This window comes from Myotis nattereri (assembly GCF_964212035.1).
Source record: "Myotis nattereri genome assembly, chromosome: 11".
Lineage (NCBI taxonomy): Eukaryota > Metazoa > Chordata > Mammalia > Chiroptera > Vespertilionidae > Myotis > Myotis nattereri.
The window spans coordinates 57,583,778-57,655,866 of NC_138086.1; the positions used below are offsets into that span (position 1 = coordinate 57,583,778).

Genomic DNA, 72,089 nt, shown 5'->3' on the forward strand with positions numbered 1-72,089 from the left:
TCTATGGAGACCTACTTCCTTATCTGCAGAGCCCAGGCTGAATTAATGGGAGGTGTGCCCGCAATTAGAGAAGCAGTGCCTTGTGTACTCATTCTGGAACTTCCTTTAGAACATGAACTTCTTGAAAACAGGAGTTATGACCATATTTACACTTGTCTGTCAGGTGCTAAATACGTGTTCTAAATGAATGACTAAACGGATCAGTACGCTCTGGACAGACCATTAGGTTTAGTACTAGGCAAGCATTTGAAGAGCAGTATGGGCAAACCAAAGAGAAAGTAACAAATGCAGGGAAGAATCTGGGAATTCTTTATTCGAAATGAAGGAAGTTGGGATGTGTAGCCTAACAAGAAAATACGTTAAGGTTGAGGGAATAATAGTTGTCTCAAATGTCTGAATGTAGAATGTAGAATGGTGTTGGTGAAATAGGCTCCTCCCACTGACTACAAGATCCAGGAGAGCAGGGAATAGGTCCTTTTTGTCCTCAGCACTTATTTTTTTTAAAATATATTTTATTGATTTTTTTACAGAGAGGAAGGGAGAGGGATAGAGAGTTAGAAATATCAATCAGCTGCCTCCTGCACACCCCCTACTGGGGATGTGCCCACAACCAAGGTACATGCCCTTGACCAGAATCAATCCTGGAACCCTTCAGTCCACAGGCCGATGCTCTATCCACTGAGCCAAACCAGTTAAGGCTATCTGAGCACTTATGCCACATATTAGGCACACAACCAGAATTATCCTATATAATAAAGAGGCAATATGCAAATTGACCATCACACCCTTGCACAAGATGGCTGCCCCCATGTGGGCACAAGATGGCTGGCAGGGGAGGGCAGTTGGGGGCGACCAGGCTGGCGGGGGGGGGGGGGGGCAGTTGGGGGTGACCGGGCCAGCAGGGAAGCAGTTAGGCGCTGATCAGGCTGGCAGGGGAGTGCTTAGGGGGTGATCAGGCTGGCAGGCAGGCAAGTGGTTGGGAGCCAGCAGTCCTGGATTGTAAGAGGGATATCCAACTGCCAGTTTAGGCCTGATCTGTGTGGGATCGGGCCTAAACCAGCAGTCAGACATCCTCTGAGGGGTCCCAGATTGGAGATAGTGCAGGCTGGGCTGAGGGACACCCGTCCCCCCAACCCCCCCGCCCAGTGCTCAAATTTCGTGCACTGGGCCTCTAGTTAAGTGATAAAGGAATGAAGGAACACGTTAATTAATGAGGTTCAGAAGTAGATTAGGGCTCAAGTATAGGTAGACCTTCATAAATGGAGAAATGATCAAAACTTAAATGACCTGTCTTTCTGAGTGGTGAGTTTTGCAGTATTTAAGCTGTTGAAATACAATCTGGATGATCATATGGTGGGTTTCTTTCAATTGTAAGATTTTCTGATCTATTCTCTGGACTTCCAATGCGTTACCCTTTATTTTCTGGATCAATTGGTTCTGACAACTATACTCAATATGAATGTGACTGATATTCACCCAAACATCTTGGGAACCATGGTGAGTTTATCCAAACCTCTTGGAAATCATGGTGATTGACCCAAGAAACACCAGAAAAGAAGCAGAGACAGGAATTCAATCCCTCATTACTGGCAAAGGAAGACACAATGAAATAACAAAAATTTCTAAGTAGATATTCTATTAGACTCTTTTTTTTGTAAAGAACTTCAAACAATTAAAAAGACATTTCTGTATGGAAAATAAACTTGTTTATAAAAATAGAGAAATAAAAACATCAAAAATCAACTGCATTACATATATGTGTATATACTTTTTTTTTTATATTGCTACAGTATGTTTACTGATTGGGATGGGCCACCCTACATAATCCTATATAATATACTAGAGGCCCGATACACGAAATTCATGCAAGGGGGTTGGCCTCGCAGCTGCGGCAGCTTGCCTCAGCCCTCACTTCATCCAGAAGGTCGTCTGGAAGGACATCCGGAAGGTCATTCAGCTGTCCCGTCTAATTAGCATATTTTGCTTTTATTATTATAGATAATTTTAGATAATCCTTTTACAGATGGCTTTGACAGTCTACACTTTTATTCATTAGAGTGTTTTAGGGAGATATATCAACCCCTTTGCTCTAGGGATTCTTTCCAATTACCTTATCCAATATCCAGAAAATATTTATTTTTTTTATATCCCAAAATGTTTACCATTTCTTTTCGAAAGACAGGAACAACTGTCAAAGCCACTTCTTCACAGATAATTATAACTGGGCCTCTCTCAAGGTCTTTTCCTGTACAAAGTACTTAGTCACACAGAATTATTTCTACTTGAAATAATCCTGTTTAGACAGGGTTGTAGTTTGTCTAAGACTTTTTTAAGCAGTGGAATGTTTTGAAATACAATCTCCTTTATTAATGTAAGAGCCTTGCCCGTAAACTTGAGTTAATTCTGTCAAGTCAGGAATTACTGATAGATTCCTGAATTTACTCAGAGCTTTAAATGTTATGTTCCAAGTGCCCTTTGCCCCCCAAAATCAAGGAGTGCATTAATGCAGTTGTCACTGTAATATTTAATAAGAAATCTTGTGTGCAATTTTTGAAACTTTCCATTTGAAGGTGTTTTTTTTTGCTCCTAAATAATACAGAAGCTATCAATATACAAATAGGGCTGAGAAAGCAGGCAAGCTGGTCGATGATGCTTACTCTGCATTCCCAGTACACAGAAAAATGGAATTTAAGAAGTCTGTAGTCCAGAGAGAAGAGAAGTCTTCAAGTCCTCTGTTTTTATTATGTGCACAGTTGAAATTAACTGTCAAATGAGCTTTAAAGCTAGCTAAGTATAAACACACAAAAAAATAAGAACTTATGGTTAACACAAGCATGTCTGTTGTTATGCCGCAAAACCACGGGGGAAGCAACAGGAATGAATTGCAGTAATGATGACAACAGCTTGTGCTATTTTTCATGTTTAATGTTTTGTAAATCCTTTAAGATAGTGAGCATTCACTCAAGGCCTTTCTACATATAAATTGAACTTTTGACCAATTATCCAATTATTTTTTTCTGCCTTCTCTGTAATTATTTGCATGCCCAGCTCCTCCACTGGATAGAAAATGAAGTAAGAATGGATTTTCTTTGTTTACATCTCATGCTGTGCATAGTGCTTTAGACACAGATAGACAATGAACACTGTTTTCTCGAAAGTAGTTACTTTGTATATAGTTCTAAGACTAATAGGTCTACTTCTATTCTTGTTGCCAGTGAGAAAAAAAGAGGAGGATAAGGCAAATGGTGAGGAGAAAGGGAAAGGGGTGGAGGAGGAGACGAACATTGACTGGATTGTCATAATTAAAACAATGAACTTCCATTCAAATGTATTTGGATCATTGCTCACATACATGGTACTTGACTTGGCATAATTTAGTGTTCCTTAAATGCAAATTAATGGTTAAGTCACGGTCATGTTCTAGGGAATCTTGAGAAGGATTTCAAAAGATGCTTTACAAAAATTGTAAAGTAAACACTGAAAAGTTTTTTACACCTTCTCCATATTTTAAATATAATGTGCAGATGAATACAGTATGCCTAACACTGGTCTTTGTAAATAGAAATAATGTTTGACAAGTACTTTTTCCATAAACTGGCCAGTGAAATTGCAAAACTGTAAGTATGTGTACGTGTATGTGTGTATAAATATATATGTATATACTAGAGGCCTGGTGCACGAAATTCATGCACCTATGGGGGGGGGGGGGGCGGATCCTTCAGCCTGGATTGCGAGAGAGCACAAGCCAGGCCAAGGGACCCACAGGTGCACAATCAGGATCGGGGAGGGATGCAGGAGGTTGGCCAGTGGGGAGGGACCGAGGGAGGGCTCCAGGGCATGTCTGGCCCATCTCACTTAGTCCCAATTGGTTGGACCCCAGCAGCAAGCTAACCTACCAGTTGGAGCGTCTGCCCCCTGGTGGTCAGTGCATGTTATAGCGAATGGTTGAGTGGCCTTAGCATATCATTAGCATATTATGCTTTGATTGGTAGAATGGACATTTGGACACTTAGCATATTAGGCTTTTATTATATAGGATATATATATATATATATATATATATATATATATATATATATGTAATATGCAAACTAACCATCACTCTGACACAAAGATGGCAGCACCCATAGCTACAAGATGGCAGTGCCCAGTCCTCTCAGCCTGCTGGAGTCCTCCAGTACCAGGGGGCGGCCACTGAGAGCAGGGCCTGCTTGGCCATCACTGTGGTGACCTGCCGAGCGGTCCCCACAGACAGCAGAGAACCAGGGGAGCGGGCCTAAGCCATCAGCAGGACATCCCAGACTGGAGTGGGTGCAGGTTGGGCTGAGGGACCCCCCACCCCCCGCCGCCCCCTGTGCACGAATTTTGTGCACCAGGCCTCTAGTATATATATTTGAATTAAGCGAATAATTCAGTGTTTTGTAATCAGGAAAATTGGTAACCGAGTAACTTACAGATGTCCTTGCAAAGATTATCCACATCAGAGTGGTGTGAGCTTTATCAGGTCTGGTTCTCAGCCAAAATGTTAATTAGCAGGGTTTGTTCTTAGTATATCTCCCTATCAACTTTTGCACCTTATATTTAAGTTTTTGCCCTTTCCTCAAAATAGCCGGTCTTCAAATCAGTGACACATTCTTGTTATGATAGTTTCCATAACTCCCTTCACCTATAAAAATATCCCAAATCCCTTTTGAGCGACAGTGCAAAAAGCATGATAATGATTTAAAGTGTTCTCATTCCCAGTTTTATTTTTAACAGTGGCTTTCAAGTCTCAGGAAATCCCTCTGTCCCAGTAAATTGAGAAAGGTTGCTTACCCTACTTGCACTGAAGAACCTAAAATATGACCACTGGGGAAGACTTTTTAGCCTTCTCTCTCAAATTGCAGCTCCCAGTCACAGGTTTTGCTGCCTCTTCTCTCACATCCTTGTTCTGAATAATCTGCTTGCCTCACTCAGAGTCAAACAAATCCTGCCTTTCTCCGCAACACCCCTCCACCCTCCGCCGACCCCCTAAGACACATTTCCTAGATTTGCCCAGTGTGATCTGCATGATCTAAGCCTTCCATTGTTTTGGTTGTCTCAGTAACAGATGATAATCCCAGGCATTTCAGTGGTCAATAAAATATAAACAAATTTATAAAGGGGTCCAGGTTCGTGTCATAATCCCTACCCAGGACACCTAGTCTGTTCTTAGACTGTCTTCATAGTTTCCCACCTGTAGAAAGAGCATTCTTTATCCACAGCACTGAGATCCCATAGTGACAACAAAGAAGACCCAGAGGAAATTATCCACCAGTGCATATTATCTATACCAGTAGTTTTCATTAGTTCTAATAAGCAGAGTTTAATGATATAGCTTGCCTGAGGCCGGAGGACAATGTAGTGCAGTGGTTCTCAACCATGGCTGCACATTAGAATCACCTGGGAATCTTTTTAAAATCGTGATTTCTGGGCCTCATCCTCCGGAAATTCTGGTTCTTTGTTACTAATATTGTGGCCACACCCCATAACAAAGAAACAGAATTTCCAGAGGATGAGGCCCAGAAATCAGGATTTTAAAAAGATTCCCTGGTGATTCTAATGTGCAGCCAAGGTTGAGAACCACTGATGTAGTGAGAGAGTTCCAGCTGTCTGCAATTCTGCTCATTCCGTGGGTCTGAAACACCTACCACTTCTCTGGCATCTATGAGTTAGTTGCCTGTGCTAGAGAAGGAAACTCAAAAAAGCTCTTTGCAGGATTGTTCAAAAGTCATTTGAACAAAGTAGTTGATTTCAGTAAATAAAAAGAAACAAAAATTGACCAAATCATTTTTCTTATGGGCTGAATTATCATGTGTTTTAATACTAACCTCCAGAAGCTAGGAATATGACTGTATTTGGAGATAGCAACTTTCAAGAGGTAATTAAGTTAAAATGAGGTCACTAGGGTGGGTCTTAATCATGACTGGTGTCCTTAAAGAAGAGAAGATTAGGACACAGACTCCGGCAGGAGGTAAAAAAACACGTGAAGACACAGGGAGAAGATTACCATCACAAGCCGAGAGGCCTGGAACACATCCTCCCCTCATGCCCTCAGGAGAAACCAACCTTGACACAACTTTGCTCTTGGCCTTGAAGAAAATAAGTCTCTGTTGTGTAAGCCATCCAGTCTGTGGTATTGTGTTGTGGCAGCCCTGGCAAATTAATACACCTTTCCTAGTAGATAAACACAACATACTCAGGGCTTTACAGCGCTCTCATTAAGGACAGACTGGGAACCTTGCTCGAGGCAGCAGGCCAGAACAGGTGGTTTAATTTCTCACAGTTGGTTTGCAGCTCTCACATCTGAACTTGGACTCATATCCCTAAGCACACAGAAATCTTCTTGGCAATCAAATGGGGGGGAAATAGAAAGGTTCTCTAAGAGAGTGAAAGGAAGACTTCAGATTTTTTTTTGTTTGTTTAAACTATCCATGAGAGCGTTGAAAACAGCTTTAGGAGTGTAACATCAAGTGTTCTTCCCTCCTCTTCTCATGAATAACCTTGATCACTAATCTTTTGTCACAACCCACAGCATTCCACTCAACCCTAAAAAACATAATAGTACCTCCTGAAGAGCATTCCTCCACACGGAGTAAATTGTGAATATAACCAAATGAACATTAAACAGAAACATTGTTTTAAGAAAGAAAATGCACGCCATCTTTGTATGCCCCTTTCATTTTGCCCCATTTTTCACTGTCTTAAGAATCATCAAATTCCTTTCGCTCATATTGCCATGCCCCTTCCTCCTTGGATGGTATTTAGAAGTTATTACAGATTCAAAAGGGGAGGTAAAGGTCTGCAATGAAAAATCAGGTGGCTGAGAAGGACAGAAATACCTGCTTTTGTAATTCCATTCAGAGAATGTTCAAAGAAGTTTTCCCTGCTGTTTTTCACTGGCTGGTCATGCCCTGCGATCTTAACTACAATTTTCTCATCGGGAGCCTCCTCCTCTATCCCTCTCTCCCAATTTCTTTGGGCAGCAGGTGAGGTGCATCTACCAGGTTATGGGTCCTGCTTGAGAGTGTGCAATTAAGGATATCTGTCCCTGGGCCTTCTGGGCCAGGTGAACCCATAGTCTTGACAGGGTTTTAAATGGCTCTGTCATGTCATCAGCAACTTATTAATGGTTTATAGAATGCAGATACTGCTGGTCAAGTTCCATTTAGCTAGTGTTTGATTTATTGCAGAAGTTTGTAGAAGCTGGTCCATTGCCCACGCTCATAAGGACTCATATGACTAGTTTCTTGAATTACACGTGAAGCATAAAGGTTTCCTAACACAGAAAATAGTGTTGAGTTTAAACTCACATTTTTAGTGGAAAATTGCTGTTGGTCTCCCAAATATCCATCTCTTCCCATTTCCAGGAACACATCTTGATTAGACCTGGTGGTCTGGACAGGGTCAGAAGGAAAGAGCATGTGACCCAGATCTGACCAATCAGAGGGCCACTGATTACAGCCCTCAGTGATTGGCTGAGGGATGAACACAAAGCCTAAATGGCCCAATCATAGGGACTCTTTTTTTTGAGTTATAAGGAAATAGTCTCTTGCCCTACCTATCAATCAGGGTTCATTCGGAAAAGCTGAGTCTATGGCAATGATGTACAATAGGATTTATCACAATGATTTGACCAGACACATTACCTGGTTTTTTCTTTTGTTTCTGGCACTGAGCCGGAAGTTATAGGTCTGCTTGAGTGAAGGAAAAATGGGCGTGGGCTTGGGAAGAGCAGGGACAACTAGAATCTGCATTTGTCAGCCACTGACACCCATGTTGGTCCCTCCCAGGCTCCAAGCCTGCAACCCAGCTGCTGTGGATAACCCACAGAAGTGGTGCTCTGCTGCAGACTCACAACCATACGTGGCCAGGATTTGGGGAAGGGAAAGGCCAAGAACCTAGGGAAACTGGGCCTGCAGGCCCGGCAGCTGCCTCCCCCACTGATAAGCTGAGTCTGCCAGCAGCTACAATGGGGCCTGACCCACCTCTACCTTCCAGGAGTCACAATGGCTACTGTTCCACTGTGACCATCCAGATCTTCCAAGGATTTCTCTTGAGGCAAACTCTAACCAGAATATTCAGTGGAGAGAACAGAACTCTGGGAAACATCGTTTAGTTTGGCCAAGGTGACACATTACAAAGCCATGACACCTGAGACTGGAACAGTGGGAAAGGTGAGGCTGAGCTGCCGCAGCATCCTGCCCATAAAGAGAACACAGAACTGCTGGGCTGCTTTGTGGGGCCTGAGGGTGAAACATGTAATTAAAGGCAGAGAAAGGGGGAGGGGGGAAACCCAAACAAGCAATTTGATTACTCCCCCAAGTCCTGGAATTCCTGAGACTACCCCTGGAGTTTTCAGTTGGGAGGGACAATACATTCTTTGTGCTGAAGCTGATTTGAAATAGGTTCTCTGACACCAGCTCAGTGAGTCTCAGCATAGGGTTGCTGAGGTTGCTCTAACTGAAGTTTCTTCGTAGTTTTAAAGAGCAGCCTTAAGTTGCATTAAATCAATCCTGGAGAAAACAAAGCAACAGTTATTTTGTATCTTTTTATTGATTAGTTAAGGAGAAAAAGTAAAATATATATTCCATTTCTAAGAAGATCAGCACAAAGAGAGGAAGACAATGTTCCCATTGTCTCTGGATAGTCTTCTTTCATTAGAGCATTAGGCCATCATCAGGTTCTCTGCTATCTCTCCCCTCACACTTTCCTCACTTTCCACCATGAAGCAAGAGGCCTGGGTGAGCACTGAATCATATTTTCTGGGAGTAAAATCCAACAGAATGGATTTTCTGACTATGACAAAGTGTAGTAACTAAGTGCATATCATTGAAACTTAACATGCATACAGTCAACATTACATGGAACTTGCCAATCTCAGATACTCCTTATAACACTGAATTTGGTAGAATCAGTATAAGTAAAACTAGTAACTTCATCGTGACTAAATTTTGATTTTCAACTACTAGTCATATATTTATATGAATATATTAAATGTCTCAGTACATTCCAAAGGTACAAGTCTGAACTTAAATATTAGAAACAATTAAAGTCTGCTTCCTGGTAGTCTCAAATGTCTCAGAACAGAAAGGAAGAAGCCACAGATCCTCCTACTCACCCCAGAAGAATAACCAAAAAGAGTACTATAGAAGGAAAATGAGATATAATACATTAAGGTCAAAGTGAGGTTATTCAGCTCATCACCCCTCCTCAGAGTCACTATCCTTTTAAAAGTGGAACGACTCATTGGAGAGAGAATACCTGACTGTCTTTTTAGCAAGTGCCTGTAATCCTTTGTAATTCTACAATGAAAGTAAGGCATAATTAAGCTGATCACATTAGTTATAAATATATTTTTCAATGGGGAAAAATTAATTCAACATGAAATTTAACAAATGACAAATCACTGAAAAGAAGACTTTCTCCAAAAATATTTTATAGAAACAAAATCATTGAATATATTTGCAAAATCATCTTAATACACTGATAAATGTCTCAAATTCTTAATCTATTTTATTCTAATATCTTTACATTTCAAATAGGCAGATCTTAACTATTTTAATTAGTTTTACAATCAAATGACTATTTGCAGGCTCTTAATAATTCATTTAGAAAAAGTTCAGTTTATATAAATAAATTAAGCTATTATATAATGGGATTTAGGTGTGTATTTTTACAGCTTAAAAATTATTTCTCTGGTGGGATGACAAAAATTTGTTTATCTAAAAGCATGTCTTTCCAGTTTAATAAAGATTCTCTTCTTCCTGTAGAAATGGAGGAAATTAATGCAGTGGTTCTTGACTGGGGTCCCTGGACCAGAGGCATCTGCATCACCATCCTCGGGCACCTGGACCTGCCCCATCAGAAATTCTGAGGGTGGGGCTCAGCAGTCAGTGCCAACAAACTCTCCAGGTGGTTATTTTATTCTGATGAATGTCTTTGGAGTAAGCCCACCTGGTATAATGCCAACATATGATCTTGGAACTTCACTCGCTAAGCTCTACAGCAGCACATGAGAAAACACTCCATATGGGAGAGCAGGGAAGAATTTCTATGTATAAGAAGAAACAAGATCTATTTTCATTAGAAAAGCCTCCAGCAACATAATTTTTCATTATTTTCCTTGTCCTTTGAATTGCTTCAAATATTCCTTAGGCATTACAAAAATTTAAGAAAATATAATTTACACGAGCGCAGTATAAAAATTCAAGTTTTGAATTTTCCAATTACAGTATTATACGATTTTGAGTGTACTTTCTCTATTGCATTTTCATATCACATAGTCAAAGCTGTTTACTAGCAGCAACTTTTTTTAGATCAACACCACCCATTAATGTAGTTCATTCTGCTCCTTCCAGGAAACTAGTCATCCCCTAGTTCAAAACTTCATATGGTAATTTCTACAAAAATGTGTTGTATCCGTTATCGATATGAGCAGTTAATGAGCCACTGTGGCAGGCACCTCCTTAATTGGCCTTCATATTAGGGCTTTAACAGATGGAAGTAGAGGATTGCAGCATACACAGAAAAATTGTTATGTTGCAAGCTGAGCACTGAACTAAAATCTCATCCTGAGGCATCATTAGAGGGAAAGCCTGAGGAAACGAAAGAACTATCTATGCTTCCAAAATTGTTGAAGAAATTTTAGATTAATCGTTTTTGATGCTTTTAATGTTATCAAGGATGGGATTTAAGTGCTTTATTAATTCCCTTGATTTGCTGCCAAATATTAAAGGCAATTCATGTTTACTGAGCTAATCTTTTCTGATTATGGATATCCATTATGGAAAGAAAACTAGAAATGATTTATAAAATATTAGAATATATTTATAAGAACAGAAAGTTTGGACATGGGTTTAAAATTTGAGAGGATTTATTACAAGATTATAAAATATCTTTGTGTCTATTAATGTTGAAACCATCGCTTCATCCTTAAGTTACAAAGATCGTGTTTTTCATTTTTTAAACTCTTCTTAAACTTCCCAGCCACAATCACAACACATGATGCTATGTAAACCTGAAGTGACTTATTTCATCTTACTTCCCCAACCAGCTAACAAAATCTCTGTCTTCTCAGACCCTGGAGCCTGGAGAAACCCAGTTATTAATTCCTTCCCAAAATTCTCTGATTTGCTGACATGTTAATAAGATTCCAAGAATGTTCTAAAGAAAGCAAAATTACCACTCAATGATTGTGTCCTGAACTTCCAAGTCATTTTTTCCCTCTCCTAGAATTTAGTTTCAACTAAAATAAATTCCATCCTTGAATGTATGTATGTAACTCCTTGGTCAGGCTTTGTACTGTTATCATCAAATATAAATATAGAAAGCCGTAGAGATTGTTCTGAAACCCTAATTCAAGTTACCTTTTCCAGCGTACCAAATGCCCCAGGGTGGATGTATTAAAAGCTCTGAAAAGATTCTGCTTTCACTTTTCAGCCAAATGGACATGTTTTATTCAGGATCCCAAACAAAATCCTTATTCAGCTTGTCCACATTACCTTTGAAGGTGTGTCTTTCTTTCCTTTACTCCTTCACCCTTTCAGGCATTGCCTGCCTCGCCTGCACTCCCTCCCTCCAGAGGGCTCCAGTGGTCTGAGGGACTCCATCTTCCACCATCCCAGACTGGAAGCAATGCCTCCTCCTCCTTCGGGCTCATCATGCCTTTCCCAGCGAAAACTCACTTGACCCCCCTGATTCAGATGATGGCCTCCTATCTATACTAGTATATCTTTTGGCATCCTAGCCTCTCCACTGCAGCCATTATTCCAGATGCCATTTGCATTTAACTGCATAATTTTTTTTATTATTATCTGTATCCATCACTTGGCAATCCTGATGTCAGAGAGCATGCTGGTTTTATTTTCCCATTATTAACCTCAAGAATGTATGTGCCTACCACAAAAAAGGAACACTCACTCCATCTGTCAACTGAATGACAATAAATGAATGAGCATCCAAAATATATAAATACTGGCGGGTGTCCAGCGGGTTGAACCCATGAGTAAGCACAGACCATTTCTTTCTGAGCTCTCTGCCAGTAGTTCACCTTTATACTGGCCCAGATTCCTATATCATCTTTATAAAACACTCTGGTACATAAACACACACATGTGTCTGCATGAGCATGTGAGCATGCACACACACAGGTATCAGTGTTTTGAGTGGTTAAGACTATTACATTCAACAGTGATAAAGGAAGGTTTTATTTTTAAAAATAACCCCTGTTATTAAAAATCCCTGAGACTTAATGAACTATTCTACATTAGGATCCTGAAGTAAGGTCAAGGATTAGCTGGTCCCAAGATGCTGGAGGAAGGTGGTGGAAACTCGTGTCCATGTTTGCAGGCAACAGATTTCTGATAACTCGCACATCCTTTTTGGCAGTCTGTCAAGAGATGGTGAACAAGAGCAATGAGCTTTAATTAGAATGAAATAGCTACCATTTCGCTGTAAGTTTTAATATGCATTTACTATTATATTCTAGATTTAAAAAAAACAAAACCAGGTTTTTCAAAGAGAAATCCTACTTCACACTAGCTTTTAACCCTGAGCATCCTATCCAGTTCTTAGTTTCTTCATATGGAAAATGGGAATAATGCTGGCAAACTCCACTGAGAAATAAGAGATCAGATTTAGGAAGCCTGCAGCCCTATGCACAAAGTGTGTGTTTGCTTCTGCTCTCTCCCTGTCTGCCTCCTGGTAAAAAGGCATGGTTCACATTGAGAGCTTCTAGTTTATCTGCGTATTGGGTGATGTGATTATGCTAATAGTCATTTGTTTTCACTTAAAGAAATTAAAAGTAACTTTGAAAAGGAGAGAGGGTTTTTCTTTCCTTTCTCAACAACAAAGCAGCTCAGTGTTTGCATCTGAAATAGATACAAAAATTCATGTCTGGTTATAAAACCCATTTTAGATTTTGTGTTCTGCTGTGCTTTCACATGGGAAATATATTTTCAAACAGGAAAAATAGAAGCACTATTTTTCTGAGGACTTTCTCTTTCACACACACACACACACACACACACACATTTTCCCCTATTATTCTCCCTCCTCCACAAGACATACCCTTCATTTCTATACTTCTTCGGAAGTGGAGAATGCAGTTGCTCTCAAAACCTCTAAAGAATGTACTAGTAGTAAAGCTCCGGTTAAGTCTCGCCATTGTTTGGTCACAGGGTTTTTCATTCTGTCCAAAGCAGATTGCAGGTCTTGTAACACATCTCTGTAGCTATTTCCATAGTGAGCACCCCAAGTATAGAGAAAATCATAAGCAGGTTTCCACATCATCTATAAAGAAAAAAAATAGACTGGAGTAGTGTGGAAGGAAAACAGGGTGTGAAACAGATGCCTAAAAAGGGTTTAAAAGCCTCCTAAGACTTAAAAGAAAATGAAACAGTAATTATATATGGACTTACTTAATGTCATAGAAAACATGTTTTAATAACTATCAGTTTCCTATGATAGCCTTGTGTCTCTAAACCAAGGACTACAAGCAGGGTCTTACTTCCTCTTGATCTACCATCTATACATTGTGCCTTGCCTTGATGTGAATATAAAATTATTTGTGCAATATTTTGATGATAATATGTTATTGAGATAATATTTTCATGCTCTGAGACACTTTTAAGCTTAAAATAATAATTCTTTTACTGTTATATGTATCTGTGTTGAGATTATGACCACATATCATAAGAAGGAGATGTGCAGTATTTCAATGCTTAAAGTCATTTTATTCAAGCAAGTCTATAAACAAGGGAAAATGTAGCCTCATGACCACGTCAAAGGGAAAGCAAAAATCTAATTATCTAATTAAAAATGTAATTTAATAATACATTTTATGACCAAAAGAAAGATCAATATTCAACACTTCATTATGCTTTCCCTCATTACCCACCCATACCAATGACATCATTGTTTCCATAGAAATAAATGCACGTCAAAGAGGATCTTCATGCACAGGAGAATATGTAATGGTAACCAGGGCAACCAGGCTGAGAGAGAATAGAGACAAAGGCTGACCAAATAAGACAAATTGTATAATACTCACACACACACAGACACCTTAAAATAAATTTTCTCTAGGAAAACAACAAAATGAACCATGCAGTTATAATTGGAATATTTGAAAAATAAACTTTATTACTTGCTACTTATTTGGGCTCACAAAACTAATTCATTTGTAATGTTATCACTTGCAAAATGCAGGAACACAGACTGAGCTAAATATTATGCAGAGTTGCTTTCTTAAAATAGGGCCCCCATTGACAGTAATAGCAAATGAAGTAGGGCCTTGGGATATAATTGTTCACCCTCCTCTGATATCCCCATATATGCTACTATGTAAGTTAAAAGAATGAAAGACCTATATAAGAAGTATCATTATGTTTCAAGTCAGTCTATACAAAAGGCCATTCATCAGGCTCAAAAGATCATTTGAAGTTATTTGTCCACACTGGTATTGCTTGGGTGTCATGAACATCCATATCTTTACAAAGTTTGATTCTGCAAAGTAGAGAAGGGAAGACAATTATCAAAATTATATCCTATCAAGGTGGTCATGATGCAGCAACAGAAATCTTCCCAAATTTTTGTATAAGTTTTACCCAAACCAACCTACCACTCTGAAAGAATGTGAATGAGGTGTTCTCTCGCCTATTTTTCTAAGCACTGACTGAAAGCAAACCTCCTAAAAGTACAGGCCACCACTAATAGCTCAGCAGTGGAAGATAAGTTGAGGCACATTAATAGAGCCTTTTTGCCAGACTCAGTCTTGTCTGTTACAGCTCAGATGCAAAGAAGCACTAAGACAGCAGGTTACTCTGGAGTTGGCAACCCTCTGTAAAAGCTTTGGCACCTGTATTCGATGTTGCATTCACTTAATTTTCCCTGATGCTCAACTAACAGGTACATTATTTTTCAATTTGTCATGTATTGTTTAAAATAATGGTGTTTACATGTAAAAGATTCTAAGACTTTAACCTACGTCCCTTAGTGACAGAGTCTGACAAAAGATGTATTTGAGGACATTTAACAATAAACAACAACTGAGAGCATTTCAGTACCAAGGTGATAGCAGAGTATCACAGAAAACCGATGTCTCTTAAGAACTGTGGACACAGACACTAGGGTGATGAGGGTCTGCGGGGAGGAGGGGAGGACAGCAACGGGCTGGAAGAGGTTAATGAGAGGAAAAGGAGAACCCATGTAGTACTTTCAACAATAAATATCTTTAAAAATTAAAAAGAAATCACAAATAGTTAATTTTCTGGTTGTTCACTATTCTACAGATTCAAAATACCTTCACAGTCAAAACGGCCCCACTGACTTCTCAGGGAGAAAGCGCTGCATCCCATGTCTTGCTGCTGCATGTGGATTGCTCTGTATAGACAAGCCCGAGGGATTCTTAACCAGGAAGCAGCCCTAGTGCTGCGGGGAACAGGAAATACACCAAGGTGATGCAAGAGTTGGAAACTGCTAATTCAGAAGTCCAGTGAGACATCTATCTACTCAGGCAGAGGGCAAGATAACCTCACTCATTATTCAATTTGTACTCATAGCAGGACAGTGAGGCCAGCTCTTACAATTTAGAAAAATTTGGATAGATTACTTCATCCTGGCCCTAATTAAGACTTCTGAAAGTGTAAAAAGACTTCTCAGAGGTCCCCTCAATGACTCTGAAGTGCAAGGAGGGATATTGCCCTAAACTCATTGGAAATTCCCTAGAGTCTAAGCCATAAGCGGCCTAGAAATGGATACAATTGCAATGGGCTGAAAACACTAGGAAAATGGTAAATTTCATGATCTGTACTAAAATATGAGCATATTTCGCATCCTATTTTTTTCCTCTTTGCAGCAAACTAGACTTGAATATTTCTTCAGTGCTCAATTTGATTTTCTATATATAATATCATTGGTTGCTTGCAACTCAGATGAAGAAAAGCACTATTGTAGCACAGATACAATGGAAATATTCAAAATACATTGTTGTTCATTATATAATTATTTCACTTTTTAAACTAAGAATTATTGAATACCTACCAATATAAGTGATTTTGTTACATGAAGGGATAAAATTATTACTATAGTATGGCTCTTGTTTTTAGAAGTTTATAACATAGAAGGGAGATGGGTACTTGAACAAGTGCCCAATGTATAAAAAACAGGAAACAGGACTTGGTAAATAATAACAACTAAGAAAATGCAAAAAATTACTTGCATATTTTAATTCAGTGTGAGATAGAAATGATAGTTCCATTAACTGAGGACCTCTATGGTATAAAACAAAGAGAAATGGGTGTTGGCGTCATACTACCAAAACCTGGCTTCACATCTGCGTTCCATTGCCTATCGAATGGGTCAATGTGAGTAAATTGATCAAATTATCTGGTTATTTTAATCCATAAAATATGGGTACTAACTTCCAAGTCCTGTTTCCAAGATGCTTCATGAAGTGTCTGGCACATAGTAGGAATCTGAGTACTTTTTGGGTGAGGTCAAGATAAGAAGTAAAGGAGGGGCTATCTGATAAGAAACTGAATGTGGAGATGACCTCCAGAGAGCAGTGGAGGGTTTAGCATCACTCATGATAAAGTAATGATAAAAGGCATGAGAGTAGAGGAGAATGCTAAGGAAGAGGATAAAGGGATGAAAAATTTAACCCTCAATTAAGTCTACAATTAGGGGCACAGTATGAAATAAAAACAACAAAAAATGGAGAGAAACTGGAGCCAGAACGATGGAAAATGAAACAGGGTGCTACATATTGCAAAAGCCAAGGCCTACTGACATTCCAAAAAAAGATCGGCAGTGGTTTGCTGAAGCCAGGTCCCACCAGCTCCCCAGAGCCCGCTGTTCACATAGCCTCCCAACTCCATGTTCAGTGACATATTGGGAGAGTAAAATCATCCATGTTAGAGTATTTACACTTTGGAAATTGGCAACAGCTACAATTGAAAAGTAGGTTGTTAAACATCTACCAACATGCCACTCACTGAGGACATCTCTTTTTTGTTACCTCCTCTGCTACCCCTAACATCAAGTAACGTGGAAACATGAAGGAAAACAAAAAAGCCAGGATTTGGGCAATTAGTCTTTGGAAACTTTGGAGAAGGCAGTTTAAAGAGAGAGGTGTAGGGAAGACTTCAGGAATGAGTAGGCGTCAAGGAACTAAAAGGCACACAACAAATGGGTCACATTTGGAATTTGAAAGTTAAAAAGAGACAAAGCTAGAAGGAGGAGAAACAATGAAAAATAAAAGTGTTTTTAAAAGGGAAAATATGTAAAAAGTAATATTCTACAATAAAAAGGAAGGTTTGTTTTGAATCCTAACTTTGCTAGATGGAAAATTTCGGGTTGTTGAGAATTAAAGTGACAGCATATGTAAAACACTCAAGAAAAAAGAGTTAAATTCCTTTTAAGCAGGAAACCAAAGGCAAATATTAAAATTATTACGGAGCAGGGGTAGGTAATTAGGGGGCAAGTATCAAGAAAAAATTGAATGGGAATTGGGTCAAAAGTAAATGTTATAGTTATGTATCTTGACACACTGATAAAAAATGTTAAATTTGGGGAACTCTGTTTTCCTTTAATAAGCAAATGTCTGTCAGATATTGTAAAAATAACTTTCTTTATTGAGAATTGCCTTAACAACACTTGACAAAGTCCAGCTTTCATCAATGCAATAAACAATTGTTTGTTGTCCTTTATGATATAGATATGACACCAGACCTCAAGCCCTTAAATACTTATATTTTTTTTCTTTTGGCATTTCTTATTATCTTATGTCATTTTAGTTTTCTTACTCAGCAAGTAAACATGTATTATTAAAGGCAAAGACACAAGAGGTAACTTGAATATATTAATTAACTATGGACTTTATAAAGCTATGTTAAAAAATACATACAAATCAAGGCCACAAAGAATTCTAAACTGTGTGGAAAATTAAAGAGAAATGAAGTAATTTTCTCTGGAAATGTTTGAATGAATAAAATGAGTAAAATAAACAATATCCTTTCCAAGATAACCTAAGTTATGTCCTCCAAAAGCTGGAAATGAGTGGTGGACTGCCAGGACCTCTTCCAGGTTTATGTTATCTATCTATTCAGTGGTTTTAAAATAGTTCTGCTCTTGCTCAATGTTATGATTTAAGGGAAAATATTCAGAAACTGCACTAATGCTTTGACAAATCAAAAGGAAAGCGTGCTCCTGAGGGTTTGCTTTAGTAGAATTATTCTTAACCACAAAATAATTCCGCTCAGAGCCGTCTCACTTCTGTCACAAATATTGGACCCTCAGGCATCATTCTTACCCCTCTACTCTTAGATATTTTAAATGGTAACTTCATGGTGTTACTGGTTCATCTTTGAATGGGAAGCATAAGGCTGATCAAAATGCAGAGTTGTTAATTTCTCATCTCTGTGCTTTGATCTCTGTATGGAAAGGGCAGCAGCATCAATAAGCATTTAATCTATCAGAGTTGAGCAGTTTTCTGAAGTCCCAGCATTTGTGTGGGAGAAATATGTGTTGCTTTAGTTTAAAGGCGACTTCCTCTTCAACAGCATTTATGAACTTACCAATTATAGGTGCTGGAAGGACTGCCTGGAAATTGTAAATAATAAATAATTATTAATAAGGCAAATTTACCTTAATATCTCTGCAACTAATTATACTAAAAATGGAACATTGCTTTTATAGTACTAGAGGACAAAGACAAAGGTAAAGGAGCAATGAAAAAGTGATAAATGGAATAACAAAAGAAAAGAAACATGGGTAGAGATTTAAAAAATGAAGTTTTCCAAATTTAGAGTGACTATTCCCAGAAGCCAGTAAGATTTTAGATAATAGTCTAGATAATGAAATGCAACATGAATAAAAGCAATTCATATTGGAGCATAGCAGCTATGTCTTTTTTGAGGTTGTAAAATATGAATAGCATAAAGAAAGCAATTAGTTTTAACTACCTTTGGATAATTACATTTTACTACATTAAAGGATTAATAATCCACTTATTTTCCTCATAAAACTATAAAAGCAATGTTCCATTTTTAGTATAATTAGTTGCAGAGATATTAAGGTAAATTTGCCTTATTAATAATTATTTATCATTTACAATTTCCAGGCAGTCCTTCCAGCACCTATAATTGGTAAGTTCATAAATGCTGTTGAAGGGGAAGTCTCCTTTATCTTCAGAATAAAACATATTAAGGGTCCCTATTTCCTCAGAAGGAAGATGATATTTGGATAAAACTTGACATAAGATTCTCTTGGAAAAGACTCTAAGACAACCAAGCTTTGTTTGTTCTAGGAATAACCAACAACTTGGAATGCCAGGGGTTAAGAATGAGCCAGAGGAATATGGAAGACCCATTCCTTGTTAGTACATTTGCTCAAAATAGTCTAATATCATAAGGAAACCTGCTGGTCAAACCATTCTCACAAATTCCTAGTTAGGAAGATTCCAGGCTGCTTCCTTGTCATCCAACCCTCAACCTCCATCACAACTATATATTGGTAGAAACTCTGAACATCATAGTTTAAAGAAACTGGGCTTCTCTAATCCAATCTTTCAATGTGGAGGTAAATGAAAGAAAATACAGGGTGTGGAAAAAGTAGGTTTATAGTTATGAGTACGTGAAACACAGTTTATTCTTGTATTATTATTTACTAGAGGTCTAGTACACAAAATTTGTGCACCCGGGGGCAGGGGGTCCCCCAGCTTGCCCTATGCCCTCTCACAGTGCGGGAGCCCTGTGATCTATCGCCCCAAAGAGGTAGGCCCTATCCACCAATCTGGGGCTCCTCAATGGATTGCCCCAAAGAGGTAGGCCGGAGCCAGGGGTCCTGCCTCCATGCTGTGTGGAACCGCGGGACCCCTAGGCCTCACCACGCAGAGCCACCAGGACCCGCCTCCACGTCACACATGCAGCATCAAGTCCTCGCCCACCTGTGCATGCCTGCTGCACACGCAGTCTCCTGGTGATGGATTGTGACAGCGTGAGAGCATCACGGTGTGATGGCATGAGGGCATGACAATCATTTGCATATTAGCTCTTTATTATATAGGATTAGTTATTGCATTATTTTCCATACAAACAACTGTAAACCTACTTTTGCCCCACCCTGGATAGTGGTAAGAGCTCTGGATTTAAAGAACCACATCGTGGGTTTGAATCTAGACTCTTGACTTATTAGCTCTAGGATCTTGGATAAGTTGCAAAACTTCTCTACAGCCTTATTTCCTCCTACTATAAAATAGAGGGTGGAGAGGAAGGGTACCCAAAGCCATAAAAGCACTGCCAAGTATACAAAGTAAACAGGTCCTGGCACACACTAGGTGCTTGATTAATGCTAACTGGAGTTTGTACTTGAAATGACATTAAATAACAAAGTTGTGGCCAAACATCTAGAAAAGGAATCCAGGTCACCTAGCCATAAATCTAGGGCCATTTCACTAAGGTATTCCCATGAATCTACCTCAATATTAAGCAGTTTGAATAAGCGCTGATTTGAGTCTTATACATAGGTGGACTTTGGTTTTCCGAAATTCATTATTGTTTGTGTTCCTTAATAAACCTCGATATAAAATACCTAAATCAAGTATTAGTGTCTCAAAATCCATTCTAAAATCTCTCCATAATATTCAACCTAATGTGATTACTATTTCTATTTGATATTCAGAGTGGTGATGAGACATTCAATGTATAATTAAATAAAATATCATAGGAATACAATGCTTAACCCCCTTAATTTTGCTGTGATCTCTTTTTTCTTTGTTCCATCATTCCAAATAATGGAGTCTTTTGGAATTAAAGACTAGCAGCAGAGGTAAAGTATTGTAAAAACTAGACAATGGTAATCTAAATATTATGTCACTATGCCAAATCTCTAGTACAAACAACAAAGATTTAGGGAATTGTTATGTACACTGGTAGGTACATTTCCATATAATACTTTTCCCTTTTTAAAGAAACTGCAAATATATGTCTTACTGAGAAGAACAGCAAACTATAGATTTCAGTGCCACGGCTAGAACTGAACCAGTTCCAGCAGATGCAGACAATGCCACGTCTTCGTAAGCAGAATCTGGGAGTTGCCACATGAGCCAAAAAAACCATTCGAGTCCAAGGACATTCCTTTTACCTTTTGCAAAGAGATATTTTCCAAGGAAAATGAAATGGTGTTAAGCCAGTAAGAAAAAGCTGACCAGCCAAGACTTTTTCTCATTTGTTTCCATGTATAACAATCCTGCCAGTTTCTCAGAAGACATGCTGACTTTTCCCTTACCTGCATTCTTTCTATTGTTACTCTCAGCCATTTTACTAAAAATTACCATTCAGTTCCTCATTCTCTTTCCAAAATCACTCAACGTCATCCAGTTGCCAAACTCACCTCTGCCTCTTAGTCAAAATAACAGATAATAATGCATTTAGTTATTATAATCTGCAAAGCATTGTCCCAAATATTTCACATATATCTTTTTAAAATTTTATTTATTTATTTTTGAGAGAGGGAATGAGGGAGGAGTGGGAGAGAGAGGAAGTGTGTGTGTGTGTGTGTGTGTGTGTGTGTGTGTGTGTGTGTGTGAGAGAGAGAGAGAGAGAGAGAGAGAGAGAGAGAGAGAACACATTGATTTGTTGTTCCCTTATTTATGCATTTATTGGTTGATTCTTGTATGTGTCCTGACCGGGGATCAAACCTGCAACCTTGGTGTGTCAGCATGAAGCTCTAACCAACTGAGCTACCTGGCCAGGGCCACATATATTATATCTTTTAATTCTCCAAACATCTGATGAGTAAAAGAATATTATTTGCCTCAGTTGAAAAAAGTTGAGTCCTACAAAAGTTAAGTAAATTTCCCAAGGTCCTAGAGCTAATAGATGGTAGAGCTGCAACTTGAATCCAGACAAGAAATCTTAACCTCTATGCTGTGGCAATCATTAGAGACTCTTTCCTCCACCAACATCAAAAAATATATCTAACCACATATCCCAATAATTATTAGGATAAACTCTACCCTCTAGCCCACATATCCTCCTTACTGGTCTCAAGAAGTCACTGAGGTCCCCATCTAGTCCTCTCCAATTATTCAACTGCTTCCCATCCTTCAGGATTAGGCCGTGTTCCCTGATGGTTCCTCCCAACTTTGATCTTTTTCATTTAGTTAATTCTGAAAGGGATTATCAGTAGAGCACAGTGGAAAGGACTGTGCATAAAATACCTGAATTTGAATCCTCATTCTGTCACTTAAGACCCATGTTACTCTGAATAACTTACACAAATTCATTCTCTTAGTTTGCATTCCTATAAAAAGCAGATGGTATAATGTCTTCCTTAGAAAGTTTGTTGAAATAAATGATATTGTAAAGAAAATGTTCACATATTCAGTTCATATACAATAAATTGTACAACTATTATCATTCTTATTCTTAGTTTCACTTTTTAAAGCATCTAACCATATACTTCTTTAAAATATAACAATTCAAATATAACAGTTTATCACAATTCCCAGGCCAAATAAAAGTTGGCTTTAGAGAAAAAAATCATATTTTTCATTGTTGTGTTTTCTTTAGCTCCTAATGCTCCAATGCTGAGAACTGAAGTCCCTGGGGATGTGTTAAGTATGGTTGAATTAAATACTAAGAGAAAATATACAGAGGGGAAAAAATACTAAACAAGCAGGAGGAATTCCATATAGAATTTTTTTTTAACTTATTAAACAATAAAATTAGCTATTTGAGGTTGACCTACTCTCCCATGTCTTATCTGGACTTAGAATAAAGGGTTCTGAACACTACAGAAGCCAGTCATAAATGAGGAAGGACAGATTCCGGCTAGAAGATAAAACAGAGAATTAGATCCTCCCTGTTTAAGTGTTGACCACAAAAAGACATAAACGTACCTTGCCAGTTCTAAATCTTTAGGTGAGTGGCTTCTGAGAAGGAAAAAAACTATTGTAATTAGAAATATTGACTGTATTGGGCTTCCGTAGGGAGGGTGGCCCACTCTGGCAGGTCAGATAAGAAATCAGCCTCAACTGATGGGTGCCTGTGGTTGAGGCAAGCATTGGTAAAAGGTATCTTAAAGGTGGAAGTGAACTTTTAGTGTCCTTGGTGAATAAGTGTCCATACTGAATAAGATGGAAAGAGTATAATCTATTCTTAGGCAGGGGGCCAATGGGAGAGCGTTGCTAGGATATGGTCATAATCCCCAGAGGGCTAAGTGAAGAGTACCTAATTTAGGCCTGTGAATATCTTATCTTTGAAATCCCCAGCACTGCCCCTTGTAAAAGCCAACCGTTTTTAAAAATGTGCTATTTTTCTAATACCACATGATCTCACTCATTCATGGATAATAGAGACCATTATAAACTTTTGAACAATAATAGATACAGAGGCAGAGCTGCCTCAAACAGATTGTCAAACTGCAGCGGGAAGGCCGGGAGGGTTGGGGGGCAGGAGGTAGGGGGGTAAGAGATCAACTAAAGGACTTGTATGCATGCATATAAGCATAACCAGTGGACATAAGACATTGGGGGATAGGGGAGGCTAGGGGACTGTCTAGGGCGGGGGGATAAAATGGACACATATGTAATACCCTTTGTAATACTTTAAGCAATAAATTAAAAAAAATGTGCTATTTTTCTAATATTTTATTGATTCCTATTTTGTTTAAATAGAAGGTTTAAATATCTTCATAAAAACTCCAATTTTTACTAACTTTCACAGGAAAACCTTGGCAACAATTAAACATCTTTGCATAGCATAAGTGTCTAACGGTCATATTTCAAGTTTTATAGTTCTGTTTTTATGTAGGAATTGCAATGTCATTAGAAAAATTGAGTAATATTTATTAAAATTTAATATAGGGAGATGATTAATTTAAAAAGTGACCTTCTCAGAAGTCCCCAGAGAGAGGCTTTTCCCCCCCCATCTTATAAAAGAGTAAGAAATGGCCAAAATACTCAACAAAAATCTAACAAACATACTATTAATAATCTCCATTCTTTAACTGGCCTGAGGCTTGATGAAGATGTTCAGGCAAATTTTAGTAGTATCATAACTTGAGAAAAGAAGAAAAAAGGTGAAATGAGATGCTTAAAGCCCCCATCCTAACCACGTCTACCAGCTCTGTCATTCAGCCACCACACTGGATTGGGAGTGGGTGGGAAGAGTGTAAAGCACAAGGACCCCAAAGTCAAAGGTCTGCTCTCTAAAAAAATGGTTCTACTCATGCTTTTAAGCAAGTAGCAGCCTCCCTACATTTTACATAATATTAGTGCCGACCCACAAGTTTTTGTTCAAAGGATTAAGTTTATCTTTGAAATGTGACCAGAACAGTGCTTGGCACAGAGTAAGTGCTAGATAAATGTTAGATACAATAAAAATAGAACAAAGGGAAAAGGAGACGTTGAAGAGAAGGGAAAGTGAGTGAGAGAGTTGGACTGTAGGCATTGGAAATTTTCGGAATGTGTGCCCTCTGAAGTGGTGAGATAAAGGAAATATGAGACATTATTATCTCCCCAGCCCAATTCCACTTTCCTTCCTCTGAGTCCCCTACCCAGAACTACTATCAGTTTGTTTGCAAATCAACTACTTGACTTGTAAATTGATCATATTTAAGAATCATCTCCTTCCTGAGAGAAAAAATTATGCAGCCATGTTTTTTTTCCAGGGGGATGGAAATTAGCATAGATTTACTCTTTAGTTTAAGTGGCCTAACAGGTAAAGATTCCCATAGATTATTTGGGGTGGTTTAGGCCAATATACTATGGATTATTTTTAAGAATTTAATAACCTGGATCAGAATGATGATGGTTAGTATTAATCACAATGAATTAAACAAACATTAGTCCCTCAAAAGACACCTAGGGGTTTTCCTTTCTGCTTCTGAGAATTTATTAACTTTGGCACAGACTTAGTTATTTGGGATTCGGGCTGTGCAAATGTAAATAATGGAAAAGTAGGCTGTTTGGCCTCCATCAAGATTTGGGGAAAGACAAACTATAAACAACCATAATTAGAGAGAATTCAGATGCTTAACATAGCTGAGAGAATAAATAACTCTGATAAATAACTTTCAACAAACCTTTTTAAAAACAGAGACTTATTAAGAAAAAAATTCCTGCTTTCAATTAGACAATTTTTAAAAAGATTTTTAACAGACCTTTTAGGTTTAAAGAAAAAGTGAGAGGAAGGCGCAGAGATTTCCCATATACTTCCTGCCCCTCATAGGCATAGCCGCCCTATTATCAACAATTCTCCCCAGAGGTGGTATATTTGTTACAATTGATGAACCTACAATGATACAGCATAATCACCCAAAGTCCGTAGTTTACATTAGGATTTACTCTTGGTATTGTGCATTCTATGGGTTTGGACAACTGTATAGTGACATATATCCATCATTATAGTATCACTGCCCTAAAAATCATGTGCTCTTCTTATTCATCCCTCCCTCCCAATCCCTGGCAACCACTGATCTTTTTACTGTCTTCATAGTTTTGCCTTTTCTAGAATGTCATATATTTGGAATCATACAGCATGTAGCCTTTTCAGGTTGGCTTATTTTGCTTAGTAATATGCATTCAAGGTTCCTCCATGTCTTTTCATGGATAACTTGTTTCATTTTAGTGCTTAATAATATTCCAAGTTCATTTTATCCATTCACCTATTGAAGGCATCTTGGTTGCTTCTAAATTTTGGTAAATGCATATATATATATGCATATATATATATATATATATATATATATATATATATATATATTTAACCCTCACCCAAGGGTATTTTTCCATTGATTTTTAGAGAGGGAAAGACAGAGAGAAATCTCAATGTGAGAGAAACACATCAATTGGTTGCCTCCTGCATGTGCCGCCCCGACCAGGGCCTGGGCTGGGAAGGAGCCAGCAACTGAGGTATATGCCCTTGACCAGAATCTAACCCAAGACCCTTTGGTCTGCAGGCCAATGCTCTATCCACTGAGCCAAATCAGCTAGGGCTAAATTTCGGTAATTATAAATAAAGTTGTTATAAACATTCATGTGCAGGTTTTTGTGTAGACATGTTTTCAATGCCTTAGGGTAAATACCAAGGAGCACAAATAGAAGATATGGTAAGAGTATATTTCATTTGTGAGAAACAGCCAAAGTCCCTTCCAAAGTGGCTGTACCATTTTGCATTCTCACCAGCAACGAATGAGGATTCCTGTTGCTCCATATCCTCAACAGCATTTGGTGCTATTAGTGTTCTGGATTTGTCAGTTAGAATAGGTGTGCAGTGATATCTCAGTTAGACAACTTTCTCATCAGTTAACTGATATATCAGAGCAGCATATCCCCCTAAATGTTGTTGTTCTTGTTTCTTATAAATTCCTCATCTTTTAGCTCATTCAGTAAAAAGTGATTTGTAAGTTGTAAGGGACTTCTTAGGGTACAGAGATAAATGTAGTCTAAGAGGAGGAAATATGTCAGCCTCCAGCTACTCTTGGCTGAAAGGTCTTGTTTAAAGGAGAGGTAGGCCCTAGGTTCTCAGAAGCCATCCTGCTGAGACCTCCACTGCACATGCTGGATTCAACTGACTTGATTTGACTCTTGTCCCTTCATGGAAAGGTTGTTTTGTTCTGCACACCCAGCTAGCATAGTTGCTTCAAAGTAAGAAAATTTTCTCCAGCTCTATTAATTTCCAGCTCTATGCCCCAAAAGGAAGTGGAGAACACAGCTTCTGCCTCTTACCAAGTCATCACTAATAAGAGAGATAATCTTCCCTTAACTGAAATACATATCTTGAAAATGCTTACACTCATGTGAGAGAAAAATACAGAGCATTTTATAGGTGCTCATCACTGGAATATTTTTATTTAAGTCATAAAAATTGTCACAATTTATTTGCTAAATAGAGCAAATATGTATCTAACTTATGCCTAACAGTATACATTTAATATTAATAAAAATTAAATTTTATTTAATTTAATATTTGCAAGATAAATATTACTTTGTGTTATGTGCTGTCATTCTATATTTGATGTCTATAGTTTCTATTATACACAAAATTGTCAAAGAGACAATGAAGCTCTTAGAGATCTTTGTTTATCATTACCATCCACCCTCTTAATGCTTATTGTCACCAAATATTATTTATCACAAATTACTAAGTCTCTGCCTAACGTTGATAAATACTTATTATTGTATAATTTTCCCTTGCCCTGACTAAGTCCAATCTCCTCCCTTCAAAGTTATGTGTTCTCTGCCTCAAATTCTTCTAGGCCTGCCTAATAACTGACTAGCTATCCAATTTGGTCAATTCATTTGATTAAAGGCCATGTTAATATGCAATCCAATAAGAAAAGCATCAATATATTTTACAGGCTCTCAATGCATATTTGAAAGGCCTTTAAAGAGTGATAGGTGCATATTTCAGAAAATATCAATGATTATAGGGACTGTGACTTCAGTTAGGGGTCCTCTAGAACAGAACCCCAATTTATCCATGTAAGTGGTTCAGGATTGACTACATTTGGTTTACTTGGTCTGCAATTTTTCACTATTGAAGTAGACAAACAGAAATATTACCTCCACAGCAACAGCTCCAGCTTTTCCTCGGTGAGGAATTTCATATGCCTCCACTTGCTGCTTTGTGAATCGTACTAGCTTTTGAGCTAGTTCCCTCCAGCCTTTTCCCAGCTTGACAGCTGAAGTCAGGAGCGCAGCCTCTTGGATGATATGCGCTACTATCCCTTGGCAATCCATCTTCAGTAGGGCCTGCAGCAAGAATTACATGTCACAATTAAAAGCAACTAATGTGGGCTTTTCCCTAGAAACTCAATTTTTCATTACATAATCTAAAAACTGGCATCCTATTTTTCACCACACATATATTTGAGTTTCCTAAATTTTAAAAAGTTGATTTACTTTTAAGCAAATCCAACCAGCAAAGTACAGAGGACACAGCTGGACCAAAATTAGAGGAGATTTAGGGCTAACTCAGTGGCTAAATATAGGGCCTTGGATAAACCACTTAACTAATATGTTTCTTAATATCTTTAACTGCAAAAGGAAGATGTTGAACTAGACCAGTGATGGCGAACCTATGACACACGTGTCAGAGGTGACACGCGAACTCATTTTTTTGGTTGATTTTTCTTTGTTAAATGGCATTTAAATATATAAAATAAATATCAAAAATATAAATCTTTGTTTTACTATGGTTGCAAATATCAAAAAATTTCTATATGTGACACGGCACCAAAGTTAGGGTTTTTCAAAATGCTGACATGCCGAGCTCAAATGGTTCGCCATCACTGAACTAGACACTTCTAAAGACATCCTGAGGTTCTAAGGGTCTATAGTTGATCAATTCAGGGATGATAATTCACTCTTCAAAAAATAATCCCTTTCCTTATCAGAGGATTGACTACAGTATTTCTCTGAGGAGCGAGCACATTGGTGACAATAAACATTCTATTCTTCATTAAAATGTGATTTAAAATTCACAGAATTCTGCCATTGCATGTAAATGAGACACTACCACAACTTTGAACAAAGCTATTGATAATAATAACTTTAAAAAAATTATCCCTCTCCCTTCATCACTAGTGTAATTTTGCCTAATATAAACCATAAGGTATTAAAGATAAAACATTCAGTCTTCTATAATGCAAAATGTAATATCATCAGACTCTTCCTTAATTAGGCATCTAAGCCTTGTCAATCATTACACATTTCAAACAAGTCCATGAGTTTCTTTTTTGCCTTGAATATATTTTTAAAATATGGGATTAACTCTATCCACATTTCTTTTTTGTTCAAATAAGCAAAATAAAAAAAAATGTTGGGTGGCTCCTCATCATTTAATTGCACTTAAAAACACTGTCTATCATTATGAAACAATAAGTAAAAATGAATGACCAAGTAAGGTCACAGACGGCTCTTTCCCATGGAACCATTAGAAGGACTACCCATGGTCTTTATACTAGTACATAGCCCATACATTTATAGTGAGGATTTATAACTACAGGGAGAAGTAGTACTGAGCCATCAGGCCCCTAAGGTTCTTTTACTAAACTGAGGAGTGGGATTAGCGATGCTTATCTCAGTTTCTTGTTTCAAGGGGAAAAATCTGCACTTAGAATGCAAAACCCGAGTTTAAAGACCAGCTCCACATACTACAGGACTTTAGGTAAATCTCAAAAGTATCTCTATTTTAATGATTTTAAAAATAAATACAGCATTAATAACACCCCATCTAATTTCCTATAATCATTATGAAAGTTGAATCAGATGTTCAAGTACTTTGTAGAGTATCAAGTTGCAAGTATATAAGGACAGTCAGTCTCAATGTCTAGAGATGACTACAGAGTTTAGAACCCACAATCTTTATCAGCTCCAATCCAGCTACCCCAAATTAGGATACAATCCAAGAAAAATATATACTTATTTGCAAATTAAGTTTCAAGAGGTGGCCTCTATACCATATTTTCCATCATCTTCTGGTCAGACAACCACACCTAAGCCCCTTCCATTTGGAAATCCTGAAGCCTCCCCTGGGACACCCTGGGAGTTTTTAGCAACTACATCCTTGAATTAAGCCCTCCACCAGCACTGTCTAGTTTGTCACCAAAGCTACTCATTATCATACATCAACACAGTCAGGTTTAAACTTTCAGACCATTTGGCCAATATTACATTTTTTGCCACTAAGTTCAACAAAGCAATTTTCAATTCAAATCTTCATGCAGTATATGAACTATGAGAGATAATGAGCTACTGCAAAATATATGTGCAGCTTTGACCTTGTAGATCAGCCAATGACTCTAAATGGCCCAGATTAAGTGATACTGCAGCACATCACCATAAAACTATACATTCAACTGCATAGGGGGCTTTTAAAATTTAACCCTTTCAGTATTACTGTAGAATCATCAAAATAATTGAAAGAGAAGAAATATTTTAAATATTCCTATTTCTTTATTACATAAATTATTGTTAATATCATTGAATAAACTCCTCTTTGACATCCCCCGAGGGGTCCCAGATTGTGAGAGGGCACAGACCAGGCCAAGGGACTCCACTGGTGCACGATTGGGGCCAGGAAGGGATGTGGGAGGTTAGCCAGCTGGGGAGGGACCGCGGAAGGGCTCCAGGCCATGTCCAGCCTGTCTCATTTAGTCCCGTCAGCTGGACCCCTATGGGTTGGAGTGTCTGCCCCTGGTGGTCAGTGCACATCATAGCGAGTGGTTGAGCGGCCTTAGCATATCATTAGCATATTATGCTTTGATTGGTTGAACAGATGACTGGATGACCAGACACTTAGCATATTAGGCTTTTATTATTATTTATACATTCACATTTTAGAAATTATTAGAAGTATGCTCTTGATTTTTCTTATTTTTATAAAATACCAAATTTTCTTTTTAAGGCAAAATAGTTGATCATCTTCTTTATAACTCTCCACTGAGCCTTATACTAGGTTGAATATTATGAGGAAAAAAAATGATCCTGTGAGTTCTACTAAAACATGAGGATTAAGAAGAGAATAAGCAATATTATTTTGGCATTCTGATGAATCACATCAGAAGAATATTAAATTGCTAAAGTAGAGGACATTGACTATATGTTTTGTAAAAACCACTAAAAAGCAGACCTATAGCAAAGGCCAAGTTAATTAGTTTTGTTTCAGTTTGCTCTCATTCATGTAATTGGAATTTCTGATATTTTAAGAGTTATTCAAATATTTGGGAGAGAAAAATAATCTCTTAACTATATGCTCTAGCACAAACAGAAACTTTAATCTTCCTTTAAAAGGTGATCCTATGGGACTAGTTTCTGGATCTAAGAAACTAATTATATGGTCTTGCAGGAAAAGCTATATATGTATATACTGTAAATTGACTTCAAATTATTTGAGAATGCTAAGGATTTTTTATCTCCTCTCATATGTTTGGTTATAAATATCACCAAGTTAATAAAGTTTTCTATGGTAAATTAATTACTATGATCAAGCAATACTCACCACAACAAGCTCATAAAGAAACTTTCTGGTATTCTTGTCTCCGTGGCAATCTTCCTTTAACTTCTTTAAAACATAAGAAACTTTTTCTGATTCTTTGTCTGCATGTGTTCGTTCAAAACCTTCCAGTGCCAGATGTGAGTAACCCAGGACATCAGCTAAAACTTTCCAATCATAAACTTTTTCTGACACCAAAGTCAATATAACTGAGTAGATATAAGTCAGTTTTTTAAAGGGCAGGACAATTTGTTCAAGAAGGTTCCTGGTTGTGAAGACACGATCTGACATTGATATTACTTGCTCTTTTGCAATCACCTTGACATTTTTGCAGTGTACAAGTCCAATCTTACCTCGCAGGACTCCCACATACCATTCTTTCACTCTGGACTGCCCAATGGCTTTTATCTTACCTTCTCCAAGAAGAGCTATTGTGTCCCCTTTGATATATTCAAGTAAGTAGTCAATCTTGTTTTGTCTTAGCACTGTCTTCAGAGTCACTCCATATTTGGTAAAGTTTAATTTTTTGTCTTGAAATGTAGGGTATTTAACATACACTGCTGGTAATGAAGGAGCAGACTTGATTTCTTTCTCTTTCTGCAAATTACCTGGCAGATTTAAGTGTCTTTTTAGGTTTGGGGCTGGATCAGGTGTAGTGATAAAAAACTGTGTCACTGGTCTACCATTGGGAGGCCCCAACTGAACCTGGAAAACAAACAAGTGCATTTTTCTGGAGTCAACTAAAGAAAATAAAAATTGTTGATGAACTACTTGACTTGCTTGCAAGTGCTTTTGTTTAAGTTCTTTCCTTTCTCCTATCTTTACTTCAAAACCAGGATCACATGAAAAAACAGAAATACTTAAATCTTGTGGCTTGTCAAGTAAGAATGAATGCTTCCCCCAGAGCTGAAACACAACTGGAGAGGTGTTTTTCCCACCCTTCTTAATATCAGAGATTGTAAGCTTTCCTGGCATATAACTGTGTCCACAAACTGTGAAAACAGTAGTGAATCTGGGATGGATATATTTGGGTCCATAAATTCCAATTGAGGTGGTTTTGTGTATATAATCCCAGATGGTGGCAGCTGGTGACTGAGTAGCTTTAGCTTGTGCAGCAACCACTAGATACATCACCTGACTCAAATCTATTAGCTTGACTTGGATCGTGTCTTTATAAATGTAGCAGTTGTTTAACACTGTGAAAGGGCCTTCTTTATTCGGGCTGTGTAAACACACCATTTCTGTCATGACTTGGCTGAAAGGATCCTTTCTCACTTCAGCCCCGATTTTCATCTCCAGCAAAATGGCTTCCATTGTGTTAAGGTTGCCTAACATGATTTCCAACAGTGGGCTTACAGTGCATGAAAGATCATGATTAAGCATTTGTGGAGGATCAAGAAAAACCCTTAGCGATACCTCTTGGAATTCACCCACAGCTACATGACCTTGGGGCACATGAACAGTGATATCTGATTCAGGTAATTGTACTGACCCTCCTTGGTGGTTTAACTTACAAACTACCACAGTCTCCGCAACTTGTGTTTGGGCCCATCCAGGACTCTGATTAATTATATTCAAATCCAGGCAGGAGCGGGCCAGCTGGCGTTGACTTAACCACGCCATTTTATAAGCCTCTCGATCATTTTGAAGCCATTCTAAGTCGTGTTCCAGGATCTGGTCAGAGTTACGTATATTCTGATGGGCATGTGCTTTGTCATCTAATATGTCCAAAAGTTCTGAAACACTTTTAGATCTCACTGATTTCCTTGAGGAAGACTGCCTATACAACTGATGCACATCAAGTTCATCACCAGAGGAATCCAAAGAATTTCCAGTTTCAATTTCTCTTAAAAAGAGAAAAGGATCTTCCTTCAAGATGGAAATATTATTTTTCTTCTGGTTATTTCTTAGCTGAGTTATATCATCCAAAAATGGGTTAGAAGCAGACAGTTCATTCCAGAATGGATTTGTAGCTTTGGAAACATTATTGCTGTGAAGTGTGAAAGCATCTGGCCAATTGAGAAGCAAACTTGAGTCTGGACATTTGCGGCATTTTAGCAAAAACAAGGAAAAAACAGAAGTGAGTGTCATTGTGAGATACAACCAAGATTAATTTTTATTAAAAATTCAAGACTTTTTAATTGACAGTATAATAGGAACTGCAAAATTAATGTTAAATTTGGATAATTTTTCATGCTGTGAGAAAATGGAACTAGTTCCACCAGTTCATTTTGACCATACGTCATGCTATTTTATCTTCAGACATAATGATTTATAAATAAATAAATGTTTAACAATTTAGATATCAATTTAACACACTTCCTTCAAAAGGACCCAGACTAGATTTACTTATGCCTTATTGTTTTGTGTTTGACTTTCACAAAAGAAAACCTCTGAACAAACAGAATAATTTAGTCAATTACCCAGATTTTTGTCTAAACATTAAATAGTTGGTCTCAATATATCTAGATTATTCATTAATTTTTTTCTTTTCTGATAATACTCAATATGTGAAAAATATCAAATATTATCAGTTAATAATTAAAATAACTTAAAAATAATAAGCCAAATAGACAATGCATTTTTAATATTATTTCCTGACAACTTTGTTGATAGATTTTAATTACATCAAAGCCTGGCCAGCATGACTCAGTGGTTGAGCGTTGACCTATGAACCAGAAGGTAGTCAGTTCCATTCCCAGTCGGGGCACATGCCCAGGTTTCAGGCTCAATCTCCAAAGTGGAGTGTGCAGGAGGCAGCTGATCAATGATTCTCTCTCATCATTGATGTTTCTATCTCACTCTCCCTCTCTGAAATCAATAAACATATATTTTTAAAAATTTTCATATATAATAAACAGCAGATTAGGAAAGCATTCAGCTTTGATTTTCAAGTTTAACATGACAAAGAACAGGTTTACCACTATGAAATAAAAACATTGCTTTGAAAAGAGTATTTTAAGAATCAGCAACACATTAAAATAGTCAAATATCAACTGTAAAGAATTTCTACATATCTCACAAATATTGAAGTCCTTTTTATGTTGAGAGCTACTCAGACTTGGTCATTTCTCAATAAACAGTGGTAATGATTCTGTGGACTTTGTGTGGCTAGTACTGCTTTAGTGAAAAATGAAAGCCAAGAGGCCAACCAAAAGAGAAAAGTGAGTTCAAGTAAACTGTCAGACTTTCTTTTATTAAATATACATATATATATGTTACTGTCAGACTTTTTTACTTTAATATTTATAGAACTATTACCTTGATTGAAATAAGTTATTAGTGGCATATATTAAAATTTAGAAGATGCATTTTGAAAAAAAAAGTTGTATTTCTCCTATTTCTATACTTTCATCAAACCAGTTACATATAACTCTTAAAACTACTTTTCCTCTAAGGATAAATTTAGTTCTTTTATGCTTTATAAAGATTTCATAGCTCACTCCAACCTCTAGAGATGACTTCAACCCCCAAATTCATTATATATTTACTGGTATTATATATAGCACTCATTTAATAATGAATTTTGCCTCCTCATAATATTTATTGTAATCTGTTGCCTCCACTATTTTGTTCTTTTTAATAATAGTGTAAATATTTCTATGATAATTAGGGATTTTCTAATTCTTTTCATCTTTTGTAGCACTTTTCAGAGGTAGACTTGCAATAGCTGCTAGTACTGGATGAAAAGATCACAACAATTATGCATTCCCATACCTGTGATATTGCAATTTTTGGATGATTTTTGGGCTTCCATGTCAATCAAATTTCCTTCAGATATGCTTCGTGAAATTCCTCCTAACCAAACATGGGCTCTTTCACTGGTTAACATTTTTCCACCTACAAAGTGAAAAATAGACAACATGTAAGCATATATATGTTATCAGAGAAACCAAACTCAAGGTAATCACACATATTTAAGTAGAAAATTACATATAAAAATACTCTCCGTAGGTCCTCTCTTTCTGGTAGGATGCTAGAGTAGATAAGTATCAGCACTTCATTGAAAAATACTCAGATCCTGGATTAATGCAAAAAAGAAGATCTAGAAATGCATTTGTAATCCTATAAAAAAGTAATAATGAAAATCCCAAGGATAATTTTTTTAAAAGCGAAGTGCAAATTTCAATAAATAGACATTCCCTGTTTGATGACTAAGACTAAAAAATCACAAAACTGGAATTCTTCCCCAAGTCCTTCTACACATCAATTCAGTTCTAAAAAAAAAAAAATCACAACGTTATCTAATCTAATAAAAGACAAACATGCAAACTGACCACACCTTCACTATGCCTTAAACCACGCCCACCAGTCAATCAGAGTGACTATATGCAAATTAACCCAACCAAAATGGCGGCCAGCAGCCACAGAGTTGGAGCAGGCAGGAGGCTTGGTTGCTCCAGTGATGGAGGAAGCCAAGCTTCACACCTGTCACGGCTGGCTCCAAGGTCCAATGAAGGCAACAAAGTTTCAATTATAGAAGGTAAATAAATCCCAGAAAAAAAAAGAAGAAAGAAAAAAAGGAGAAGCTGGGAGCTTCCATTGCTGGGGGGCTTGGCCAGCCTGAAAACGGCCCTCAGCCCCTCACCCAGACTGGCCAGGCAACCCAGTGGGGAACCCCCCACCCTAAAGGGGGCTTGGCCAGCCTGAAAACGGCCCTCAGCCCCTCACCCAGACTGGCCAGGCACCCCAGTGGAGACCCCCACCCTGAAGGGGATGTGGCCAGCCTGAAAACAGCCATCAGCCCCTCACCCAGGCTGGCCAGGCACGCCAGCGGGACCCCCACTCTGATCTGGGACACCCTTCAGGGCAAACCAGCTGGCCCCTACCCAGGCACCAGGCCTCTAGCTTATATAATAAAAGGGTAATATGCAAACTGACCCTAACAGCAGAACAACTGGGAATGACTGGTCACTATGACACACACTGACCACCAGGGGGCAGACGCTCAATGCAGGAACTGCCCCTGGTGGTCAGTGCACTCCCACAGGGGGAGCTCTGCTCAGCCACAAGCCAGACTGACAGCTGCCAGTACAGCGGTGGTGGGGGGAGCCTCTCCCACCTCCTCAGCAGCACTAAGGATGTCTGACTGCAGCTTAGGCCTGCTCCCTGCTGGCAAGTGGACATCCCCCAAGGGTTCCCGGGCTGCCAGAGGGATGTCTGATTGCCAGCTTAGGCCCAGTTCCCTAGGGAGCGGGCCTGAGCAAGCAGGTAGTGATACCCCGAGGGGTCCCAGACTGCGAGAGGGCACAGGCCGGGCTGAGGGACCCTCCCCCTAAGTGCACAAATTTTTGTGCACCCGACCTCTAGTGTGTATATAACATATGACATATATATGTGTGTGTGTGTGTTTATAAGTCCTTATGCTATTTTAGAATGTATATATTATACCTTGAGAATATTATGCTAATTGAAATCAGTCAGAAAAAGCTAAGAATCATATGACTTCACTCTTATCTATATATATAAAATCCTAATATGCAAATTGTTCCCTCAGGAGTTCAACCGGGAGACCTGGAGTTTAATTGCTCACTATGATGTACACTGACCACCAGGGGACAGCACAGAATGAAGGAAGGCCCCCAGTCATCAGCTGGCATTCAGGGTAAGGAAAGCCCCAATCGGCCCTGATTGCCAACCAGGCCTAGGACCCTACCCATGTGGAATATAAAACTGAAACTCATAGGCAGAGAAGAAGGGGGTTACCAGAGGGAAGGGGAATGGGGGAGTACAAAAGGGTAAAGGGGTCAAATATATGGTGACAGAAGATTATTTGACTCTGGGTGGTGGGCACTCAATGTGATATACAGATCAAATAGCATAGAAATGTACACTTGAAACCTATATAATCTTATCACCAGTGTCATGCCAATACATTTTATAAAAACTAATAATAAAAAAGATCACAAAAAAGAAAAAAACAGAAAGCAAAGGGCTAATATTCAAAATAACTCAGAAGAAGATTACAAAAATAATGTACACCACAGATACCAGCATTCATTGTAAATAAGTGCTGAGTAAGACAATATGAAATTGGAACAGAATTAGACTAAACACACAGAATACTCCCAGAAGTAGACTCACCCTCACAAGGCAAAAAATGGGAGAAGATATACCCATTACATGTGACTAAAGAAGAAAAAAGGACTAAATTCCAAAATATATCAAGATTTCTACAAATCACTAAGCAAAATAAAAACATTATTAAAAATTTTGGAGGGAAAATATCTGAACAAGCATTTCTCTGAAAAATTAAACACAATGACCCCTAAATAAATAAAATATGCTCTATTTATTAATAATAAGGGAAATGCTAAATAAAACCACATGAGATACAATTAGTACCAATCAAATGTGCAAAAATATTTAAATCTGGCAGCACCAATTATTGGCAAAGATGTCAGGCAAAGGGGAACCCTATACACTCCTATTGGAAGTATCAATAGGTACAACCGCATAGAAATCAATCTGGCATTGTCTAGGAAAGATGCTTACAACCTACTCCCCACAATTCCAATCCCACTTATTTGTTCTAGTAAAACCTCTATATGTTCATTAGAAAAGATATACATAAGTGTGTTCATTATATTATATTAACAGGAAAGTGAAATCAACTATAATATCCTTTGTTATATGAATAGATAAAGAAATTGTGTCTTAATATACAGTAGTACCATGTAACTATGAACACAGATAAATTACAACTAAAAGTATCAAAATGTACTAAACTGAAACTTAGCCTAGGTTTTTTATGCTTTTGTATGCAATTGTAAGTGGGATTTTTTTTAAAATTCCTCCTTCTGGTTACTCATTATTAGTGTACTAGAGGCCCGGTGCACAAAAATTCATGCACTCAGGGGGGTCCCTCAGCCTGGCCTGCACCCTCTCACAGTCTGGGAGGCCTTGGGGGATGTCCAACTGACAGCTTAGGGGAGCGCGCCTAAGCCGCCAGTAGGACATACTTAGCGCTGCTGCAGAGGTGGGAGAGGCTCCCGTCACTGCCGCTGCACTCGCCAGCCATCAGCCTGGCTTGTAGCTGAGTGGCGTTCCCCCTGTGGGAGTGCACTGACCACCAGGGGGCAGCACCAGCCCCACCCCCATCGCCCAGCCACCACTGCTGGTTGCTGCTGCTCCCCAATCTCCGTCCCCTCCCTCTGCCTGCTGGCACCCTCCTTGGCTGGCCTGCCACCCGCTTGCCGGCCCTGCCCCTGCCCACTGGTCATTCCGCAGTTTGGTCAATTTGCATATTAGGCTTTTATTATATAGGATAGGAATGCAACAAATTTCTGAATATTAATTTTATATCCTGCTAAAAAGTTTTTTTAAATCAGATTTTACAGAGTGCAAAAATGAATAGCAGCAATGAGACATAAGTAACCTACAAGGTCAAACAGCTGGTGAGTGATTAACTCAGAAATAATTACTCATACACAGTATAGCTACCCCATAGAGCTGGACATTGTAACCCCTTGTCAGACTCAAGTATATTCTGAGACTACCACCTTCTAGTTCAAATTTACATTCATGCTAATTTCCTCACTTCTTGTTCTCCTTCATGTGTTAACCACATGTCTTTCAATGTTGACTCTTCTTTTTTGTGATATTCATCTTTCAAGTATTTGACATTTTACTTCCAAGAAGTTTATTTCATTTTTAAAAGAAATCAAGCCTTTTCTGGTATAAAGAGCAAATTAAATGAAGAGAGGACGAAAAAGGGAGGAAAGAAAAGGAGAGGAAAGGCATATTTTCCAAACATGATGAATAAGCAAATGCAAAACTTATCTCAGAAGGTACCATACTTTAAAACATCAAATGGGGCAATAGCAGTTTTTTTCCTTTGATAGTTGAAACTACACGGAAAGACTGGGCGAAAAGCTGAATTATGCAATATGCAATTTGCACTGAAACCTCAAGTTTCCTGGCAGATCTTCAAAATTTTGTGGTTGATTTTACCAACTATAATGTCAAAATCTAAGAGTCCTTAGGACGCCTCAGGTAGCTAAAACTTTGAGATAGGAAAACTAAGTTCACATCCTTCAACAAAATTAAGCAAATAAACATAAAATATGAAAAAATTTAGATGCAAAAGTATATTTCAAAAAGAGAAAGTACATTTTCAATTGAAAACCAATTTAGATGGATCTACCTAAACTCTAATTTCTTGTGGAGAAACAAGCAGAAAGAAAATTTATACCTAGGATTCCTTTGAGACAAACAGCCCTTGATGTAAAAAAATAGTTATAATCCAGTCAAAATAGTTAGGAATCCTCACCCATATAAACACCAGGAATGGTGCCTTATGCAGCTATGATTCTGGAAAATCATAACATTTCAGAAACGAAGGCACAAGTTGATGATTAGCTAAAATTCTTTCTGGTCACCCAAGCAGATCTTCACTGTCCTTTAAGCCAGTGGTCCTAAATCTCAGCTGTACCAAAATCACCTGGAGCGCTTGATCAACGCTGTTTGCTGGACCCAGCCCAGCGTTTCTCATCTTGCACCCAAGAATTTGTATTTGTAACAAGTGACCCAGTGGTGTGATGCTGTAGTTCTGGGGGCCATGTTTTGAGCACCACATTTTGAAAACCCCCATGTTAATTTCTTTCCCTGGCTAAGCGGATTTCTCCCTATTCTCTGGCTGCTCCCACTAGTCTCCTCCCAATCTTTTTATGTACACACACACACACACACACACACACACACACACTCACACACATAACCTCACAGGACATCATCCTAAATCTGGGTTTTTTCCTATGAATACAGGGGGAGCTGGTATAAGAGGAAAGCCCTTGACCAGAAGGCCCACCTGTGAAGGGTAGTGCTTGTTTACACAGGTGCAAATAGCCAACCACATTTATCATTTCCCTGTGTTTTCTCCCAATTAACTTTATACTCAGTGGCAACTGTTGTCCTAGATAGAAATGTTTAAAACTTTGTCTAAAGAAGCATGAGTCAGTCTTTGTTGGAATGAGTAAGTGGTAAAGGAGCAGTCTACTACTCACTTAAATGGGGACAACATTCTTGACAATATGCCTTTTCCAACAAACTTATTCTGATTCTACATGATTCATTATTTTTTCCATAAAAAGATGAATAAAATGTTGCTTTTCATTTAGTTTACTGTTTAAACCAGGCTTTAAATAACTGAGAATATTCACTAAGTGTACAAATTAGCAAAAAATCTCAGATTTTTTTGGGGGGGGGAGGGGCGTGAGTTTACAAAATAATAACCAGAGAAGCAATACTGTTTAATATAGTTATTTCTTTAAAATGTATTCTTTTGAAGTCATGTTTATGGTGGCTAGTATATAGTGAAAATTGCTATTTTCAGCTATCCAGTAGGTTCAAAGTAATTTCCAAATAGTCCTTGAATACCTCGGATCTCCTTTATGTTTCTATGATCTATACTGTTTTTAACTCTTGACCTATGTAATATTAAAAGTACTTCCATGCAAGCTATAACTCTTTTTTAAAATATGTTTATTGATTTCAGAGAGGAAGTAAGAGGGAGAGAGAGATAGAAACATCAATGGTGAGAGAGAATCATTGATCTGCTGCCTCCTGCATGCCCCCCACTGGGGATCGAGCCTGAAACCCAGGCATGTGCTCTGACCAAAAATCGAACTGTAACCTCCTGGTTCATAGGTTGATGCTCAACCATTGAGTCACACTGGCCTGGCACAGGCTATAACTCTTATAGGTGACAGCAAATGCTAAAATGTCAGAAGAGCAATTATTGGAGAGGTGGATTCCTTCATTTCCTTAAGGCCAAACCTAACCAAATAGGTTGGCATTCCCTTGTATATGTGACTGCCTGAGTGGATCACAAAGGAACTATAACCAACTGATGATGCTTCCCTGGTGTGTATGAAGCTTTTACTGGATCATGGTGTGTATGGTCTCATTGGATGTTACTCTAGGCCGTGGTCAGCAAACTGCGGCTCGCAAGCCACATGCGGCTCTTTGGCCCCTTGAGTGTGGCTCTTCCTAAGCCTTAGGAGTACCCTAATTAAGTTAATAACAATGTACCTACCTATATAGTTTAAGTTTAAAAAATTTGGCTCTCAAAAGAAATTTCAATCGTTGTACTGTTGATATTTGGCTCTGTTGACGAATGAGTTTGCCGACCTCTGCTAGGGCATCTTCTGATGGGCATCTTCTGATTGGTAGTGTATATACCCACCACCAGTTTATCACTGGTCATTACTACTAAAGATTTAAAATACCTAACAGGAAAAAATTACAGAAGTCACTTATCTTTTTTAAAAAAAGGCTTTATAAGATTCTCCAGGGACCCTGGTGCATTGAGCTGTATTAGCAATGCACAATAATTTTGATGATGCCTCCAATCTTGGTAACTCAAAACATCCTGTCAATATGTTATTTTGTTAATATCAGCATGTCAAACTATCACTTCCTTCATACTCAGGATCTTTCCAGCACTGGCAGAACTGAAATTTTGGAAAATTAAAATATTTGTGCAGGATAACATCGTATTAGTGAGCACAAATCAGAAACAGAGAAACAGTAGATCAGAAATTATTTTATGTCCAGCTAAATGATGTAGCCAAAGAACCTTCCCAGAAACCTCATTCTGGAAGGGAACATGTAAGGACTCTCACCAGATTCACAAAGGAATATTTCAGGGCTGTAAAATAACAAAAAAAAAATCCATCATAAGGGCTTTTATTGAGTGCTTCCTATATTCCCAATACCATGCATGAATTTTCTCATTTATAATTTGCAACAATTCTAAAAAGTTTGTTCTATCATTAGTCCCCTTTTAAAGATAAAGAAATCAGGTTTAAGGGATTTATTTGCCCAGGATTGTATAGGTGTTAAGCAGCAGAGCCATGGTTTCAATTTAGGGATAACAGACTCTAGAGAACAAGCTTTTGAAACCTACACGGCGCTTCCTACGGATAGGTCAGACCTTCCTTCCAAAGGAAGTAAGATTTGGGACTATGCCTTGGGCTTATTGCCGGGGAACACCAAGCCTCATTCATCATCCCAGGAGATCTTCACCAAGTTCACAGCAGGGCCCACAACATGAACATGTGATCTGTGCAGTCATACAGGGTCGCTTTCTCACAGAGTCTTTATGCTTGGCGTAATGGTCTGCTGTTGCCATCCTGAAATACTTAATATTGTGGTTAACAACAAGCCCCATATTTTCATTTTGCACTGAGCACTGCAAATTATGTAACCAGTCCTGGTTCTTGAAGTTGGAAACCCTTAGCCTTCAGACCCAAGGGAAATGACTACAAGTATAAGTGCTCATGGAGAAAAGCAAAAAGCATTATTAGAAAGATGAAGAAGGCTCACTTTACAGATGACAAAAGTGAGCTTCAGAGAGACTAAATGAATCGCCCAAGGTAGCAGGTTCAGAAATCAAACTGTCATCTCCTGATCAGAACTTCTTAAGAAGGAGGATATGAGAATAACTAGTTCTACCCATTCCACAAATTCTATAAGAGTAAAATATGAGTTATTTTAAAACTCTGATGCTATTTCATGTCACAAGTAATAATAGCTTAGATTTTAAGACTTTGAAGCAAAAATAATGAAACATTTAACTCACTGAGAGTGAAATAAAGTGGTCTCTAGCCTCATGCTCCCCTAGAATTATATATCCTACCAAACAAGGACTACCCCCTCTTCCTCACTCTTCAGAGGGCATTTTAGCAGCTATTGACATTATTTCTTGGGACAAGAGTAACAAAGGAGGCCCCGAGGTACAGTAGGAAGAATGCAGGCTTTGAAATTAGACAGATATGGGTTCAAAACAAAGCTGACAAATGAATTCACTGATCTGAGTATCACTTTTCTCACCAACAGAATATAAAATACCTACTTTAAATAGTTGTTGTAATGGTTTGTGAATTATATCTCAATGAAGCTTTTTTTTGAAACAAACCTTACTATAAAGATTAAATTAAATACCATAAATCCCCAGCTAACACTAAATAGCTGCTTAAAATGATAATTCTTATCTGTTTTATTTTTCACATCTGTGCCAATTCTGTTGGTTTTAGCAAGAATAATGAGTGGCTACTGACAAAGATGCTTAAGGAATATTGTAAAAGAGGAAGAAGAAAAATTACTGTGAAATTTTAATTGCTATTTTAGCTTAATTGATTGTTCAACCTGATAATGTTCTTTTCACTTCTCTAAAGAGGATAATTGAAAAATTACTGTGTTATATGATAACCAATCTTTTCAGTCAACACTTTCCCCACTGCTATGGATAGAAATAATTATAAGATTCCCAATAGGTTTTGCCAAGAGAAAAAAACAAAACCCTCTGACAAACATTTTGTGTACACCCACAGTCTTCCTTGGTTTGAACTTAGAACACTGGTGTGAATGAATCATTTATATATCATCTGGCAAACGGACCTCTTGACAGAGGGTAAATATGAATGGTGAGTCGCTATTAAATGAGAACAAAATGTTCATGCACCAATAATTGCTGTGGGAAGGAGCACAGGAAAAGGTTGGTGGAACTGATAAGATTAAGGAAAGGAACACACATTATGCCACATCATCCAATGTGTAAAGCAGGAGTTTCCCTTAAATTCTCAACAGTTTATTACATCTAATTTTTAATGTTTCAGGGAATCATAGTGGGTTTTTGTGGTCAATTTCATAAACTGAGAATTGTGTACAAAGTATGAACTGTTTATCAAAGCAAAAACTTGAAAAATACTAATATGTGTTCATATCTGAATATATAGTAAGATAGGCAGATGTAGGTATAAATGTATGTACATATATAACTTAGCTACACAAGAATAGTTTATTATTAGTAATGCCTCACTGTTCTGGAAATTGGGAAGTAAAATATTATTTCCTTTCTGAGAGATAATTAAGTCTTCAAAATTTCACTTATTTGAAGACAGTATCACGGATTGATGAAGTGCAAAAGAAGTCAGAAGAAGGAAGCTAAGAGAGCAAAATTTTCCTGTGTGAGAAAGGAAACTGACTGAGGGGCTTGGAGGTTCCAACTGTGGGTGACTGCAGCCTAAAAGGGAGATGGGTAATAAGATATAACCAAGGAGAATACTCTCAGTGGAACATTGAGAGGTATACTTTGTCAACCCTACCATCTACGTGGTCCATTCAGAAATATTCATATTACTTACGGATGCAAAAAAAATTATAGTGAATAAGAGTTGTTGAGACCTACTCAAAGGCATGAATAACAGGAAAACACAGCTGCTCAAAGGAATGAATACATAATCAAGGGGGATCATCCATCAAGCTGGGTTTGCCCAGGATGGCCCCATTTTGAAACTAAACTCTCTCAGCCCAGGGAAAACCAGGGTAACTGGTCACTGTGATTACACAGATAGGGTATAAATACATGGCCCCACATTGAGGATGTGAAATAGTCAATGTAAATTCCTTCTACTTGAACAACATTTTTAAATATTTAAAACCCCTATGTAGAAAATACAGACAGATATATTTGAGTTGTAAAGAAATAACTAATTTTAATGTTTAAATTACATTTTTTTTTTCATTCGATTTCAGGTGTTAAATTCTAATAAAAACAGCAAATTAAATGCAACGGAAACCATTTGGAATAAAATAAATAAAACTGTCTATCACTGTCTTCTTTATTTTATTAAATCAGTCTGAAAGATTGAGCCCCTCACCTTGCAGCCCAAAGAACTTCCAACCTTTCAGAAGGAGCGCTGCCTTTCCCTTCCTCTCCATTTCCCCTTTTTATTTAAAACAGTGAAATACTGTTGGGAGTAGTGTGTCCCTCTGCTGAAACCCACACTGCTTCATGGGAGCTGGGGGGTTCCTTGTGTTCAGCTGGAGAAACCTGAAGGAGCCTCAGAGTTGTGTCCACAGCACCACTTGGTGCCAGGTCGGGACCTCTTGGGCTGCTGCTATTCCAGAACTTGTGATGGTCTTGCTTCCAGCCCTCTAACAGGTTGCCCTAAGGAGTTTAGTGTAAAGTAGTGGTCCTCAACTAGTCCTTTGCATCAAAATCAACTGCGGAACTTAAAAAAAAAATACAGATGTACAGTTTTATCCCAAGACCACAGTGTGGAACCCAGATATCATTTTTTTAATTTTTTCATTTTATACTATAGGTCCGGTGCACAAAAATTTGTGCACTCGGCGGCGGGGGGGGGGGGGGGGGGGTCCCTCAGCCCGGCCTGTGCCCTCTCGCAGACTGGGACCCCTCAGGAGATAACAACCTGCTGGTTTAGGCCTGCTCCCGGGTGGCAGAGGGCAGGCCCAATCCCTAGGTGCAGCCCCTGGTCGGGCTCAGAGCAGGGCCGATTGAGGAGTTGGGCGCTGCCCCCGTCATGCACAAAGCAGGGTGGATTGGGAGGTTGCGATGCCACCCTCAGTCATGCTCAGGGTAGGGCTGATTGGGGGGTTGGGGCACCGCCCCATCACACTCAAGGCAGGGTCGATGGGGAGGTTGTGGCACCACTCCCTGTCACACACAGAGCAGGGCCCATCAGGGGGGTTGGGGAGTTCCCCCCTGTCATGCACAGAGCAGGGCGGATCAGGGGGTTGGGGCGCCGCCCTCTATCACCCACAGAGCAGGGCCGATCAGGGGGTTGGGGCGCTGCCCCCTGTCACACTGATCCCGGCGCCGGGAGGCCTCTCAGCTCCGCTGATCCCGGTGCTGGGAGGCATATTACCCTTTTACTATATAGCATAGAGGCCTGGTGCACGTGTGGGGGCCGGCTGGTTTGCCCTAAAGGGTGTCCTGGATCAGGGTGGGGGTCCCCACTGGGGTGCCTGGCCAGTCTGGGTGAGGGGCTGAGGGCTGTTTTCAGGCTGGCGGGTGACTGAAGTTCCCAACTGCTCCTTTTTTTCTTTTTTTCTTTTTTTTATTCTGGGCCAGCTTTAGCTCTGGCTCCAGCTCTGAGGCCTCTGCTGCTGAAAGCAGGTATCTGGTTTGTTTGGGTTCTATAATCGAAACTCTGTATCAACTCCAGCTCTGAGATCCTGGCTCGGCTCGCTGAAAGCAGGTTTCTGGGGTTTTGTTTAGAATCTATATTTGTAACTATGTTTCAAACTGCAAGTTCAGAGGCTGGCAAGGCAGGCGGGGAACGTTACAGTCCTCCATCACTGAAGCAAGCAAGCCTCATGTTAGTTTCAAGCTGCCTGGCTGCCAGCCACCATCTTGGCTGGCAGTTAATTTGCATATTGCCCTGATTAGCCAATGGGAAGGGTAGCGGTCATATGCTAATTACCAAGTTTCTCTTCTATTAGATAGGATTAAGTTATTACATATGTGTCCTTATCCCCATATTACCCCCCAAACCCCTCCCCCACTCATGCCCTCACCCCCTGTTATCTGTGTCCATTGGTTAGGCCTATATACTTGCATATAAGTCCTTTGGTTGATCTCCCCCCCTTACCCCCACCCTCCCCTACCTTCCCTCTGAGGTTTGACGGTCTGATTGATGCTTCTCTGTCTCTGGATCTGTTTTTGTTCATCAGTTTATGTTTTTCATTATATTCCATAAATGAGTGAGATTATGTGATATTTATCTTTCTCTGACTGGCTTATTTCACTTAGCATAATGCTTTCCAGTTCCATCCATACTGTTGCAAATGGTAAGACCTCCTTTTTTACCGTAATGTAGTATTCCTTTGTATAGATGTACCACAGTTTTTTTAATTCACTCATCTACTGATGGGCACTTAGGCTATTTCCAAATCTTAGCTATGGTGAATTGTGCCAGATATCATTTTTATAAAAATTACCAGGAGATTCTGATGCATAGGGAAGACAGAGAGTCTTCAAATCATAATTATAAAGTGACGGGAATATACTTGTTTTGTTTTGTTTTGTTTAGTTTTAGACAAGCATATTACTAGACATAATAAAATACATGGCAGCTCAAGATGCCCATCTCTACAAGTCAGTCCTTCCAGGGGTGAAGACACTGCCCTAGACTTGGGATTTCAGGGTGATCAATGACAAACCTTTTCCTGGTATAGCTAGGGATTACATCTAAGACCAGCTCTGCTCTTACAGTTTGGGACAAATACTATCTCCCTCAGTATACTTCGTTGGGTTCATTTTCTCCTTGATTCTTCTTTCTCTTAGAATTATAAGATCTAGATGAAGGCACTTTGGACATTAAGACAATGTAAAGACCCGCTTTTAGCATAAGCCTTGGTTCTGAGTGTAGCTTAGGCAAAAAGAGTTTTCTTATGCTTCAGGGGGCAATTTTCTAGCTCACTAAATAAATAAATAAACACACACACACACACACACACACACACACGTATATCCCAAAGAATACCTCCTAGTTAGCATTTTCCTAGTAAAAGCATCTGGGTTTTAAATACATAATCTTTATATGGTATAAGTATCTCTCTTTTGAATCTATTGCCCAATGACTTTCTAGGAAATATATATATATATATATTTCCTGTAAACTTAAAGGAACATTTTTAGCTAAACAATATTTTAAAAAACTGAAAGTTTCCAAATCCAACAAGTAGAACATTAGAATTATAATTAGTCATGTCAAAATCACAATAGTATAGATAAAGGAAATATGACTTTTGAAGCTATATATATATATATATATATATATATATATATGTAGTGCAATTTCTTTTTCTCACTTAAAAAATTGAGAATCTGAAATTAAAGAACAAATTACTAACTTAATGCATGAAATTTGAGTCCCTTTGTATCTGTTAGATGGAGTTTTAAAACTCTATGGTTCACGTGTACTCTGTAATTATTTTACACATTTGGTTATAAGTTTCTGCTCTGAGTGTGATAAAATTTCCAACCATGATTTTAAAATTGTAAAATCAACTTTTCTTGTAATTTGCTCTATTTTTGCTTCATGGGCTCAGAGCTTTGTTGCTAAAACCATATAAATATGTAAAGGTTATGTTTTCTTATTGAGTTTTCTCTTTATTTTCTGTAGTATTTCTCTTTATTCCCACAAATGTTTTCTAACCTAAATTATATGTTGTATTGCCATTCCAACTTCATTTTTATGATTGCATTTATGATTGGTATGACCTGAGTGGTATGATCTGACTGTTTGAAGGAGAAGAGAGTGATAAGCTGTACTGTATTTGTTGATAGGTCAAGTAAAATTGGAAATAATAATTTACTGTTGAATTTGGCAATGGGAAGTCATAGGTGACTTCTATAAGAGCATTTCTGGTGGAGTAGGGGATAGGAAAAATGATCCCATGGCGTAAAAGAGAAAGGCAGAAAGATATTTTTATGATTGTTTACTGTAGATTAACTTAGACTTGCAGTAATTAATAGTAGCTAACAATTACTGGGCACAGACAGGGTTATGAGTACTTTACACCTGTTACCTCTTCTCACCAGCACAATAGTGCTGTGCGGTAAAACATATTATTGTCTCCACTTGGCAGTTAAGAAAACTGAGATACATAGAGATTAATGAATTTACCCAATATCATCCATCTGAAAGTAACAGTCAGAAGCCAAAGCCTGAGAATCTTGCCCTGATGTCCATACTGTCAGTGACCACATGCAGAGTAATCAGTGTCCCTGAAGACACTAATGTGAAAGGCCTTGAAGATCTTCTGAGGGAACAACTACGAGAATTACCACCATGTGACCAGAGCTCCTGTTACATCCATAATGCGGGTCCAATTCCTTAAAGTCTTGCTCCTTGGCTGCACAGGCTGTGTTTCTCCCTGACTTCCTCATGTTGTCTCTCCAAACCCCCTGGAATCTTAAAGCATTTTTATCCTTTTAAGCTCAAAGCGACCTGCTTACTTGGATGTTTTGTGAGTTTTTCAATATAAATGAGTCATACAGCGACAATATTCTAAATGGTCCTGGAAACTTTCAGAAGAAAATATTGGTCCATAAATATAAAATATTTATTTACTGAACTAAGTACTTAAAATGAAAATAAATTACTATCTTAACAACATGATAGGTTCACTGAGTGAATTTATGGTTGTGGTCATGGTGGAGCACCATAAAAAAATGTAGCATCATATTGAAAAATGAGTAAAATAATATAAACAGGAGCCCAAATACTGAAAACATAAAATTAGTCTGCTGTGCTTATATCTACCGTGAAAATAATTAAAATACTATGTGGAAATTTTGAAAGGATTCACATAAAGGAAACAAAGATGTCTGAAAATTGGTTTGCAGAATCTGAATTATCCTGTTTGAAGTAGGAAAGAATAAACGTATAAAGATTCCTTAGGGAATCCAACTAATAATTTTTAAAATTATGCATAAAGAAATACAATAAGCCAAGTAAAATATCTTATAATTTAAATATACTGTAATGTGGATAAAACTGAGTAAATTATTAAACATACCTCAATTGGAATATTATGCAGTCAGTAAAGATAATCTTGATAAAAGTATGTAACAGCATGAATCATACTGATGAGACTAAGGTAAGATGAGAAAAATTAAACATGGTACAAAATTAAATGCATAGAATGGTTACTATTGTGTTTTAATCAAATCAGAGAAAGAACCATGATTGGAATGACATATTCAAAAATTTCTAGTACTGTGTTTAAGTGATAAGAACGTTTATACTTATTTTCATATTCTTTTTTATATTTTCCATCTTTTACTGAGCAGATATATTTGATTATAAAAATATTATTTTACACAGAGAAAGTAATCATAATTAAATCATAGGTAGTTTTTAAAGAGGGAGACATTCATAAAAAACAAGGATAAATAGGAAACCACAATGGGAACAAAGGAAAATTCTTAAAATGAAGATGGACTCTAGTGTGAATTAATATTTCATGGCAATCCTTTCACCTTATAGATCCAGCAACCTACTAATCCTATGACCTTTTCACTGCCCCTTACCTGACCTGCCTCCCTGCTAACTTTCTCTTTCTATATTCACAGCATAAATGACAGGAAGTCAAATTGCCTTCTTGCATGCCTCCTTAACTTTCTAAATACTATACAACTTTCTCCTACTAACTAATGAAACCATACATTGGTGAAATCTAACATTCCACCTACCTGTCCTAATACAGAAAGCGGTTGATCTTGCTTCATATTTTATTAACAATTTTCAAAAGAAGCCAACAGAGAGATCTTCCACCTGTTCGCAACACATGCCTTGAAGTATTTGGAGCCATGTATTTAGATTTCTTTCCTACTGGAGGCCTGATGCACGAAATTCATTCAGGAGTAGGCCTTCCTTCCTCCGGCACCCGGAACCAAAGCTTCCCTTGCAGCCCTGGCTTCGTCCAGAAGGATGGCCTGTCTAATTAGCATATTATGCTTTTATTATTATATATTACTGTGGATGAGTTTACAGCACAGCCAGCCAAGTCTCCCCATCTACATGTATGCAGGTGCCATTCCTGCTGACCTACTCAGAGAAAATGCATCAAAAATACTCTTCCATCTTTCCTACATTACAAGTTTATTCCCCTCTATTACATCTTTCCCATAAGCATAAAAACATGCTGATACTTCTCACATCTTAAACAAAAATTCAGCCAAACCTGTCTTGATTTTGGTTCACCTCACTGTACCTTTCCCTTTGCAGCCAAATAGACATACAACACACACACACACACACACACACACACACACACACACACACACACACACACACACCCTTCTCTCCTTATCTACAAATACTTTCTTCCTTTCTTTTTATACCATGAGATTATTTTTGCCCACCCCCTACTCCACCAGAAATGCTCTTGTTGAGGTCACCTATGACTTTCTATTGCCAAATTCAACAGTAAATTATTATTTCTAATTTTACTTGACCTATCAGCAAACACAGTACAACTTATCACCCTCTTCTCCTTCAAACAGTCAGAACATATCACTCAGGTCATACTATTCATCCATGTTCAAGACCTTGCAATGACTTCTCAGCCAAGTAAAAGCCAAAGTCATATGGTCTACATGGCCCTACTCAATAGCATCTGGCCCTGTTGCCTGTCTAGGGTCTTTCTCCTTCCTCATATGACTCCAGCCACTCTGGTTACTTGCTGTTCCTTGACAGCACAGGGCACATTCCTGCCTCAGGGCTTTTGCACTTACTGTTTTCCCTTTCACTAGATATTTCATCAACATCTCAGATATTTTCTAAAATAGCACCTCATTAATGAGGAGTTCCCTTGCCTCCTATTTTAAATTAATAACTCAACACATATTCATTGTTGCATTTCTCTTCCTTATTTTTTTCCATACCACTTACAACAGTTAAATATGCTATATAAGGGGCTAATTTATTTTGTTATGTCCCATTTTCCCCATACTAGAATGCAATCTTCTTAAGGGTGAAGATTTATTTCTTTGCCTATTTTGTTCACTCTTGTATCCCCAGAACCTAGAACAGTTTCTAGTACATAGCAGCTGTTCAATAAATAATTATACAGTAAATGTAGCCAAAACCGGTTTGGCTCAGTGGATAGAGCGTCAGCCTGCGGACTGAAAGGTCCCAGGTTCGATTCCGGTCAAGGGCATGTACCTGGGTTGCGGGCATATCCCCAGTAGGAGATGTGCAGGAGGCAGCTGATCGATGTTTCTCTCTCATCGATGTTTCTAACTCTCTATCTCTCTCCCTTCCTCTCTGTAAAAAATCAATAAAATATATTTTAAAAAATAATAATAATTATATAGTAAATGTTGAATAAATTTTTATTTCCCCTTGAAAATTGAGAAAGAAATAACTGGATTAACAGACCAAAATTAATGTGCAACAAATCAACAGAAGTCTGTGAAGGTTTTCTAGGTAGTATGTGAATCTACTGCAAATCTGCCATACAGGTAGTTTACACGAATGGCTGACTTTTGTTTAAAAAATGCTAACCGCCCAGCTGGTGTGGCTTAGTAGTTGACCTAAGCACCAGGAGGTCATGGTTCAATTCCTAGTCAGGGCACATGCCTGGGTTGTGGGCTTGATCCCCAGTGTGGGGTGTGCAGGAGGCGGCCAATCAATGATTCTCTCTCACCATTGATGTTTTTCTCTTTCCCTCTCCCTTCCTTTCTGAAATCAGTTTTAAATGCCAATCACAGTGCAAAAGCTCTGGAAAGATAATCAAGAAGTGACAGTTAAATTACATCGTCAGCGCTAGACCAAAGTGAAGCAGGCTGCCTGCAAGCATAAGATGGGGGAAAGAAACAGAGACAAGTAGACAGACAGACAGACAGAGATCCAGGGAAGTATATGAGACTCTGATGTCTATCCTTCTACCTTCTAATCTGCATTATAATCAATGCTATATTAGAGGGTTAAAGTGGCTCATTGTAAATGAGTAGAACAGACAATCACAAAATATCTTCACTTTCCTAAATTATCTTCAGATTCATACTTTGAGAGCTAGCAAATGTCTACATTCTTTAGTCTACATACATCCCAAGATCTCATTCTGTGAATATTTGAATAGCTCACTCCTGATCCAGTTTGGTTATTAATTTCAAGCATTTATTTGTTTTACAAGCTCACAGAGACAGTCGCATGAAGTGATATTCTAAATAAGCCCCCACTAGCTTTAATAAATAAGCTCTTAGTTTGATGGAGGCCAGTCTTTTGTATCCCAAAGTGACTTAATAATAAAAGAAGGACATCTAGGATATGGACTAACAATAAATAAGTGGTACTCTAAAGATAGAAAGATAATTATCTAACTGACCAGGTTTACAGTGCTAAAAAATAAACCAGGGCCATTTTATGTTTGCTCAAATATATGTATTCCAAATCATTTTTTTTCTAGTGAACATCAAATATAATTACAGTGATGCCAAATTAAATGTTTAATTTTAAGGTTTTCCACTTAACTTCCTTTACCCAACACATTTTTATCCTAATATTTTAAGTATTGTTTAGCATAGTATATTTAAAGCCAAAAATTAACTAACAAATTGTTACTGGATCTTAACATTAAATGAAAGTTTTTTTCTTGGTACAAATTTTGCAAAGCTGAGAAGTGAATATAAGAGTTAAGGTATAACAAATAAACATTCCTATTGGTTGATTCTTTTCAAAAAGGAATTGCTTGTGCCTTTTCCCACCCTACAGCCTGCACAGATAATTCTAAAGCATGAAAACTCTGGCAAAGGTCACGGCTTCAAAACAGCAACGAAGCCAAAATCTGTTAGGATTTTGTCAAACCAAGAAGCATGAAAGGATTTTCATCATAAGCCCTTTTCCTAATAATAAGCACTTTTTCTTTTTTGAAAGCCTGTCTGTGAACTTCTAATGACAGAATGACCAATAGACCTATTCCTATGACTTCTGCTGATATAATTGGCATCTCATTTTTATCATTTAACTAAAATAGTAAAATAATAAAAATAGAAGATGAGGATATAATATATATAATGCATAATATGTATATATATTACTATAAACTAATGTTTTTATTTAAGCCTACCATTGAAGAAATTATAATTTTTCAAGTTTATTAAGGAACATTTAGTAATTTTATGCAAGTTACTAAATTATATCTATCTTTTCTTACTGTCATAAAGCCATGTTAATGCTCTACTCAAACCAATAGATGATGATGTTGAGCAGATAATTTATACAAGAAGTGTACAAGTAAGAAAAAATTTATTAGCCTGTGGTATATTAAATATGACTTCTAATTCAATTCTTAGCTATCCTCTTATTGAGATTCCCCATGAATCTAGACTGGCCTTAGTGGTTTGCTGGACTAATAGAATGCAAGAAAAGCGATGTGCTGGGATTTCCACGTCTATCAGGCAAAGCCTTGGAGCCTCTGACTAGGTCTCTTGGAAAACTTGCTCTAGGTCAGTGGTTCTCAACCTTCTGGCCCTTTAAATACAGTTTCTCATGTTGTGACCCAACCATAAAATTATTTTTGTTGCTACTTCATAACTGTAATGTTGCTACTGTTATGAATCGTAATGTAAATATCTGATATGCAGGATGGTCTTAGGCCAGTGGTTGGCAAACTCATTAGTCAACAGAGCCAAATATCAACAGTACAATGATTGAAATTTCTTTTGAGAGCCAAATTTTTTAAACTTAAACTATATAGGTAGGTACATTGTTATTAACTTAATTAGGGTACTCCTAAGCTGTCCTTTGCTAAAAACATCCTCAATCTGATTGAGGTACATTCGCTGAGGTCGACCCCTTCCAACTCTCCCATCCACACTCATCTTGTTTACTTGTTTCATCTATCTCCTTTCGTTCATCCTCTCTATATGTCCAAACCATCTAAACATACCTTTCTCAATCCTCGACACTACATCTTCTTTCACTCCACAACGTTCCCTAAAATTAACTTAATAAAGTTTCAATCGCACTATACGTGCGCACCCGCACATGGTATTTTGTGGAAGAGCCACACTCAAGGGACCCAAGAGCTGCATGTGGCTCGCGAGCCACGGTTTGCCAACCACTGTCTTAGGTGACCCCTGTAAAAGGATCGTTCGACTGCCAAAGGGGTAGCAACCCACAGGTTGAGAACCGCTGCTCTAGGTGAAACCAGCTGCCATTTAAGAATTCCGACTGCCCTGAGGCCACCAGGTAGAAGAGTCTACGTATAAAAGCTCTGGCGGATAGTCCCAACTGAGCCCCCACTTCTAGTCATCCCTGCAAAGTGCCAGAGGTGAATGTGAAGCCATCTTGAACCCTCCAGTCCAGCCCACCTGCAAGCCCAGAGCCACAGTTCATACTATACTGAGCATAAAACCACCCAGCCAAACCCGACCTAAATCTCTTAGCTACCTATTTGTGAGATATAATAAAATGCTTGTTCTGAGCCGCTGTTTGGGGGTAGTCTGCTTAAGTAGCAAGAAATAACAGAATATGCTCCTTTTAAGGAGCAAAGAAACGCACACTAACACAAATTATCCCTGCAAAAGGTAACCTGGTTATGCTAGCTATATGAGCTAAAAATAATTAAATCACAAACCACAGTACTAAAGAACTTCAGGGATAAAGTATGCTTATATATTACTAGTGAAATGGAAAATAATTACCAGGTTCTGACACACTGCTCAGTAATGACAGAGGCAGGGAAACCAGCTTTTCTCTTTTTCTTCAAACTGAGAAAAAAAGTACAACAAAGTCGTTTCCCCTTCTCATTTTCTTTCTCCTTAGTTTTTATTAGAGAAACAGGGAGAACACTTTTATTTGGCTTCATGGAAGGGGTGTAAAGAGCCTCTTAAGTAGGCCTCACTGCTTTCACTGCACACAAAAGCTTAACCCTGAATCACTCAGGTGCTACTGAGAGCCTATGCCATCTCTGGCCACGGTCCAGCGAACCGCTCACAGCATACAGTTCTTGTAGTCCCATCCCCAAATCAATTCCAATCAAAAGTAAAGCATATTACTCCAGCCTCCTATCAAAGTGGCCTTTACAGAATGATGGCTTAGCACTACCTCCTTGGTTTTTACTCATGATAAAGATGAGATGCCACTATACATAAAATTTCTCTATTATTTTTGTAAAAGTTTAGTCAGGGAATTTGCCCATTGTGTCATCATATCAAGCTATGTATGGCAAATTTTTCTCAGAGTTTAGGACAGGAAAAGTTTCTTCCTCCTAATGTTAATGTTTTCTCTTATAAAAGACTAGTACCCTCGCATGCATTGGGTTTTACCTTGGCTACTAAGGAAACTTAGGCCAGGTTTTTATGCATTTTCCAGTAACTTTCCATATCCCAGTTGTTTATTTGTTGAATATTTAATTTCCTCCCTAATCACCATACCTTGACATTATTATGTGAAGCTTAGCTTTATTGTTAATGGTTTTCAATTTTAATGTATACGTACTTATATGATTGGGTACTTCAAGTTATATTGGGGAAAGGTTGTATATAACAAAGTGTGTTGATGTATGCATATGTGTGTATTATATGCAATATATATTATCATTAATGGTCATAGAAAACTGAAAAGATTTAGCAGTAATTTAGAACTGAAAAGACCTTAGCAATCACTTAAGTGAATGGTTGCAAACATAATTCTCTCATACATGAACAAATTTCTTCAAAACTTAAATACAGTTGGATAATTAATATATAAGAGCAAAGTTCATCTGGTAGAAAGGGAAGGGGAGCATAGCCTCCACCCCTCACCTTGTTACCACCACTTCCCCCTCATGAGGAGCTCTGCTGTCACTCCACAGAGCGCATAGTTTTCCATGGTACACATTTGAATATTATTGATCAGCTTCAGTTTCTCCTTTTATAAATATAGAAAAATGGGACAATGGATCTTCTAAAAACACTTTCCTGATTGCCAGATGTTTATTTTTGTCACAGTTGAGAAATCAACCCCACTATTGGTTTAAAAGTATGGTATTTCTCTTGAAAAGGGGTCAATGATTTGGTGTTTTGTTAAAAGTTAAAGACAGCCAAAGATTTTTTAAAACTCAACAATGATGCAAACATTATTTTCTCTTTCCTACTTCTCCCAGGCCTATCCAGGGAGGTGCTGTCCTTTATTCTTTTCAGATTTGCTTTCCACTGGTTTTGTCCCCTAAAATATCTCTCTCTCTCTCTCTCTCTTTTTTTTTTTTTTTTTTTTTTTTTTTTTTTTTTTTTACCTCTGAGAAAAGAATTGGATGGCTCTCCATTTTTTATATTTAATGAGCACAGATAAGATAAAGATTCTGTGGAATCTTAGTGATAACTTGTTTTTCTTTCTTGACCATTTTAAAATGTTGACCTGACTTTGATTTTTAACATTATACATAACAAATTCTATTGTCTGTTAGTAAAAGCTGCACATGTCTCTGTGTACCAGCGTTCAATAAACTGAGGAATGAATAAGCTTGAGAGCATGGTTTATTTTACAAAAGTTTCCAGACAAAAACTAAGAAATATAATGTTATTATATGATATACAAAGATTTCAGACAAACTGCAGATACACCATATGAAGTTTTTTAAAGCCACATTTGAACTACAAATTTCAAAGTCACAATTTTTCATACTCAATTTTTCAGATGAAACAGGAAAGCACTGAAAAGTTAGAATCAATTTTTGTAGACTTGAACATATTGGCTTTTATGAGAAATGCTTCCAAAGCTACAATTTATTGTTTGTTTTCATTTTTTTATGTTACATACATAGGCTTATTTTGTCCACTAGAACATATAGGTAATGTCATTGATAGAAATATTTGTTTAATAAAAACCATTTCAACATTAAAAATTTCAAGGATCATACGAAGGTACCACCACTCTCTAGCAGTAAAACCCTGAAGTAGCAAAGTCATTAGGGCAGATTGTCTTCCAGTTACCACACTGGCTCATCCAGGTAGAGGAAGGAACGGGAAGGCCTGAAGTTTGGATATTAGCAAAGAAACCTCAAGAAGACTACATATACTTGGATGTCCCCGAGAGCACAGGATACCAGGGACATGGAGGAGAGTGGTGGCGGGAAAAGCAAACCATTGCCAAAAAGATATTGATCAAAGCAATGTCTGATCCTCTTTCACGAGTGCTGGGAAAAACCTGGCACTAATTAAACTAGTGCCTGAGTGAAGTCCCAGGGGCTTTTCTGAACTAGAATGAGGCGTTGGATGGGAGATCAAGAGGAATAAAGAACTCAAATGTATCAGACTAGTTCAGGATATAAACAATGAACAAAGCAGGACTACCACGGACTCAAGTTTATTGGATGTTGGTCTCCTAGAGGCCGGGAGGGGATGAAAAGGGATCAATCGGCCAATGTAAACACTGAGGCTTATCCAGGCAAGTAAATATTTTGTCCAGGCTCCACCCTTTGGTTATGTAGTCATGTCTTGATAAGCTCCTGAAGTCTGCCCCTGGTCCTAGCTTTTATCATGGAGATCTCCATTCTGATATCAATCTCATCTTTAATCTCTCCAGTTACCTTTAATGAAGCAAGATTTTTATAAGGATCACCAATTGATAAGTCAAATGACATATAGATTATCCAATTAATTCAATCAGAAGAATAAATCCAAGTCATCCCATACACCTCAAGCAGTCTTGATATAGAACAAATCATTCAAATGAGAGACCAAATAGGACTAAAAGATAATAATCTGAATTGGCAAAACAAGGAAGAGTTCATGACAAAGAGAGATCTACAGAGGACACTGAGTGAATCTTTTGTACATAGAAGTATGATGATGAGACTATGCAGAGAGAGGCTTTTCTAAATTATTGAGCATTATAAAATACGTTAAAAATGCAAAGCCCTCTGTAGATACCAGATCCTATGTGAGTTATTTTTCTGACAGTAAAAAGAGAGGATGGTAATAATAGTAATCTGAATTTATAGAGGGCCTATCACCTTAGACACTTGTGCTTTAGAATGCCGGCTTATCAAGCTTCAGGACTATCTTATAGGAAAAGTAGCCAATGCTCTTATCTCCTTTTGCAGATAAGAAATTGAGACACAGACAGATTATGTGGTTTATACAAAGCTTACGCAAGGAAACTGGGAGTAGAAGGAAAAATCGTTAGCTATGAAGGTGGGAATGTGGCCCACAGATAAGGAGTTGGCAGACTTGACCATCTCCTGTTCAGATGCATGAAGAAAGTAGGCATCATCCCAGCTAAAGATATCTGAGGCATAAGGGGATTACACCATGAAGAGATCTGGGAGTGTGTGGAGTGTCAGAGGCAGCCATTTAATGCAGGAGACAGCAGTGAAGTATACAGGTGAAAGCCTTGGCTTGCCTTGTTCAGCATAATGGCCATTCTGGCACCTTCTTGGCCTGAAGACAACCCGTTGCTCTCCCACCACACCCTCCAACAACACTAAGGAGATCATCACATAATCATCAGGAAGCAATCCACTTCAGAACCATGCTCTACTAGTAAAATGAAATGGCTCAAGTTAAACGGGAAACACCCAGCAACAACAGAGCATTTATTAGCATGAGAAGTAAACAACACAATGAATGAAGAACTTACAGAGGTGAGTCAAGAGTACATAAAATGTCATTCAAAGATAATACTACAGAATCCACTTCAATCCTTACCACCTTCTTTTAATAATAAAATAGACTGTATTTTTAAATAAATAATTCTTATTTATTAAGAAAATATTTAAAATAAATTTAGAAATAAATAACACTAGGTATTCTATAAAATGAATCAATAAGAAAGCTGTAAATTATGAAACTATATATATATAAAGGAAAAAGGTTTTTAGAAAAGGTTTTTACAAAGCAGTTTTGATTTAAACACATCCTATACACTTATTAGAAAGATAATGAAGGAAAAACAAATTACTATACCATTTTGCATGCACACACACATATGCATTTACACTCATATACTCATTTAAAATATTACTAGAAATGGAGAGCTACAGATAAACATAAAAATATCTTTCATTGACAAACACTAAGTTATATTTCAAAATAATGATAAAAACTGAAGAAAAATGTGATAACATCCAAGAAAAAAAGAAGTTACTGAGAGACCACTAGTATCAACATTCTCAATCAATTTACTCATAACAACAAATCCTGGAAGAAAAAGTAAATTATTGTCAAATTGCAACAGGAAAAAGTGCACAGGTTAATTATAGGGAATTTCAACTTTAGGAAATGGCTTAACTCAATTCAAGACATGAGAGAGAAAGCAATTATATAAAAGGGGAGCCAAAACAATGCACTCAACAATCTGTACCCAATTTCCTATTTTGCTTGAGTCAGGAGAAATTCCCATTGCTTCATAGCTAAAAGACATCCCTTGCCATGCCAGCCTAGAAACATGGGTCTATCCAATGTTTGCATGCCTATAATCTGCTTCCAGGCAGAGTGGATATTCAGTGAGAATACCTGGGTACCATATACTGACTAACATCCACTCTGATAGGTTGGTGGATGTGCTATATCCTTTTTTGAATATTTGTAATTTCACTCTGCATCTAGGAAAGTGTCAACCTAAGTTGTTTAGCTCTCTTTTTTAAAGTCTTCAAAGATGACTGGGTATTATTTGTAATGATGGATTTCTATTTTTATGTTTCCTTATTAAAAATATATATTCTAAAGGGAGAGATGTGGCACAATGTCATCTGAATTGATAAATCAAATATAAAGATGATCTTGATGGGTACTGGTCATACCCAGAGGAAGGTGGACACAATCTGTCGGTATGAAAAGAGAAGAATGAAAGGAGCAGATGGATCATGATACACAACAGGACAGGCGAGGCTTTTCTGCCCCATGGTGTCATGTAGTGTTTATGAAGTGGGTTGTGAAGGTTGAGCTGTCTGGCTTCAAATGCCAGGGGTTTGTAGGGAGAAGAAGGGTAAAGAGTGCTTCAAGTAAAAGGAATGTGATACACAGGACATGAACATAAGAGTGAACATTCGGGAAAGTAGTGGAGGAAGGCTGGGCCATAGCAGTGGAGTAGGAACAGAGGTAGAAGGTCTGGGGAAGTAGCAAGAGAAAAGGATGCAGAGGCCAACAGAGATTGGTCCTGAATGGTCTTATGAGACATCCCCAGGAGCTTAAACTTTAGCCAATAAGAAAAAAGACACAGAGGAGTTAAACTAAGGGAGTAACATGATCCTGTCTATGATTTACATTTTAGAAAAATGGAAAGCAAAAGGTGGAACAGAACTAGAGGCAAGGAGAGGTGGCAGCCGCCTGAATTAGGAAAGTAGGGGTGAAAATGGAGATAAGTGGACAGGGCCCAACTCATTCTTCATCTTCTACTCCCGAGCTCCCTAAAGATTCCAAGTCATCCCTTGAGGTCTTACACTCAAGACCTACTTACATTTCATTTTTGAGCTTCAGCCTCTAGGGATACACAACTTGGAGGTCACACCCTTAGTCTATGGGCCAGTTGGACCTCTCAGACCTCCTACTAAGGAAGAGGGGTGGTGTTCATAACTCACTGACTGCTAATCATCTTTAGGTTTTTTTTAATTGCTCCTGTATTTTCTCTCTCCAATAAAACAGTTATCCCCATACACAGCTAGATGTTTAGTGTGAAGCGATAGTTTTATTATGAATTTCATTTCTCTTCATTTGTCAAAGACCAGAAAGTAAATCTGGTCTCAAAGCAATCTGTGCATAACCAAGTCAGTGATTACTTTCTTAGAGAGCCATATACCAAAGTGAAGGGATAATATAGGTAAATGTTGTTATTTAGTACTTTGCTGTTGCTACTAAAACCTTCAGCATTCACTAAAAGTCTCGTAATTGAATCTATGTCAGTGAATAAATTTTATATGTTGTAAAATAGGAGGTATTAGACACTAGTTACAAGATTGTGCTTCCCACAAATCCAGTAATGATATGGAGAAGAGCAAAGCTTCCTTAGGGATTCCTAGATTTCAGAATATCCCTACATGCATTTTGAAAGTATAGTGAAGTCAATTCTATATTTTATACTTGCCTTGAGGGTTGACCGATGTGGCTTAGAAGAAAGAACATGGGACCTGGAATGAAAGAACTTGATCACGTTTCTAAACCTCTCTGAACTTTGATTTTTACATCTATTAAGTGGGAATAATAACTATCCCTTTTCTAGCATGTTTTGTGAGAAATAAATGGTGTAATACCTGTGCTAAGGACCAAAAGTTCTGTGGTATGGGGAATGTTCTATATCTGCTTGGTCAAATCATGTAATCAGTAGCTACATGTAGCTATTGAACATTTGAAACATGGATAGTGCAAGTGAGGAACTGAATTTTGTATTAGGTAATTTAAATTAATTTCAAAGACAGGAAGCTAGTGGTTTGTGTTTAATTTGTTCCTACATCAAGTTAATTAACTCTATGCTGCTCTGGAAATCCTTTGATTGGTATATTGTCCTTGTTTAAGAATGAGTTTCTCTGCCTGGCAGCATGGCTCAGTGGTTGAGCACTGACCTATGAATCAGGAGCTCAGGGTACATTCCTAGTCAGGGCACATGCCCAGGTTGCTGGCTCAATCCCCAGTGTGGGGCAGGAGGCAGCCGATCAATTCCATCATTCTCTCTCATCATTGATGTTTCTCTCTCTCTCTCCCTCTTCTTTTCTCTCTGAAATAAATAACAATATATTTTAAAAGAATTTTTTAAAAAATGAATTTCCCTTATATGTAGGCACAGATAGGTATATAACCATTTTTAACACAATTTGTGAGACAAATCAGAATGCAATTATATTTTTGGCCACCACTTTCCTTTTAAAAAATGCATTCACTGCGGGGAGTTTTTTTCTAATACCACTGATGAAAATTCCCCAGTTGGCCCCAAGTATCTTATGGTCACTCTTAGATTTAAAGAAAATCCTGTGGTTACTTTAAGTTGCAAAATGCAGTTTTGATTCATAAATTAGAATGTCCCATCCAATATTTCCATCAGCATAGCAATTTTCAAGTGTAAGACAGATCTCCCTGCACCCCCACCCTGTGAGTCTACAGCCTTCTGAGGAGGGTACAGCGCAAGTCTCTTTTCTTCCTCACCTCCTCCATCACCCAACTTGCAAGCTCCTGTTATTGAAACCTCTAAAGTTGGAGAATGAGGAAGAAAAGGGAGAAATAAAACAGAACATTTTTAATCTACTGCTCTAATTGTAAGCTGGCTTTGCCTCTGCAATATTTATTGCTGATGCTGTGTGTAAGGTGTGTGTGTGTGTGTGTGTGTGTGTGTGTGTGTGTGTGTGTGTGTGAGTTTTGGGGTATCCTCACAAGCTTACAACTACCTGTACATTGAGCAATGCATCTAATTCTTCTGTCAGCTGGCCTCCCTCAACTCTCATTTTCTAACAGAAAAATACCAGCTTTGCAGGATACAGTTTCTCTAAGCTTCAGGTATAAAAAGCAACCTCCCTCATTTCTACCTCTTTACATTGGGTTAGCTATCCAAAAAGCATCCTCACAAAATCCTCTCAGTGTTTTTATCTCTTTATTTTTCTTTAAAACCAGGGAGTAGGTGAGCATATCAGGAATTATGAAAATATCTCCACTTGGGATTTTTTTTATTTTTTTATTTTTTTAAAATATATTTTATTGATTTTTTTACAAAGAGGAAGTGAGAGAGACAGAGTCAGAAACATCAATGAGAGAGAAACACCGATCAGCTGACTCCTGCACATCTCCTACTGGGGATGTGCCCACAACCCAGGTACATGCCCTTGACTGGAATCGAACCTGGGACCTACAGTCCGCAGGCTGACACTCTATCCACTGAGCCAAACCGGTTTCAGCTCCATTTGGGATTTTAGTCAGATATATCTTTTTGGTATCTGACATCTATTGTCTTAGAATCTAAGTCAAATTTTCCAATTTAACATCTTTGATCACTGCAGCTGTGTTAATATCAGCTAAAGACTAGAAATTACATTAAAAAATCATCAATATGATGCTCAGTGGTTGAGCATCAATCCATGAATCAGAAGGTCACAGTTCGATTCCCTGTCAGGACACTGCCTCGGTTGCAGGCTCAACCCCAGTAGGGGACGTGCAGGAGACAGCCAATCAATGATTCTCATCATTCATGTTTCTCTCTCTCTCTCTCTCTCTCTCTCTCTCTCTCTCTCTCTCTCTTTCTCTCTCCCTTCCTCCTTCTGAAATCAATAAAAATATATTTAAAAAATAAAAATCATCAATATGAAACCATTAAATAAACTCGGGCATATCCATAACCATGTGGTAAAGAAAATGTGTTCTCTTCATATGCAATGATATGAGTCAATCACCATAACAGGAAACTAAAGGACATTCCATATGCTTAGAATGTTTATTACTGGAAGCTTTCCAAAGAAATTGAAAGCTGTCATGCTGTCCTGAGGAGAGGACTCAGATGGGAGTCTGAAACCAGGCATTTCAGCTTACTTTAAATACTATTAGAGGCCCAGTGCATGAGATTCGTGTACTGGGAGGGGAGAGGGTGGAACAGGGGAGGGTCCCTCAGCCCGGACAGTGCCCTCTCACAGTCTGGGACCCCTTGTGGGATGTCTACCTGCCAGCTTAGGCCTGATCCCCAAGGGGCAGTCAGACATCCCTCTCGCAATCCAGGGCTCTCGCATTCCGGGAGCCTTTGCTCCTTACTGGCTGCCTGCAGCAGAGGCAGGAGAGGCTCCTGCCACTGCCACTGCACTTGCCAGCCATGAGCGGTACTCCCTCTGTGGGAGCACACTTATCACCAGGGGGCAGCTCCTGCATTGAGCTTCTGCCCCTGGTGGTCAGTGCACATCATAGCAACCAGTCATTCTGCCATTCGGTCTATTTGCATATTAGGCTTTTATTATATAGGATATGCTTTTATATTATTTGGATTTTTTATTATATGTAAGAATTACTTTAACTTTTTATTTAATACCTTTGTAAATATATTTAGATACATATTAAGGCCTCCAGTCACAGTTCAATTTTTAAACATACTATGTTGTCTCTTTATTGGGCACATCTTTTTTTTTCAGCCCAGACATCCTGATACAGCTGTGTCTAAACTCCAGTCCAAGTGAAGTTCACTTTTCAAATCATTGTCTAGCTCATTTATAAAATCTATAACATGAACCTTTGGAAACTTGCATGAAACATCAAAGACAATAAATATATCTGATTTTTCAGTAAATAGGTGACCTGTAACAAACATGCTTTCTTTTCCCAGATTACAGACAAAACATAAAACCATATTCATACCTTTTCCATCTGGAAAATGATGCCTGATTCTTGATATTACAAAGCAAGTAACAAAAATAGATACAGAGACAAAGCAACATCGAACAGACTGTCAAACTACAGCGGGAAGGTGGGGGAGGGTTGGGGGGGTAAGAGATCAACCAAAGGACTTATATGCATGCATATAAGTATAACCAATGGACACAAGACACTGAGGGGTAGGGGAGGCCGGGGGAAGGTCAAGGGGAGAAAAAAAAGGGAGACATATGTAATACTCTTTGTAATACTTGAAGCAATAAAACAAAATTTTAAAAAAGCAAATTATATTTTTATTGAATTTTCAGTTTATCAAAATCATCCACAAAGAAAATAGCCCAGTGAGAAGGGCCTGCTCACTTTGCTATTTTTCAATTAGCAAAGGATAAAGAGGCTACTTCTAGCACCTTAGTCTGAAGTTCTAGAGCTAAATTTTTCAAGGAGAAAAATTCAGCAAATAAAAAAAGTTTAATATGTGAATCAACACAATTTATTTTCTTTAGAATAAGAAAAAGGCAGAAGAGGAGGAGGAGGAGGAGGAGGAGGAGGAGGAGGAGGAGGAGGAGGAGAAGGAGAATCCACATAGAGTTGTACCTCTGATAAATTTTCATGAGTTCAAAATTGGGCTATTTTCTAGAAGTGTAAGAACTTTGGTCATACAATATTTCCTGTCATCTAGTCAGGAATAGAAATTTAAAGCTATGTTTTGGAATTTTAAAAAAGTTAGGTACTTAGTTCCATACAAAAGAAAAAAGAAATTGTGAAAGCAAAAACTTACAAGACAATATAAATTACAGTATTTCAATAAATATTCTAAAAGTGTATTTTTCAGGACAAAGCAAGAGTTGAAATTAGCCCAGATCCCAAAGGTCGTCCTTGTCATCTCCCTGTTTGTCTTGTCTGTGGCTGATTTGGTCATGACCCAGGCAACCTAAAACTGCCCCTCCTCCACTCCATTGTCCTAGTGGTTTGCCTACTATTGCTTTGATAATTTCTTCCCTGTTTTCTTCAGTATTTCCACCGATGTTACCTATTTATTTAAACATTCCCTATGGTTTTCTTGTTCTTTTCACTTTCAGTGATCCCTTCGAGCTATTGCAGCCTTTCCTATGATTCCACACCCCACTCCCTTTTTTTTATGGGAAAAACTCAGTGATCTTGGTCTCTGACCTAGATCTCTGCCCTGAGCTACAAAACCATAAAGCCATCATCAGAATGTCTCCATGTGAATGTTGTCATATCCTATACATCTCAAATCAGCATCTCCAAGGTAGAACTCATCTGCTCTTCCTTTTCTCTACTAACAGAAATGCCTATTTCTTTTCCTTAAATCTGCCTTTATTGATGGTTTTATCAGGCATATCAGATGAAAATTTTGGAGCCCTCTTAAACTTCATCCTCTCCCTCATACATTTTATCCTTGTGCTTGATAAATCCTACTACCACAGTCAGTCTCGTTTTGCCACGGCAGTGTCCTGCATTCGCCCTTATTACATCATTTCTGGAGCCCCAGTGACCTCTCTGTTGCACTGGCTTCCCATTTTCTCAACTCTTCCTTCCCTAAGCCTATTTACCCACTGCCTCTGAAGTCATCATACTGAAACACAGCTCTAATCATGACATTCAAGTGTCTGTCCCTGACACTCTAGTGAAGCTGTTCCAGATAAAAGTGCCAGTGAAATGTAAAAGACACCTTTCATTCTTAGGCCTCTCTGTGACATGTGACACTGTTAATGTCTTCCATCTTGGAAAGTTACTGTCTTCCCTCACTCTATACTTTATTGGATTTCCTCCTATTTTTCTGGCCTCTCCTTGTCAGTCTCTAGTATGGCTATTTCTCCCTCTGATTAAACTTTAATACTATTATGTCAGGAGGCACCATCATGAGCTCTCTTCTCTTCTCCTGAAGCAGTCCTTAATACCTCTGGGAGAGCCCATCCACACCCATGACTAGCTATGCTTGGGTATCTCTGACTCCCACAACTATCTATTTCTCACTTATATGTACTCCTGACTCCTGGACCTGTCCAACTGCTTCAACAATTTCTCCATGTGGATGGTCACAGGCACGTCAAAGACTACTAGTCTCAACTGAACCTGTTTCTCCTATCTTCCCTATCTAAGGGAACAAGAACACTACCATCCACCCAGTTAGTTACCTATGTCAGAAACTGGGAGGCAATCCACAGTCAATTTTACCCCTTCCTTTCCCCTGAGTCACTGTCTGCAATCTATCAATTTCTGCAAAATTAATTTCTCTAAAATCTTTTATAACATTCCATCAATAATGTGACTTCATTTCTGCAGGTTCTATTTTTTTCTCACCTAGATTTCTATGATAAATCCTGCCTAGTTTTCTGCCTCCATCTTTTCTATTCTCCCTTCACAATATTTTAAGGGTGATATTTCTAAAATGTAGGTTTCATCAGTTCAGTCTCTTATGAACATCCCATAAGAGCTTTATATCTCTTGTATTTTTATGGCCAGGAGTTTTAGTGGGTAATATGACATATAATTCATATTCTAGAAATTTACCTCTAAAAGCAATCAAACATGTCTAAGATGTTTGTATAACAATGTTCAATGTGGCACTATTCACAATAGCAAACACTGGCTACAGAAAAAGATGAACAGTAGAGGATTGGTTAAATTATAATATCATATATAATGAGCAAATTAAAATTATGTTACAGAAGACTATATAATGATATGGAAATGCATAGTATATTGTCAAGTGAATTAAAATTATCCCATAACATTTTTTGTAAATTATTCATCATTAATATCTATTATAGCCATAAAAAGACTATCAGGATATATACACAAGGTCTTTCCTTATATATCAAACATGTATATCCTCCATAATTCTGACTGTGGTTCTCAAGTTTTCTAGAGTGAACATGCCACATTTTAAACTCAAAATAAAAGAGCACATAGTTGCTATTTTATAAAAGACTAAACTCAGTTGTCAAATTTCTTCAAGACATTTTCTCTAACCCAAAAAACATCTTGGAATATCTCTCACCATGGTCATCCCTCTTCTCACCACTGTTCTCCAGCCTGGGTTAGGCATCTGTGTCTTGTGCAACCACTGTTTTGTTTATCACACGGCATTATCAACTTTTTTATACGTTTTTTCACTTCTTCTGTAATAGGAGCTCCTCCATCCCTATATCCCCTGCATTAAGCAAAGCACAGGTAGAATAAATGTTTACTGAATAAGTAAATGAATATTGCCACTCACTCACAGTGACTCACACTGATTCCTCAGTGACTTCAGAATAAGTGCACACTCCTTAAGCTGATATTTCAAAATCCTTCATAATTACAGACAAGCTTTTTTTTCATTCATATTTTTGGCCCCATTTCCTAAATTCTACATGTTCAAGTACATCCATCTATGGGGAGAGATGGTGTCTTTCTTGTTCATATTATATCCCACACTTTAGCTCACACACAGATGTTAAGAAATTATTTGTTGAGTTAATGATTGGATAAATTAACTTTACCAAATATATCATGTACTTTTCAATTTCCCATATTTTCTAGAAAGCTACTCCCTTCATTTTTTTGCCTCTCTAACTTCCTTTCTCTTGTCTCCAAGGCTCAATAAAGTTTGATCACGTATAGGGATCATTTTCCAATCTTGCTATAGAAATTAAATCCCCCCAGTACAAATATAGTATTTACTTGACATTTCCCATTACTGAATTATGCACTGGCATGCTGGGTGTACATTCCTTGGGTGTTTTGGGAAGTCACTCCACTCTTCTCTTGAGAGACTCATATATAAGTTTTCCAACTTATTTTTTTCTGGTCTCCAATGATTACAATTCAAGCAAATATTTATGGAGGCTTCTTTTTAATCCCATTATACTGAGCATCATATCTTCTAAGGAGTGGGAATTAACCAACAGTGATACCAGGAATGGCATGAGTGATTGATGGATTAGCACTTCCTCTCTTTAAGTTTTTATGAGAACATATCTCCTCTATTGTACCAGGATTCCCATGAGGGCTATGCCTCAGTCACTCTTTAACCCCAAGTCCAGTGGAAGAACATTTTAGGATTGTTCAAAGTGATTGTTAAATTAATAAATGACATTTCCTAGAGAGAGTAGACCATAAAGGTATTCAACAGCAAAACCAATACTGCCCTCTCAAACAATAAACTGTATTTATCAAGTGCTTTTGAAACTTTCTTTCTCCTTCGTTTTCATTCTAATACTACCCTGGACTTGCTTATATAGCTCATCAGAGAAGTTTCATTTAAATATATCACATGCAAAATGTTGCACACTCATCAAGATACTGGTTGTTGTCACCAAATACCATAGAGGTTAATTAGTTTTAATGGACAGTTAGGCATTTGAGTGGTTTTTCAAGAAAAGGTTTTCCAAAAAGTCAATAATGACATGCTTTAATGTTTAAAATAAATAAAACCTTAAATCGTCTTTTGTACTCCAAATTAGCTAGTACAGTTTAAAATAAGATGGTGTTACACTGTCTTAATAGTCTTTATTATCTTGGGGGTACAGACACAAAAATAATCTGTTTATAAATAAGCTACAGGCAATGTGAGAAAGCTGCAATAAGTAATACTTTTGGTTGTATGTAAAGTTTTCAAGTGAGTTGTAACTAATAATTATGACTTCATAATTGCTATATCTGTCAGTATCCATGAAATCATATTAAAAATAACTGTTATGAATTAGAGGTAATCACATAATTAAATTAAGGACGGTATAAAAAGGATCACCACAAAGGTCAAGACAACTTTAAGAATATACCAGAAATACATCATAATCATTATTAATTATTGTTATGTAAAAACTAGGCATAAACATAGGTGATCCAATATCAATCCTGAAGTTAGATCCACTGAAAATAGACTTGAACATTATTTCAGGAGTCAGTGACATCTTAATTCTCTGTCTTCTTATTAAAAATTGTAGTGAAAATATATATAATACAAAATTTACCATCTTAACCATTTATAAGTGTACAGTCCAATAGTGTTAGGTATATTTGTGATGCTGTGTGACCAACCTCCAGAATGTCTTCAAATTCTGAAACTGAAACTCTACACCATTAAACATTTCCTATTTTCTCCCTCCCCCTAACTCACTGGCAACCACCATTCTACTTTGTGTTTTTATGAATTTGCTAGTCTAGATATTTCACATAGTTAACTCATACAATATTTTTGTCTCTTTAATCTGTTTCTGAAGTTCAATTGAAACTTAATTAGGAAGAAGCCAAGTTCATCCTCTATCAGTTATTGTCTAATCATCTATTTAGTACAATGCACTATGCTAATTTCACTCTAGTAACCCAGTGAAGTAGGTTTTATGCCAACTTTACAAATGAGGAAATTGAGTTTCAGCAAGGTGAAACATCTTGTCAAAGGTCACATATTTAAATCAGAGGGGCTACTGAATCCAACTTCACCTGACTTCAATGCCCACATTCTCTTCAACACAACTGGCTGTTTTTTGAAATAGTTACAATTTTTAGAGGTTTTCAACCATTTACATATTTGAAGCAAAGTGGGTTTTTTTACATTTGATTTTGGATGTTGCATGTCTCCCTCCTCTTTTTATAAATTATTTTATTTTATATCATGTCTCAAGGTATCCTATTCCATGTGTCAAAGTTTATTCTAAATCATGTCCCACAAATTCACAAAATATAAAGCTCTGCTTGGAAAGGAAGAAGCATTTAGTTTCTTCAGTTGTTCTGGAAATGACACAATTTCCTATGTGTATTATATATCAGTAGGGAAAAGAATATTAAATTTTGAAAACAACACTTACAGTTGTGGAAATGAACCCAAGCCTCTTCAGTTCAGGAACATCATGTTAGTGAATGAAAGTCACTCTGCGTAAATCAAGGGCTCTCTTCAAACATGTCTTGCTCTGCGTGTGGCACCTGAACTGCAGCTTACAGAGCCACCTGGGACTAGAAGTCCTCCCAGTGTAGCTCCAGGCTGCCCAACCGGAAATCCTAAAAGGCAGAAGACTACAACACCCACAATTCATAATTCCTCACCTGAAACCAGGATGAGAGGGTGGATGGCTACAGTTTCACTTTAGGAAGAAAGAATAAGTAGATGGAAAAGCAAAGCACTAAGTATGTAGATGGGAAAGCAAAGCAGTAAGTAATCAGGTGGGTATGTCTAAGAACAATTTATAAATATGAACCTATTTCTTAAAAGGAAGCAGAAGTAGTTTGATGTTTGCCAAGAAGTACGAAGGCACCCTCAGTGTTGGCAAGAACTAAAAAGTCTTCATGCCAACAAAACCTCATGCTGCCGTGTAACCGGCCCCACCAGATTCTCTGTCAGTGATTCAGAGCTGAGGCTGCCTCCCAGCCGATGGGCAGGTGAATGAAGACTTCCCAGGGAGGACTAAAAGCCTCTGCATCAGCACTATGACTGTCACTCAGAGAAGCTACAGGCATAATGAAGACCTTCATCTTCCAAAATACCCAAGATTTTTTTAAATGTGCTTTAAAAAATGTGAGCAAAATAGAACCCTTGTTGATATTCCCTTCCATTTCTCTTTCCATTTCCTCATATGATGTTTTCCTTCTGTATGATTCAGCATTATTTCTGATTGCTCAAAGTTCAGGAACAAGAAATTTGGAGGGGAAAAAGAAAAAACAAATTTTAAAACTTGAGTAAAATGAAAGTGGCAACAATTGTTTCCCTTCTTTGCAACATCAGGAACATAGAGTACTAAAAAGAAACAAACCAAAACTAAGAAAAGGGTTTTCATACAGGATCTGTCTCTAGCCTTTACTTTCTGTTGGACACAGCCCAGAAAAATCGATACCAACAAGGTATTGGCTTAGTTGGGCCCAAAAATGTAATGGACGGCTTCAGCTAAAATACCACACAGAATAATGACACAGGATAAATTTCTTCCCCTTTTGTGCACTTTCTCTCCTTCCTCTCTTCATGCCACCTCTCTACTGGGGCTCCCTGCTGCCCAACCTATGTGATCCACCCAGAGCCCTGCTAACATTTCCCCTTGGGTCATCCTGCAAGCCAAACTGAACCGTTCTTTTTCCCTTGGTCACAGGTCCTTCAATCTCCTGACCAGACCCCAATGTTCCTGTATGTCACGGATATTCCTTTAAAAACAAATGGTTTTCTATTTCCACAAACCTGCAGATTTTGTTCTCTGTGCTGTTTCTTCTCCCTGGGCTATTTTTTGCCCACCTTTAAATGTTCAGATCTTTTCTTTCCTTCAAAGCCTAATGAAAAAAGCACTCTTCTCTAAGAAGCCCTCCCCAGTCTGCCCTAATCTGAATTATTCTCTCCCTCTTAATAAATTCCATAATATTTTATCTAGTCCTCTCCTAACAGATGTTATACTTTGTTTCACTGTTGTGTGTGTATGTGTGTACACACGGGCAATGCTACTGCCCTGTTTGAAGGTAAGCCCTTACGTTATTCCCACCTTACTAACTCAGTAATTGACATG

The 72,089-nt window shown here is 38.0% G+C and overlaps 1 protein-coding gene across 1 annotated transcript; it reads right to left on the bottom strand.

The window, feature by feature from the left end:
• Positions 1-12,205: 12,205 nt before the first annotated feature.
• MACC1 (MET transcriptional regulator MACC1) lies at positions 12,206-57,793 on the bottom strand. Its single transcript, XM_081101701.1, has 6 exons — positions 57,712-57,793; positions 34,740-34,862; positions 31,029-33,058; positions 27,590-27,778; positions 13,090-13,311; positions 12,206-12,409 (listed from the first exon to the last, which is right to left on the bottom strand). The coding sequence occupies exons 2-5, from the start codon at positions 34,852-34,854 to the stop codon at positions 13,099-13,101; spliced, it is 2,547 nt and encodes an 848-aa protein (XP_080957827.1). The 5' UTR covers positions 34,855-34,862; positions 57,712-57,793; the 3' UTR covers positions 12,206-12,409; positions 13,090-13,098.
• Positions 57,794-72,089: the final 14,296 nt, after the last annotated feature.

Coding starts and splice junctions, on each gene's coding strand:
- MACC1 (XM_081101701.1), bottom strand. CDS start 34,854: ATGTTAACCAGTGAAAGAGCCCATGTTTGGTTAGGAGGAATTTCACGA. Junction 33,059..34,739: donor CAAAAATTGCAATATCACAG/GTATGGGAATGC, acceptor GCAAATGTCCAG/ACTCAAGTTTGCTTCTCAAT. Junction 27,779..31,028: donor TTCTTTATGAGCTTGTTGTG/GTGAGTATTGCT, acceptor TTCTTGCTGCAG/GCCCTACTGAAGATGGATTG.